Source organism: Hemicordylus capensis, chromosome 3, assembly GCF_027244095.1.
Source record: "Hemicordylus capensis ecotype Gifberg chromosome 3, rHemCap1.1.pri, whole genome shotgun sequence".
Lineage (NCBI taxonomy): Eukaryota > Metazoa > Chordata > Lepidosauria > Squamata > Cordylidae > Hemicordylus > Hemicordylus capensis.
Genome location: NC_069659.1, coordinates 356,896,687 through 356,968,207, shown reverse-complemented (window position 1 = coordinate 356,968,207; position 71,521 = coordinate 356,896,687). Strand labels below are relative to the sequence as shown.

Here is a 71,521-nt window from a genome sequence, read left to right as displayed (position 1 = left end):
CTTTATGCTGGATGTACAAGGTCCTAGCTCTATATCGCAGCAGTTACATTTGCAACAAGGTATTGGCAATGTGAACGGCACCCTGCTGTCTGCGTAGGGACTGCGGTGTCACAATGCAGGAAGTGTGGACGCACCCTTCAGAGATACACCATGATCCTGGAAGGTGCCCTGCTAGCGGAACTATTGTTACTCCTTGCATCAGAGTTGTTGCCCTAGAATCTAGGAATGAGACTGCCATTTTCCCAAGGATGACACACTGTTCCCTGGAAAACCACATCCTTCTTTATTTGTGTCCACATGTATATCTTGCTCTCGGTGTCCAGAACCGTGTACACTTAAGTTTCTCCTCAAAACAGCCCTGTAAGGTAGGCTAGGCTGAGAGAGGAGTACCTGGCCCAGAGTCACCCAGCTAGCATCATGGCTGAATGGGGATTTGAACTCGGGTCCCCCGGGTCCTAGTCCAACTCCCGAACCACTACACCATGCTGACTCTCTCATTAGAATGTCAGAGGAGGAGCGGACATGGATGGAGCAGAAGCCATGACAGAGCCTTTAGCATCGCAGGGCTGCCAGCCATGCCAAGCATCATCATGAGCAGACGAGCCCCTTTTAGGGCTCACTTGGTCACATGTCTCCCCTTTTGGTGTCTGTCTTATAATCCAGGTCTGGGAATCGGATATAACACACCACAGTGCATACAAAACCAAAACACACAGACACAATCCTGCCATCCACCCTCAAAGCAAAGCGGCTGGGATAGAGGAGAGAAAGAGGCTTCAGATAGGGAGGGAACCTGGACTTCTCAAAAGCTTTCAACAAAGCTCCTCATCAAAGACTCCTGAGGAAACATAGAGGTCATGGGATAAGGGGACAAGTGCGCAGAACTGCGCAGGCGCGCCTCGCAGTTGGGAAGCGACGCCGGGCCAGACGGCAGGCCTTGGCGTCGCTCTGTTGCACTCGGCGATCCGCCGCCGCCCGCCACTGCTGCACTCGGCGATCCGCCTCCGCCCGCCACCGCCGCACTGGATCGCCGCCCACCACTGCCGCACTCGGTGATCCGCCGCCGCCCGCCACCGCCGCGCTCACTCCCGCCGCCGCCCGCCACCGCCACGCTCACTCCGGCCGCCGCCTGCCACCGCTGTGTGATCTGCAGCCACCCGCAACCACCGTGCTCACTCCAGCCAGCCCAGCGGGGCGCAGGTATGTGGGGGGGGCACGGGGGCGCAATTTCAGGGGCAGAGCTTGCCCTGGGTGCCATTTCCCCCGGTTACGCCTCTGTCCCCAAACTGGGGGAGTGGGTGACAAAGTGGTAAATGCAGTTCAGTGTTGGAAAGTGTAATGGGATGCACACTGGGAGGAAAAACCCCACCTTCAAGTATACACTGATGGGATCTAAGCTCTCGGTGACTGACCAGGAGAGGGATCTTGGGGTCGTGGTGGGCAGCTCATTGCAAGTGTCGACTCAATGTGCAGCAGCTGTGAAAAAGGCCAACTCCATGCTAGGGATCATTAGGAAGGGAATTGAAAATAAAACTGCTAACATCATAATGCCCTTATACAAAACTATGGTGCGACCACACCTGGAGTACTGCATACAATTCTGGTCACCACATCTTAAAAAGGACATTGTTGAATTGGAGAAGGTACAGAAGAGGGCAACCAAGATGATCCGGGGCCTAGAGCACCTTTCTTACGAGGCAAGACTACAACACCTGGGGCTTTTTAGTTTAGAAAAAAGAGGACTGCAGGGAGACATGATAGAGGTCTATAAAATCCTGCATGGTGTGGAGAAAGTTGTCTGCATCCCAGTTGCAGGGGAGCAGCAGCAGGAGAGAGGGCAGGCACATAGCTCTTGCCTGTGGGCTCCTCAGAGGCATCTGGTGGGCCACTTTGTGAATCAGGGTGCTGGACTGGATGGGCTTCCTTGGGCCTGATCCAGCAGGGTTGTTCTGATGTTCATATGACTGTCCTGCCAGGGATCCATTTCTTCTAATTAGGGCAACAGGTAGCACCTCCCAGGCAGCTCCCCTGCCCTAGCCAAGAATTCAAAGCCCCCTTATCATTGAAAGAGACCACCAACTCCTCCTCTGTATTATCCTCCAGATCTACACAAAACAAGACCTCACCCCCACAACTCCTCCCTCCTCCTTCCTTTGGTGTCACCACCACAATTCCTCCCTTGCCTCCCTGCCCCTTCCCACTTGTCCCAGTCCAGTTCCTGCATCTCACCAGTAGCACCACCTCCTTGACTGTATTGCTATACAGCATCAGAAGCTGCTTCCTACCGAGTCCGCCCCGAGTGAACTTGAAACCGCGCAGATGCTCTTCCCTAAGGGAATATCTTCCAGTGCTGCTCACACATCATCTCCCATTCCACTGCAAAGCAGGGCGGAAGGAGCCTGCTTGGCAAAGGCGGCAGTTCATACTTGCTATGAAGCTGGAGAGAGAGCAGCTCTCCTTCCTCTCAGCAGACCCCCCAAGCTTGCAGCTGAGCCAGGTATAGGGAGTGTGCTCTGCTGGGCCTGCCTTGCCTCAACAGAGAGCCCAGCCCCTCCTCACCCCTTTTCATTTCCTTGCCGCCCCCACAAAACCACAAAGACCCCTCCGGCCGCAGGCCAGGAACAAGAGAAGGCAAGCGGCACCTGACTTAAGTGGTTCTTGTTGGTTTGCTTGCTGGCTTGCTCTCTCTCTCCTTCTCTCACAGTAAGAAAGTGATTATTTTTGCAGGCTACAGCAAAGCCATGGGGTTCCAGCTCAGAGCTCCTCCACTCCTCGCAACAGACTGTACAAAGTGAAGCTTGCTAAATTGGCCATGCAGCAAAGTGTTTGACGGCAAGCAAAACTGTGCCGTCAGATTGGCGAGCAGCGGCACTAAACAGGCAGGGCCTGGCGATGCCATCTCGGGCACTGGAGGCAAGCCAACTCCCTGGAAGGCCCCAAGGAGAAGGGTCAGGAAGGGAGGGGGCTGGATAGCATGGTGTGTGCAATGCCCTTTGCCCACCTTGCCTTAAAGGAGTCCCAAGGGCCAAAAGCCATTTTGGGGAGCTTGGAGATGGCAACCCTAGCAAGGACTCAACTGCAGCCAGCAACAGTCTTTTCCTTTCCTTTCATGAACGGCTGAAGATCCCCGCCATTGCCAGGGGTTCTGCAGGAGGAACAAAGGCCCCTCTCCAAGTGGGTGCGAGCAAGGCACAGTGGGTGCTCCTGAACCAGGCCTCCAGCAGCCACCACGAGCAGGCGGCCCCTGACACCCTGTGCCTCCCGGCAAAAAGCGGGCAGCGGTGGCGGGGGGAGGAAACGGTTAGGCTGGCCTTGGCGGTGCTGCCTTGCCCCTCAGATCATGGTCTGAGACAGGAACATCAGGCCAGTGAGATCAGGTATTCTGGGGGCCCAGCAAAGGCCTGGCTGGCCCTCTTTTTTCATGGAGGACAAGTCCATCCGTGAATGCAAGTCCTGACAGCTAAAGGCCGCCTCCAGTCTCAGAGACAACAGATGCCTCCAGATCATCCCAGTTGCAGGGGAGCAACAGCAGGAGAGAAGGCATGTCCTCAACTCTTGCCTGTGGGCTCCCCGGAGGCATCTGGTGGGCCACGGTGGGAAACAAGATCCTGGTCTCAAGGGGCCTCCTTGGGCCTGAGCCAGCAGGGCTCTTCTTATGTTCCCAAGTCTTGCTTCCTGCTTGGACCCTAGGAAGCTGCCTTCTACTGAGTCAGACCCTTGCTCCATCATCTAGCTCAGTATTGTCTACACAGACTGGCAGCCGCTTCTCTCAAGTAGCAGGCAGGAGTCTCTCCCAGTCCTACCTGGAGATAGGGATGTGCACGAATGGGCCCGTGCACTCCTGGGACTGGGAGGCAAGGGGCATTATATTTAAGGAGCAGGGAGGGTGCTCATACCCCCGCTGCCACTCCCCACCCCCCACCCCGGCACGGTCTCCAAAAATGCTGGTGCAGGGCTGCTGCGGACCTCCTTGCAGTCCCAGTCAGTGTTGTACCGGAAGTGGTCAGTGCGCATGTGCACATCATACACACCAGCCAGTTCCGGCACGATACTGACCGGGGCTGCAATGAGGTATTCAGCAGCCCAGCGACAATGTTTCTGGAGACAGCATTGGCGGTGGGAAAGCAGCAGTGGGGGAAAGCCACCCTCCCTGCTGCTTAAGGGTAACCCCCCACCTCCAAACTGGGTCAAACACCAGATCTCCAAACCGGTTTGGGGGTCAGTGAAAGGACCGCCGAACTGGTCCATGCACATCCCTACTTGGAGATGTCAGAGAGTGCACTGGGAACCTTCTGCATGCAAACAAACAAGCAGATGCTCTTCCCAGTGTGGCCCCATCCCCTAAGGGGAATATTTTACAGGGCTCACACATGTAGACTCCCATCCCAATGCCAACCAGGGCAGACCCTGCTTAGCAAAGGGGACAATTCCTGCTTGCTACCACAAGGGCAGATCTCCTTCTCGTGGTTCTTCCATCTGAGCAACTGGTCCCTATGAACAGCCACACTGCTTCCCCTCCCCCTGTTCCCCTTGGACTGCCACCTTTGGGGATCGAATCCCCTTCCTGGCCTTGAATATGTAGCTGCCCCTCCCTCCATCCTGCAGTCTCTATTAGCATCTCTGGACCTCAACGCCTGCATCACCTGACTCCGATATCTGACTCCAGCCCCTCTGATCCTTGTGTCCCCATTCTGGAATGTGACCTGGCCCACCCCACTGCTTGTCCCTGAGCTCAGCTGAGGCCCAGCGGAGGGTCGGCGGGGTGGGGAGGAGAATAAAAAGCACCCTTGGACTTGTGCACATCTTCACAAGAGTCTAAAAGAGCTCCCAGGATCATGGCCAAGTCACATTAGCTTGGGTTGTTCTCTGTCACTCAAATGAGATGAAAAGAAATCCACACACTTTGGAAATTGTTGTTTCTGTTCTAAAAAGTGGTTTTTGTTTTTTGCTTTTTGCTTTTTTCAAAAAAGAAAGAAAGGGAAGGGAAAGGGGAAGGGAAGGGAAGGGGGGGGAATACATAAAATACTGTAATCTGTAAAGGCCAATAATATACAATGAAGAACCTACATTTCGAAGATAACAAAGAGGGTGTCACACAATTAGGCCATAAAATTAATTGGAGGAAAGATGAACAGAATCACAGTATAAAACTCTTTTGAAAATTAATTAAGGTTGTGATCCACTGGGAAATGTTCTTGCGCGAGCCTCACTGCAATGAATGGAAGCTGTTCAGGAGGGAGGCCTTTCCCCTCGTTTCAATAAGGGGGACACAGGAAACCTTCCCAGTCGACTGGATGATGTTCTAATAAAGCTGCATAAATAAAAAGGAACTGCGACAGTGCCTAGATCACTTTTCAATAAATTCTGGGGGAGAAAGGGAAGAGAGGGCAGATATATGGAATAATTAGTATCTGAAGACCCACCGAGCCATTCAACAAGCAGCAGAATGCATGCTGTGATTTATGTAGGTGAAAACTGCAGCTTTTTTACCCTGAAAAAGGTTCTCAAAGCAATGCACAAAACGTAGAGGTAAAATGTGCAATGAAGGGAAACAGCTAAATGAAACAACACCATTAAACATAGATTCAGACTCTGCAAGGAAGGAAACCAGGCAACAGCTTGAAACAAAAGTCTCGGGAGCAGGTTCCAAGGGGTAGAATCCATTATATAATGAATTTACATTATATAATGAATTTAAATTCAGACAGAAATACATACCAACAAAAATGGGAGAAAATTTCATCTGAGGAAGTATGCGTGGACTTCCTATTCAAATTCTTTATGCAATGTTACTTCTTCTAACTCAATATTTTATTCAATTTATTCCATTTTTATTCCTTTTCTAAAGGAATGGAAGATGGGATATGCTCAACCCTTAACAGATGCAACTGTGAACCAGGACTGAAATGAGTCCCGAAGGCCATGGAAGGTTAACCAGGAAAGAAAGGGGCAGAGGAGGAGCCTCTTGGGGGAGACCGTTCCAAAATCTGGGAGCTGCAGTCAAAAAGGCCCTGTCCCCTATCTGCATGGACTGATGCTCCTCTCTTGGTGTTGGGGCATGGCAACGTGGGAGCAGGCAGAACTTTGAAGACCCCAGTCCCAAACCCTTTAGGGCAGGGGTCTTCAAGCTTGGGTCCCCAGATGTTGTTGGACTACAGCTCCCATCTTCCCCTGCCACAATGGCCAGCCAGGGTGGCTGGAAGGATGATGGGAGCTGTAGTCCAACAAGATCTGGGGTCTCAAGTTTGAGGACCCCCTCTGCCTGATTCAGGGGTTTCCACAGTTTGCCAATATATCCCCTTTGTCAAAACCATCTAACAAGTTCCCATAGATCTATGGAAAACATCCAGTCCTATGTTACTTTTCAACCCACTAAAATAGTCCTGTGTAAAAGGTAAAGGATGCCGTTGAGTCAGTGTCGACTCTTGGCACCCACAGAGCCCTGTGGATGTCTTTGGTAGAATCCAGGAGGGGTTTCCCATGGCCTCCTCCCAGGAGATGATGATGCCTTTCAGCACCTTCCTAGATCGCTGCTGCCCGATGGAGGTGTTTCCCGTACTCTGGGGAACATAAAACCTGACCCAAAGATCTGCTTCCCAGATGCTTTTGTTTGCCTGTTAACACATTGCAATGAGATGATACATGGGGGGGCCTTTAATTGAAGCAATTTGGAGACTCTGCACTGGCATTCCAGAGAGCAATATCTGGCAGAAGAACTAGGAGGCTACATGGGGCGAAATAATAGCAAAAGTTTAAAAAAGGGGGGGGGAGGGGAAGCAATCTAGAATTAGTTCATGATGGACCGTCTTCTCCAAAAGTAGAAATGGAAGCAGTAATGAGATCTTCCCGCTGGTCCCCTCCACATGCTCCCTTTTGTGCTACTATTCATTTGTAACAGAAAGCCTAGGTTGCCGCAGTTGGGAACTTTTGTGTGATGGAAGCTGAGCCCGTAGCTAGCAAGATGCACATTATCAGCAAGCCCCCCAGACCCTTGTCTGGTTCAATTACACAGAGGGGGGGAGACTTCTTAGAGGTCTTTGTTGTGCCCCCCCGCCCCCACACACAATTCTTTGGCCGCTCCTCCTCTCTAAACAATTTAACTATGTGAGTATTAGAAAGTTGACAGAGTTTCAGCAAACAGAATCGGGAGAGTGTAGAAAAGGTATGTCAAGTCTAAAGGTTTTCTATAAGTTATGTATAGAGAAACCTTTTCTTATCATGTATTTAATTGTTACATTATATAATGAATTTAAATTCAGACAGAAATACATACCAACAAAAATGGGAGAAATTTTCATCTGAGGAAGTATGCGTGGACTTCCTATTCAAATTCTTTATGCAATGTTACTTCTTCTAACTCAATATTTTATTCAATTTATTCCATTTTTATTCCTTTTCTAAAGGAATGGAAGATGGGATATGCTCAACCCTTAACAGAGTGCAACTGTGAACCAGGACTGAAATGATACCCCAGCCCAGGGCTTCACCATTTGCAGCAGCACTCATTTCGACTTCGCCTTGTAATCTACTCTCAGGACCAGTGCTGAGAACTCGGGAAGAAACGAAGCCATAAAGAACAGTGCTTCTGAGCAAGAGGCATCTTCCTCCAATACATCTGCAAAACCACCTGAGGGGAGAAAAGGCATACCTCTTGTGGGCTACTGGTTAGGAACATAGGAAGCTGCCATATACTGAGTCAGACCATTGGTCTATCTAGCTCAGTATTGTCTTCACAGACTGGCAGCGGCTTCTCCAAGGTTGCCGGCAGGAATCTCTCTCAGCCCTATCTTGGAGAAGCCAGGGAGGGAACTCGGAACCTTCTGCTCTTCCCAGAGAAGCTCTATTCCCTAAGGGGAATCTCTTCCAGTGCTCACACTTCTAGTCTCCCATTCATATGCAGCCAGGGTGGACCCTGCTTAGCTAAGGGGACAAGTTATGCTTGCTGCCACAAGACCAGCTCTCCCCTCCCATTAAATTAAGCCTGCAGAGGAGGGAGGGGGCAAAGGGTTAGCAGAAAGTGATCAGGAATAAAATTGCAGCTTTTAAACAAGAGGATGGCGTGAGTGAAGGTTACAGCCGCTTCCTAATTATGAGGAAGTTTGAAACTGTGGAAGGATTGCTGGAAGAGAATCAGCTGAGAAGAAATATTGCCCATGCTTCAGAATTCCTCAGTGGAAGGTTATGAAACTTAAGTTATTATTATTTTATTTTATTTTTTATTTTATTTAAATGTTGAACTGAATGCCTGACTGTTTTCAATTGTCATTAAATTGTTAAATGTCTTTTTCTGGTTTTTTGGTTTTTTGTCTGTGTTCTTTGCATATGCTTGTTTACTATGCCATGTCATTATCGCTGGTATTTTATATTTAGTTTAAAATGCATGCACAGAGGGCTTATTCCTCATTGTGGAGAAAAGGCATGGTGGAGTTAATGCCACACCAGAGGCTGGCCTGTACAGTGGCTCAGGTTCAGTGGGAGAAAATAGCATCCGCATCTACAAAATAAAGGAGGAGAACTGAAATTTTTAAAGCTTACTGGAGTTTTTTGCTCTTGGCCATGCCTGCACACTTTCCCCACTGGTTAGCACTTGGGCTCTTTCCAGATTAGACCCTATAACGGGGTCAGGACGTATCTCAGAAATGTGCTTCCACACTTCCTGCGTCGTCATAACACCACAGTCCCTCCGTGGACAGCAGGCTGCCGTCCACATTTCCAATGCCTTGTTGCAAATTTAATTGCTGCGATACATAGCAAGGACGTCATATATCCGCTGTGAAAAAGTTGGGGTTTTTTTGGGGGGGGGGGTTGTTAGTTTTTGAGGGACTGCTCCCCCTGCTGGGCGCTTTGCTATTTATGTTTTGAAAATGATCTGCCTGAATGGAAGCATTTTGCCGCTGTTGAGAAAGCCCGGTCCTGGGTCGCCACCAAACAAGCCGGTGGCATCCGTAACCAGGCCTCTCCAGAAGATCGTAACAGGCGGCAGGGTTCATGAAAATGGAGGCTTTCTCTCTCTCTCTCAAATAGTCTGGACCCAAGCCGTTAAGGGCTTTATAAATAATAACCAGCACTTTGTATTTCACCTGGAAACATATCGGCAGCCAGTGCAGTTCTTTTAGAACCGGTGTGATGTGGTCCCTTCGTGTTGTCCCAGAGACCAATCTGGCTGCTGCATTCTGTACCAATCGTAGTTTCTGGACTATGTACAAAAGGCAGCCCCACGTAGAGCAAATTACAGAGCGCATTTGCCTGAAAGGGATGCAGTTGAATGCAGAGACAGTTCCTCCACCGGCTGGATCAGGGTCTTGAATTGACTTGTGTGAAGGACTCCCCTCCGCATTCAGCTCTGCCCCTTTCAAACAAATGCCAGGCACCAAGCCACTGGTGGGCGGATGCCAGTGGACGGCAAGTTGGCATCCGCGGGTGCAGCCAGCAAGAGCACCCCCATCCCTCCTGGGAGTTCACCACACAGGATTGACTGTGAACTCAACGCTATCCAAAAAAAAACGGATGCAAAAAATGAATATTTTAACCAACAACAACAACAACAAATAGTTATATGCCACTTAAACAAAAGTTTCCAAAGCAGTTTACATAGTAATAATAATAATAATAATAATAATTATTATTATTATTATTATTATTATTATTATTATTATTATTGTTCAATTTCTATACCGCTCTTCCAAAAAATGGCTCAGGGTGGTTTACAGAGAGAAATTATAAATAAATAAGATGGCCCCCTGTCCCCAAAGGGCTCACAATCTAAAAAGAAACTCAAGATAGACACCAGCTACAGTCACTGGAGATACTGTGCTGGAGGTGGATAGAGCCAGTTACCCTCCCTCTGCTAAATAAAGAGTTTAATCACCATGTTAAAAGGTGCCTCTTTGCCCAGTTAGCAGGGATTAACCCTAACCCTAACCCTGGATATAAAGCAGGTTGCACTCTAACGAGCAGTGAAAAACCCGAGTCGTGTGTGAAGTGCTTCCCCCCCCCCACCAGCTCGTAGGGACTTTGGGGTAAATCTGCCGAATATGTGAATGCACCCACTCCATTCTGGAGGAGATGCATGCGGGCTGAAAACCGGGTGTGGAAAACTTCCAGGTGGTTTGGTTCATCTTAGTGCATGTTTAAGTAGGGAGGAAAAGCCCTTCCTCCTGTGGCGTTCCCTTTCTTCCTAGGGGGGATTGCCTACACATGAAGCGTTCAAAAATGGCTGCCTGCAGCTTGAAGTGGTACAGTCCCTTCAACGACTCAGGTCGCTCCATTAGAATCAGTCAATCATTGCCCAAAGGATGGAATTGCAGCTTAATGTTTAGCTTTAAATGAAGGGAATATTCATTCCTGGAAGCCCATTTGTGTTAAATTGGTGAAAAACAGGCCTAATAATGGTTTCGCAACACAGGTGTGTGTACACTGGCAAAAACCTGGTAATAATGTATGTAGAACAAGGTGGTGTGTGTGTGTGTGTGAGTGAGAGAGAGAGACTGAAACCAAACTGAAATATAAGGGAATTTTCCATTACAGCTGGAATGAATTCATGGGGTGGTGGGGGTGGCTGGAATTCCGAAGCATGTTCTTGTAGCTCGGGTTTTCAAACCTTGCAAAAATCCAAAATTATATTTTCACCTTGGCGTTTTCTCATTTGTGCATGTTGTTGCAATCAAAGGTTAATGGCTGTTACAGTGTTCTCCCCCCACCCACCCACCCTGCTCCCAGTTTGCAAGGTGCTGACCTTCACAAGCTCCTGGCTGCCTTTGCAGGCCAACAGTAATGTCCAGCTCACGTGGATCTATTACATGATGTACTCCACATTGTAAGGCATGCTTATTTTCTCTCTCTCCCTTCAAGGAGCTGGAAAACATCCTTGATCAACAGTGGGAGACTCACAGGCTGGAGATGGAGATCTAAGACGCTTCCCCTGGTTATCAACGCGAACCCTGCAATCCCGCGGATTCTTCTTGCCCATCTTGCAAACAGGAGGTCTCTGCTTGGCATTATTCCAGGTACCTATATATTCTAGGAGGTGCACAAGCAGGTCATGTTCCTGAGACTTGCTTTGCTGCCGCATTTTAGACTGAGCAGAAATTTTGTCTTCAGAGGCGTCTGACTGCGAGTTCTAGGCAATACGATAGGCAGCATCCTCCAGTCTAAGCTAGTCGTCCCCCCAGTGGGATGAATGGGACTTCAGTTAGTCATGCCTGCCTCATCGGATTGATCTGCATAGTGCTTTGTCATGACTAACTAGTCCGGATTGCTACCCCCTGAGTTGGGGCAAGGGGACAGGGGAAGTGCTGCTGACACAACAGCATCGTTTTTGAGGGCGCTGGACCTGTGCCCAACTCTCTTTATCAAGTGTAGTCTGGGCCTTCATTCTGAAGAGATGTTCAGGGTTTGTTGTTGTTAACATTTTATTGCTATACATTTCATAAACAAGAAATAAATGGATTCATCTTGGCTTCATTTAACATATTCCCTACTTCGAACCAAATGTTTCGTCTAGGGGTGGATGAGGGTGGTCTCATCTATGCTACTGACCAAGATGCAAAGACTTATAAGGTATGCTCAGGGACTTGGGGACATCCACTGCACTATTTTATTGGCGGATAGGACTCATGCCCCATGCCCTACTACAGACGAAGTCCTCTCGGTTTCCAAAGTTGCTCACCAAGTGTCAAAGAGGAGGACTGCTTTTAGAGAGGCACAAGCCCAAATCGCCACTTGAGCCTACGGAACCAGAACTGGTCTCCTGATAGGAAGCATGCATGGTTCCCTTTGACATGCAGGGTCTGACCTGGTTTGCATTTGAATGGGAAGCTACTTGTCTGAGCACTGTAAGATATTCCCATTAGGGGATGGGCCTGTTCTGGGAAGAGCATCTGCATGTGTGCATGCAGAAGGCTCCATGTTCCCTCATAAAAACAGCCCTGCCCAAGGCCTATCTAGTCCAGCATCCTGTTTCACACAGTGGCCCAACTGATGCCTCCAAGAAGCCTGCAGGCAGGGGGCTTGCCCTGTCTCCTGCTGTTGCTCCCCTGCAACTGGTATTTAGCGGCATCTTACCTCTGAAGCTGGAGGTGTCCCGTAGCCACCAGACTAGTAGCCATTCATAGACCTGTCCTCCATGACTTTGTCTGAGCCGCTTTTAAAGTCATCCAAGCTAGTGGCCATCACCACATCCAGTGGCAGATAATTCCATAGGTTCATTATGTGTTTTGTGGGAAAGTACTTCCTTTTGTCAGTCCTGAATCTTGGAGATCCCTCCCTGGAAGCATCTCCAAGATCGGGCTGAGAGAGATTCCTGCCTGCAACCTCGAAGAGTCACTCACAGTCAATGTAGACAATACTGAGCGAGATGGACCAAGGGTCTGACTCGGCAGAAGGCAGCTTCCTATGTTCCTGTGGTCTTTGGATCATGGCCACTGTGTATATGCACCTTGGAGTAAAGAGGTCTGATTCTATATATGGAGCATAAGGAAAGGTTTGGCAAAGCTGCATTTACAGACCACAGCATCCATAAATGGAAAAATTCCAATCAAGAAGATTTTGATTTGATTTTTGATTTTGATTTTTGATTTTGATTTTTGCAAGAAAATTCTAGGTACAAAAATGTGTTTCCAAGAGTCCCCTGCCCCACCTCTGCCCCACAAAACAAAGATCCATTTCAGTAACAATGAAAAACATTCTGGCGTCTCAGCTTGCTTTCCACACAGCCCCCACCTTCATCTGGTTCTAAAGGTAAAGGTAAAGGGTGCCATCAAGTCAATTTCGACTCCTGGCGCCCACAGAGTCCTGTGGTTTTCTTTGGTAGAGTACAGGAGGGGTTTAGCATTGCCTCCTCCCAAACAGTATGAGATGAGGCCTTTCATCTGGTTCTATATAACACTATTACCACACTTTTGCCTGCTGTACAAGCACGCTGTTGAGAAGCCATCGTTAGCTTTATTTCTCAGAAAAGTAACAGTTCAGGTGTTGTTAGGCCTGAATATGCGCCAGCTGAAATGATAACTCTCCCTGGGCAGCAAAAACCTGCTAATGATGTATAAAGTAACAGCTGTAGTGGAGACAGTCCTGTCAGTAATAAATTCTCTTTGCACATTCTACAAGGCTCCTCTCTGCGTTCAATTCCAAGTGCGTTATTTATAAAATATTCCACATAATTTGTACCAGTGAAGAGAGGAAGTGGTATGTTTCTTTTTGATAGGACATGAATAAAGTTTCACCAAATCCAAATGAGAAAGTTCAGTTCGGAGGGGTGGTGGGTCGCGGTGGTGGTGGTGGTGGGCATTTTATCCCTTCCAAAGGGCTCTCTTCTCTCTTGGGATGTGTCCTTCGGAGTGGGAGTGGACAGGAACCCCATGTGTTGATGGAATTGGAGGAATCTGCCTACTACTAACTGCCCTGAGCCATTTTTGGAAGGGCGGTATATAAATCAAATAAATCAAATAGTTAAATACATATCACAGGGCCATGGCAAGGTGTGTGTGTGTGTGTGTGTGTGTGTGTGTGTGTGTGTGTGTGTGTGTGTGTGTGCTGGATACCAGTCTGATGGGCTGGACAGGCAAGTGCTTAGTCTTGGTGGTAGCTGGTCTGGTGCTCTGTGAACAGAGGGCACCTGGGGTGAAGGTCCAAATGCGGCTCAAGGATCTCAGTTCTCAGCACCCATCCCTGCCCTGCCCCACTGCGACAAGCTGCCGCCTCCTTCCCATCACCCCTCTCCTGAAATGGCTGCCAAAGAAAACCCAACGATGGTGCACAAGAGGGTTGCCGTGCATCATGCTCCAAGGGGGAGGAGGGGTGTTCCTGGCCCTTCTTGAACCCAGAACTGCAGGCTGGGAAGGTCAGCCTCAGAGCAGGCCAGGGGAGGAGGTTACTTACTACATCATCGGAGTCCTCCTCTGGGCTCACTGCGTCCAGCCAGTTCCCTCTCCAGGAGAAATCTGGCTCCCACGCTCAAGAGCTGCCCACATCGTCGGCTGTCTTGGGTTTAAATGCCCCTGTACAGAGCTGAGAGGGCTTGGACTTAGCTTCAGTCCTCCTGCAGATGTTGGCCTACAGCTCCCATAATCCCTGGCTATTGGCCACAGTGGCTGGGGATTATGGGAGTTGTAGTCCAAAAGCACCAGGGGGGGCGCTAAATTGAGCAGGCCTGGCTTAAGGCAGGGTTGCTCAACTTCGGCCCTCCTGCAGATGTTGGCCTACAACTCCCATAATCCCTGGCTATTGGCCACAGTGGCTGGGGATTATGGGAGTTGTAGCCCAAAAACAGCTGGGGCTGGGGTTCCTAAATTGAGCAGGCGTGGCTGAAAGCCTACTCTAAGACCCACCCCTCCCTGGTCTCACTTCCTGCCACACCAAACATGGCGGCCCCACTGGAGCTGTTCCCTACCGCTCTCTCAGTCTTGCCTGCCCAACACACTGAGACCCAACCAGGAACCATCTCACCCCCCTGCTCCCTTCGGGGGAAGACAGACGCCCCAAAGGAAGGATGCCACACTCTCTGCCAGCCTCCAGAGGGCCACATAGGCAATGAGGTCATGCAGGATCCCGACACCGTGTTTAAGGAACGCGGGATCTTCTTGTCGCATCGGAGCAAAATCCACCTAGCCCAGTCTTTGGTTTTCAAGATGCTTCTGGAAGCTCACAAGCAAGGCATGGTGATGACCTTCCTTTCCATGTTGCTGGCCCCCAGCACTTGCTGTTTATAGGTATATTACCTCCATACATTCAGGCTCCATTTAGCTCTCATAGAACTATTGTTTGTGAATATGCCTAATATCTAGGCTCTTGGCCTAGTGGCCATCACCAGACCTTGTGGCAATGAATTCCATATGTTAATGTTGTATGATCAGAACAGCTGAACACTCTGGGCATGCAAGCACCACATGCTTCATAAGTTGGTGGCGCAGAGAAAATGAACGATGTCAGAGTTTCCGATTCTTGTTAAAGTTGCAGGAGGAGGTCAGGTTATTCCACAAATCCTACCTAAACCCTGTTAAGCCCCTCACCACATCTACATGGGTTCCACCTGTACGGGATCCTCCAAATTCAGCTCACATTTAACTTTGGGTTGCCACCCAACCCTCGGAGGCCAACGTATGCCAGAACAGGAAGGTTGGCTGGAGGCAGGGCCCTGGGGATGCGAGCCTCTTTCCATGCCAAAGGTTCCCTCCCTATAAACGGCTCCTGTCCACACCATGGTGGGCTTCTGCCTCCTGGATCTTACTTGCTGCCCAGGCATGTGAAATGAGGAGCCCCATTTGCTCCTGCAAATCTGTATAGCGGGATCAGGAGGGCAGGGGAGGTTCACCTCTGGGATGGGAGCAGCCCCCTCTTGGAAGAGAGAGTTTCCCTTCTTGCTTTCATTCTCTGCAACGGGTGTGTTTTTCAGCCAGCAAGTTCAGAGGGAGGATGTGAAGGTGCTGGGAGGGAGGTAAGTTGTTCTCCACTGCCGGCTGTCTGTAGAGCTGTAGGACCGTTCAGAGAAGGCCGCCGAGCCTCTGCATAAGACTTGAGTTAGGTCCCAGCACCCCCGTGCCCCGAGGCAGCTGCGTGGGGGTACCAGCCCTTTCTGCGAGCTGAGCAAAGACGCACCTTTCTCAAGTGGCAATTCTCTTCTATGGAGCAGGGGGTGAGCAGCTGTCCCTCTCCAGCCCTGGCACAGCGTCCCTCCAGTGGTTGCTGCTGCTGGTGTTTGATGTTATGCTGCTTTTATCTTATGTTTCTTTTTAGATTGTGACCCCTCTGGGGACAGGGAACCGTCTTATTTATTCATTTATTTAATCACTTAATCAGTCAATCAATTAATTAATTATACATCCCCCCATGCCAACTGTTTTGAGGACATTTGTTGAAAAGTGGTTGAAATAATTTGTAGGAGTATCGAGAGGACCCTACCCTCCTTCTAGGAGTTTATAGGATGGGCCACTTGTGAATAGGAAGAACTGCCTTGCGGGATCACACCCGAGGTTCGTCTGGTGCAGACTCCTGTTTCCAAGAGCAGCCAGCCAGAAGAGAGAGCCCAAAGGCCAACGGGCGGAGGCAAGGATGGGGCCAGGGAGCTCTCCAAGGTGTGCGTCCCTCCCAGCACTCCTGCCGGTGTCTGGATCCCTGCTTGGACAGAGGCCCCAGCTGGAGCCTCTGAACATGGTTGCTGGCTGCAGTCTAGAGCTTCCAGGTCCTTCCTGCCACTTCCACCATTTCTCTGCAAAGTGGGCAAGGAGCAGAAGGCCAGAAGCTGCTTTTACGCCAAAAGAGAGGTTTCTCGGTGGGCAGGGGAGAGGTCCTGGGGGCTGGGGTTCTTAGAGTGGCTTGAGTTCAAGCTGAGCCAGGGCTAGACAAGGGGGTTCTGGGGGCGGCTCCTTACTGAAAGGGAGCGGCTGGGCTTGCTCTTCTGCAGTTCTGCGGCAGACGCGGAGCTTGCAGAAATCAGAGAGATCCGACATTGCTAAGTTCTTTAACAAGCTTCTGGAGCTGCCAGGTGGAGGTTCTTATGAATTCCAGGGCGCAACTAGCTTGTATGCCTACTGAGAAATCAAGGACTTCACCTGTTAACCTCTAACTCAGGGATTCCCAAACCTGGGTCCCCAGATATTGTTGAACTTCAGCTCCCATAATCCCCAGTCCCAATGGCCAAAGGCTGAGGATTATGGAAGATGAAGTCTAACAGCATCTGGGCACCCAGATTTAAGCAGGTGAGAAGAGCTGGTCTGGTGGCAGCAAGCATGACATGTCCCCTTAGCTAAGCAGGGTCTGCCCTGGCTGCATATGAATGGGAGACGATGTGTGAGCACTGCAAGATATTCCCCTCAGGGGATGGAGCTGCTCTGGGAAGAGCAGAAGGTTCCAAGTTCCCTCCCTGGCAGCATCTCCAAGAGAGGGCTGAGAGAGACTCCTGCCTGCAACCTTGGAGAAGCCGCTGCCAGTCTGTGAAGACAATACTGAGCTAGATGGACCAATGGTCTGACTCAGGATATGGCAGCTTCCTATGTTCCCATGAGAAGCCCTGCTCTAGGGGGAGCTGGAGGTCAGCCTTCCTTTCTGGTCATTTTCTCTTTCTTTTATTGTCAGCTGTATGAGCTATGAAATGCAGAGTTTCACTGCCTGGTACATCTGGTGAGTACTTAACCTTCATTGGAGGAAGTATTGATGAGAGATGGCAGGAGTAGCCAGCTTGAGGCTCTCCAGCTGTTGTTGGACTACGACACCCATCCCCTCTGTTGCCTGGGGATGATGGGAGTTGTATTCCAACAATGGTAGGAGGGCCTCAGGTTGGCCACCCCTGAGATATGGGCTTAGGCGGGGACCAGGAGAGAGAGAATTGCTTTCCTTGCTAATTAGACACATTTTGCCATTTAAGCAGATGGTTTCTTGCCTACCCTGACAAAACAGGCTTCTTTCATGAGAAGTTTTGACTCGCATTTATGTGTTCCAAGGGAGAATTGCCATCCCTGCTCTTTTCCAGCCACCTGGAATCTGTTCTGCACCCAGCAGGATTTCATCCTGTGCATGTTTACTTGGAAGCCATTCCCATTGTGTTGGGTGGGGGGGGATTACCCCCTCGGAAGCATGTGAAGACTTCTCGCAGCCTGTGTCTTCAGAAGACTCTTCCTGCACCTGCCATGTGATGTTGCGAACTGCAGACCTTGAGGTTTTTCTGTCATGCCCTGAAACTAGGGTTGCCACATTCAAGCTTCCCAAATCCGGGCAGTCTATTATGCAAATCATTTTGCAAAATATAATTATCATGTTATGCAAATTCTGCAAATAGTCTGTAAATTATAATATTATTTTGCAAATAATTTGCTTTTTGCAAATTAACTGATGCACTGTCCAGTTGACTTGTGTCCACACTGGACATCTACCGCCAACAGTCAAGAAGGATCTTTCTACCTGACCATTTCATGCAGCATTAAACACCCAGACTTTAAATCTGAATTATATCCCTGATATCTATCTATCTATCTATCTATCTATCTATCTATCTATCTAAGTTCAGTTTTTAACCTGGTATAATTACCATGGCCATGTTGAGTGATGTCATGGATTCCTCCTCACCAAATGCAGATCCCCACCCTGCTCCACTTTCCAGCACCTCCATATGCCATTTATTGGGGAAGAGATCCAGTCAAAACTCGTGCTGAGGAGCAGTGCTGCTGATTGGCTTTTCATCACCACTGAATGCTACAATTGACCCTGCAGAACTATCGCTAGGGGCCAAAGCTTCCAGTATGCTTAGGCCTTGTCACCAATTACACCCTGAGATCAACACATAAGGTGCAACACCAACATGACTCATTTTGATTTAGAATTCATTCATGCCATTCACCCACAGCACAACTGTGAAAACAGTTACATGGAAATAATGTTGGAAGTGAAGGACTATGCACTGTCTCTTGTCTCAGTGACATAGGAGGACAGACTAGTGAGTCAGAGGGCTAGAGGGTCAAGACATTGGCCATCCCTTCTCTACTGCTCTGACACTATCTCTTTGATATGTAGATTGCTAATCTCAGGGACTTCCTTCCAGCCACTTCCTTCCTCTTCCTTCTTCTTCCCTTCCTTCTACCTTGCAACATGCAAGCTCCTCTCTCCTGCACCATGTGTGCAGAGATGCAGAATCCATCTGCATCCCGCTAGATAGATAGAGTAGAGATTCTATCTCCTCACTTTCCTATCCAGAATGGAGTTTTCTAATAAATGCCACTTATATTGATTTGAAACGATGAACTGGCTCCAAGTTACTTTACTCTCAGCATACACGCATGCCTAACTAAATTCCGCTGTGTTGTGCCTCTGTGCACTCTGCTATAATGAAAAAGGGTTTCTCCTACCAGAGAGAATTCCCAACAAATAACCCCCAACAGCAGGACTGAAGAACATGGATTATAAGCTTTTGTATTTAAAGCTTATCTATACAAAAGCTTTAGTGATCACAAAAGCTTCTTCACAACATGATGTTTTAGTGCTTTTGGTAAAGGTTTTTCTGCAGGGCTTCTCAAACTTGGGCCCCCAGATATTGCTGGACTACACCTCCCATCATCCCCAGTCCCATTGTTTTCCAAATGTGTGTTATCACTTTACTCTTCCTCCTAGCTTATTTGCACCACCAATAGTGACCAAGTATACTGTCAGTTCCCAAACTTTAAAGCACCCTAGACTGCCACAGCTCAGCGGTGCTCTGGAGAGGCCGGCTTTGCTGGGAGTTCTCTACACAGCAGGCTTTACCACAAGTTTTCTGTGAGGCTTTACTGCGAACTCAACTCTATCCAAAAAACCCGATGCAAAAAGTGGAATTTTTTTTACCCCCGATATAAATCAGGTTGCACTCTAACGAGCAGTGAAAAACCCAAATCATGTGTGAACTGCTCCCCAATAGCTTGCAGGGACTTTGGAGTAAATCTGCCCCATATGTGAACATGCCCGCTCCATTCCAGAGGAGATGTGGGCCAAAAGCCAGGTGTGGGAAACTTGCTGGTGGGGTTTGACTCTGGGTTTCCCCTCCTGCAGGTTCTGCGTGCTGCTCCTCCTTGCCACAGTCCTTTCCTGCACGGTGCTCTGCTGTCTCCAGTACTGTCTGAAAAGAAGGCAGCTCTCCTCCCCCTCCTCCTCCTCCCAGCGCACCCTCGCGGTGTTTGCCCTCAGTGAGGCCAACTCCATCTACGGTGAGCATCATGTCTCTGCGCAACCAGGAGAGCTGCATCTTAGCTGATGCCAAATCCTAAATTCCTGCCTCACACAAAGGAGCCTAAGATAAGAGATTTTGCAAGAAGAGACATTCCTGGGACCACACAATCTGGAAGCACAGATGTTTGGGGGGATGCATCATTGGAACATAGGAAGCTGCCATATGCTGAGTCAGCCCATTGGTCTATCTAGCTCAGTATTGTCTTCACAGACTGGCAGCGGCTTCTCCAAGGTTGCAGGCAGGAATCTCTCTCAGCCCTATCTGGAGATGCTGCCAGGGAGGGAACTTGGAACTTTATGCTCTTCCCAGAGTGGCTCCATCCCCTAAAGGGAATATCATTTCTAGTCTCCCATTCATATGCAACCAGGGCAGATGCTGCTTAGCTAAGGGGACAAGTCCTGCTTGCTACCACAAGAACAGCTCTCAGAGGCATATCTATGGAAAATAGTGCCTAGGGCAAGCACTGAAATTGCACCCCCTGTCCAAACATCTGACACCCATCTTTCAGATAACTTTACCATAATATCAGCTCAAAAATACAAGTTAAGCTTGTTAATCTTTTAATATTTCAAAAACTATTTAGCAGTGGACATAGCCAGACCAAAAAATGCTGGAAAACTACAAATTTCAGTACGCTGGGGCTCATGAAATACCCAAATACTATATGGAGGTATACTTGGAAAACTAAACAGAAGTGCCTGTCTAATTCTCTACTATGCATTGTAGCATCACTATTACATAAGTTTTAAAAATAAATGGAGAATTTGACTTTCCCCACATACTAGGGCCTTGCAGAGGCCATTTGAGCATGCGTGGTGGCCATTTTGTTTTCGGTGGCCATTAAATTTTTTTTTCATTTTAAAAAATGGCGCCCCCCCTTCAAGTGGCACCCGGGGCATGTGCCCTGCCTGCCCTACCCTAGATATGCCCCTGCCAGCTCTCCTCCCAGAGAGCAGCAGCATCAGTCTAATAAGGCACTCCTCAAAAGAGATTCACACTTGCAGCGAGCTCACTTGAGAACTTGGCACTCTATGCCTCCCCACTTGCTAAATTTTTGTTTGTGCAATTGTTTGTTGGTCAGATCTGAATCTCACCCTTCCTCCAAGGAGATTTGGGGGACAGAGCCATGGGTCACCCCCAATTTTGTCCCCACAACAATCTTGTAAGGTAGACTAGGATCATGACTGGCACGTGGTCAGCCAGTGGACATTATGGCTGGGTCTAGCTTTGAGCTCATGGCACCCTGCTCCCAGCCAGCCTGAAGCAGCAGCAGCTCCGTTCACTCAACCAGGGGTTTCTCACTTGCGGTCCGACAACAACTGGGGACCCAGGTTTGGGAACGCCTGCACAAATCCATGGCAGCATGCAGACACACTTTGTCATGGCACTAAACCACAATTCAGTGTTATCTCTGAGCTCGCCCTGGGCCTGCTCCACCCCACTAGGATGTCTCCATGTCTGAATTCTCTCTGCCTTCTGCCCTTTTTGCTTTATAAGATTACTTTGGAAACCTCCTTTTCTCTCTCCCCAGAGACGAGCGACTCCACTCCGTGGACACCGCCCAAATCTCATCCCCACCTCCAGATCAATGAGTGGAGCTCTCCTGGTCCCAGTTTCGGCATGCTGGGAGCCGCCGGATCACCTCCTTCCTATGAGGAGACCATGAAGCAAGTGAACAGCAGGGAACGCTGCTTAACCTCCAGCCCCATGGGGGAAGTGGCTCCAGTCTCTTGTCAGCTGGGGGGAGGCCCTAGAGATGAGAGCCAGAGGAGCTAGAGAGCCAGAAGGCAATGTGTGGGGGGGGGGCGGGGGGGCACTGATTCAGCTAGAATACTCACTGGGCCACCTTGGATGAATCTCTTGCTCCTGGCTTCACCTACCTCGCAGGGTTGTTGTGGGGCTAAAATGCTGCTTAGAGCTCCTCAGATGAAGAGGCATGCATGTAAAAAATAAAGATCAGTTTAGCCAATGGAATGAAGCAAAATTTTGTGGGGATTGAAACAAAAGAAATCGTGCCTTCCCCCCCAGTCCTGTTTGTGTGTTCCTGCGAGCTCCAGAGAGGAATACATCTGGGCATCCCAACTAACTGGATCAGGGTCCAGGAGCGAAGCTGACTAGCTGGGGAGATTTAATTAGGGTGGATTATAAATCTGTATAGATAAAGGATTCACCCAAAACCTGAGGTGCACAAATATACAACACTCAAGAGACACTAAGCTCATTCACACATTACGTTCAACACTCGTACAATGAGTGTACAGTGTACAGAGGTCCAGATCTGTACATAGATACAGTCATTCACATGTTCTGTTGATCACAGGTACAGCAGCACACACTTCTTCCTTCTTCTTCCTGTGGACGGTAATGGCGTACCAGGACCGCGTGGTCCCACTAACGCCACCTACTGGAAGACCGGTAAAGCGATCAAACGAATATAGATCAAACTAATATAGATCTACAAACGTTCAAATAAATGAGACGATTTGAGAAAATTCCATAAGAGCGAGATAGCCAGTTTCCAACCTCGTCGATCCAGAAACAACTCCCGAATAGACCTACTGCTATAACCAGCGGATTGAAGAGAGAGAAGAAAACCAACACAATCATCACTGAAACGAATACAATCCCACAAAAGATGGTCCACAGTTTCAGAAACTCCACAGAACTGGCACAAATCATCCCCTGATTTTCCAAGGAGAAGCAACCTATCCGTAGTCGAGCAGTGACCCAATAGCACCCTAAACAAAGAGACCTGCCGGGAGTCGGGACCTACCCAAAACACTGAACAAGCTGAAATCACCCAATTTCGGGCAGAAAGCATAAACCCTCCGACCCGTGGGGTCCACATCCCAGTCCACCTGCCAAGCACACACTTCCTATCTGTACTCTGCATTTAAGAGGCCTGTACCCAGGTTCACTTTTAACTCTAATGCAGGTACAGTCATTTCCATATACTCGCACACAAGTGTAGAGACAACAACTGTGCACTCGTACAGCATAATGTCTGGATGGGGCTACTTTCTCAGAGCTGAAATGAACTTGTGGAGGTGGGAAAATCTGAAGCAGCTTCTCCTAGGTGATTTCAAACACGCCCCCCTCCCAAGTCAAGTGCCTTAGAACAGGCCTTGGTGCAGCTCTGATGGCCAGTTTGAGAGTTTGGATGGCTTCAGATGCCACTCTGAACCTCTGTTAACACCCAGCTCTGTGTGACACCCCTCAGTCTTGGAACTGCTCATCCCAGCTCCACATGAATGCCTACTTCAGTTTCAGGTTAGGTAAAGCTGGAGTTGGCTGCAATGTCCGAACTCACCTGTCTCGACTCAGCTTCTTCTTGCTCAAAACCTACCACCCAGAGATCTGAAACTCTCTTTTGCAAGACTTACTTTTAACTTTACTTTTACTTTATTATTATTATTATTATTATTACAGCCAATGGCCTCTCAATACAACAGAACCACACACAAAACTATACATCACATCAAAAGCATCTCAAGAAACTGCAATAGAAACCGTACAGTAAAAGTATCGTGCATAAAAATTTCAATAAATAAAATCTGTTCATCCTCCTGCTATACTATGCCCGCATCTAGCCTCTCAACATATCTTCTGCGAAGTTTACTTGCAATGCAAAGAAACTTGGCAACTCTTGCAGAGATGAAATCATCCAGGTCTGCAAGTAGGAACTTGCGAGAGAGAAAGCAGGCCTCCCCCGCTAGCGAACTGGCTGCAAGCTGGCTGGGACGGTGTGGGTGTGTTTACACCATACCTACCCAAGGGGCCCGCCATTTTGTAGCAATATCCCTCCCCGAAGGCCGTCCTCACCATTATAATGAGGTCAGGACAAGGGAGCTGAGTGCACACCCCTTTTGTGATGGTGTGAGAGGGAAACAGCAAGGTCAGAAGGAGAGGAAGGGAGGAGCTGGGCCAGTTTCCTCCTCCCTCGGTAAAGTGCTGGGCACCCAGTCAGGGTAGGAGGGAGGGCGCCATCTGACTCTGCTCCTCCCTCCCAGGAGATCTCTCTCCTGCCTCCCCCTCCGCACTTGCTTTCCCTCTCACACATGGTCACAAAACGGGAGCATGCACAGCAGCGCCCAAACTAGGGCAGGGCACTTCTTGTCTTTCCCTCGTTTTAATCATGTGAATGAGTCTATTGTCAACCATGACTCCGGTGCCCCCCCCGCACCCACCCACCCCACAACGCCACACTTAGGCTGTCACAAGGCTTAAAATAGTCTGGAAAACTGTTGCTAAGAATCGCACACAGTGACCACACATGTGGACTGCTTTCAGTGCTACTGTTCCCTCAGCTTGGATAGGCTTGATATTGACGTAATCAGTAACTTTGGAGGAGCTGAGCCCCACCACCACGCTTCTATTTATACCAAAGCATACCTACATACACCTTTTATACGCATAGCTACAGTTTTATACCAGAGCAGACCGACACATTTGCCCTTCCCTGCCCTTCCCAACTGCTGCCAATTAAAGTTTCTTTGGGGGGTGGGGTACCACTATTATACCACTATTCCTTAAAAAACAACAACAACCCTGACTTGTTCTATCTATCTATCTATCTATCTATCTATCTATCTATCTATCTATTTATTTATTTAGCAAGTTCATTGACTGCCTGACTTCCATAGACTCGTATGTGTAAACCACATACATTAAAACAACAACAACAACAACAATAACAAAAAACCAAGAGAAAAAGCTGGGGAAGGGGTGAGAACATTAGGTTTTCAGGAGTTTCCTAAAGGACAGAAGGGAGGGGGCATTACGAATCTCAGAAGGCAAAGTGTTCCATAAGGAGGGGGCTGCCACAGAGGAGGCCCTCCCACAAGCCCAGGCCCCATGTACCTCCCCTGGAACTCTGAGAAGCCCCACCTGAGACGACCTCAAAGGGCATGTCGAAGTTGGATGGGAGAGGCTGTTCTGAAGGTACACAGGCGCCAAACCCTGAAGGGTTTTATAGGTGATAACCAGCACTTTGAATTGGACCTGGAAGCGAACTGGCAGCCAATGTAATTTAATTAATTAATTAATTAATTAATTAATTAATTAACATATGTCTGTACCACCCAAACTCACATCTCTGGGCGGTTTACAACAGAAAAATTAAAACATTAGTTAAAACAGAATAAATGACAGAAAAGTTAAAACATTAATTAAAACAAAATAAATGATAACAGAAAAGATTGACACATTACAACAATTTAAAATTTTAAAATATTTTAAAAACAATGTTAAAACTATAAAACTATTAAGAGACTATTTAATTAAAAGCCTGGGTGAAGAGATGCATCTTTAAAGACTTTTTAAAAGTTGTCAGAGATGGGGAGGCTCTTATTTCAGGAGAGAGCGCGACCCAAAGCTTTGGGGCAGCGGTGGAGAAGACCCGTCCCTGAGTGGCCATCAGACGAGCTGGTGGCAACTGCAGACAGAACTGCCCTGATGATCTCAATGGGTGATGTAGAAGACGTTCTCTTAAATAACCAGAAAATGTGGGTATTTTTGTTATGACTGCAACCAACATGAAACATGGTCATATTTTCTGCTGCCCATAAGCAGCCGAGCCACAGCATTGTGGGCCAGCTGAAGCTTCCAAGTCGTCTTCAAAGGCACCCCCAGGTAGAGCACATTGCAATAGTCTAACCAAGCAGTGACAAGGGCATGAATTATGGTCGCCAGGACCTGCCGGTCGAAGTAAGGCCACAGTTGGCGCACCAGACAAAGCTGGTCAAAGGCACCCCTGGCCACAGCTTCCACCGGCTGTTCCAGAAGGAGCCAGGAGTCCAGGATGACCCGCAAATCACGAGCCTGCTCTTTCAAGGGGAGTGTGATGCCATCAAGAGAGACACTTGAAACTGGAACCTGGCCAGATCAAGAACTGAACAACAGCAACTCTGTTTTGAAGGGATTAAGCTTGTTTTGGCCCATCCAAATCCTTACAGCCTCTAGACCCTGGGTCAACACATTCCCGACATCCCCGGATTGGCCTGGGATGGTGATGCATAATTGTGTGTCATCAGCATACTGATGATACCTCACCCCAAACCGACGGATGACCTCACCCAGTACCTTCATATAGATGCTAAAAAGCAGGGGAGCGAGGACTGAGCCCTGCGGCCCTCCACAAGAAAGAGGCCATGGGCTAGAGCACTCAACTCCAATGCAAACTGTCTGAAACCATCCACTAAGGTAGGAACAGAACCAGCACAAAACTGTGCCCCCAATTCTCATCCCCCGCAGACAATCCAGAAGGATACCATATCGAAAGCTTCTGAAAGTCACTGTTGTATGACTTAACACTAGGGATGTGCAAAACAGCTCGAGGTTGAGCCGGTTTGCCATCGAACCAATCCGGCTCGAGGGCTCACCCTCAAGCTGGACCGGGCCCAGTGCGGCTCGATCTCGGAGGTTCTAATGTAAATTAAAGTAAAAAAATAAAATAAATAAAAGTTCACTGCCAGGTCCAGAGGTCTTCAGGGGTGCTGCCATGGCTGGGGGGTGGATGGGCTCTGCCATTCCCCCCTCTCCCAGCTGACCACCCCCTGCTCCTTCAAGGGCCATTTTGGCCTCTTTTCGGGCCATTCTGGCCCTTTCTCTGGTGGCAGTGGCCATTTTGGAGGCTGCAATGCATGCGCCTTGGCCATTTGAATGGCCGGGTCATTACCCCGCCATGTTTTTAGGTCATTATCCAGGCCACGAAAATGCCCAGAGCGCATGTGAGGCAGCCTCCAAAATAGCTGCCACCACCGGAGAAAGGGCCGGAACAGCCTGAAAATGGGCCAAAATGGCCATTGGAAGAGCGGGAGGAGGCTGGCGATTGGATGGGGAAATGGCCGAGAGCCCTCCCCCTACGGCCATAGCAGCACCCCCGTAGACTGCTGGACCTGATGGTGAGTGTTTTTTTAAAAAATTAAACTTAGAGCCCCCAAACCGGCTCAAATTCAAGCCAAGCAGGGGGTCTGTTCAGGGGGCACAAAACTGAACATGCCCAGTTTGATTCAAGTCTGGTTTGGACTCGAACCAAACCAGGCAAAGTGGTTTTGTGCACACCCCTACTAAACACCGTATTGACATAGTGCTAAATGTGTATTGGCACAAATACAGGGTTACATCCCTCCCTTCTAGGCTGTATTTCCACCTTTCAGCCCGGACGAGGAGCTGCCTGCCAGCTTGCTGTGCCATTCCAGACGCGGAGTTCCAGCTGCTGCCTTCAAGAGTGCCTGACATTTAACACCTGTTGCCAACCCAGCAGTCTCTTGTGGCAGGAGGGGCTGCTGGGCTGCTCGAGGTTTATAAATCTCTGAAGGCAGGCCTGAGGCGTAGCCGGCAGCCTGCCTGTAGGTGGCCACCAAAGGGGGCTGGGCCTTCGGGGTGGGAGGAGGTTATGTCGTGGGTGGGTGATGGTTGGGGCCAGAGGGTTGTTTTTATTGTACTGAATTGTGCCGGGCCTGTTTGCAGATATGGGTTTGGTCTCTCTTGAGTGGGGTGGTGCAGGGGGTGCGTCCAGCAGTTCTGGGGCAGCTATTGCTGTTGTGGTGGGGAATAGAAGAACTGGCGCTGGCAGAGCAGCTGGCCCTTACAGGGGAAGGGAAACCAGTAATTGAGTAACTGTTTCCACTTCCAACGGCTTTGTCAACTCTCAGACCTTGGGAAGCAGCTCCAGCTACCCACAGAGCCTGGCCTTGCTCCTCTGTAATGCCAGGTCAGTTCAGAATAGGACCGAAATTGTCCATGATTTGATCATGGATGAGGGAGCTGACCTGGCATGTATAACTGAGACCTGGTTGGGGGAGGCGAGTGGTCCAGTGTGGGCTCAGCTTCTCCCTCCAGGTTATTCTGTTGTGGAGCAGGTATGGGGAAGTGGGCAGGTGGGCGGGGGTGGAGTGGCTGTGGTCCACAAGCATGCCATCTCCCTTACTAGGGCCCCTGTGAGATAGTTGACTTATACTGAGTGTGTATTTCTGAGGCTGGGAACTAGGGATAGATTGGGGATTCTGTTGGTGTACTGTTCACCCTGCTGCCCAACTGACTCCCTAACTGAGCTGACAGAGCTGGTTGCGGTGTTGGAATCTCCCAGGCTTCTGGTGCTGGGGGACTTCAATATCTACTTTGGGGCTGGCTTGTCTGGTGCGGCTCAGGAGTTCATAGCGGCCATGAGAACTATGAGCCTATCCCAATTCGTTTCTGAACCAACTCATGTTGCTGGCCACACACTGGATTTGGTCTTCTGTTTGGATCAGGGGGGTGTTCCATGGGTGGGAGATGCGGTGGTTTCCCCATTGTCATGGATGGACCACTAGCTGGTTAAGGTTGGTATCATAGCCACAACCCACCCCTGCAGGGGTGATGGACCTATTAGGATGGTCTGCCCAAAAAGGCTGCTGGACCCAGTAGGTTTCCAAAAGGCCTTGGAAGGTTTTGAAGTTGGTGTGACCAGTGATTCTGTCAATGCCCTGGTGGGAGCCTGGAATAAGGAACTTACCAGGGCAGTAGACATGATTGCTCCTAAGTGTCCCTCCAGACCTGCTTCAAATGCCCCCCTGGTATACTGAGGAGCTGCAAGAGCTGAAGTGGCTGTGTAGGCAACTGGAACGCAAGTAGAGGAGAACTCGGCTCTAGTCTGACAGGATGCAGCATAGGACCCATTTGAAGGCTTATGCGGTAGTGGTGCATGCGGCAAAAAAGGGATTTTGGGCAGCGCACATTGCATCCACGGGTTTACGTTCAGCTGAGCTATCCCAGGTTCTGAGGAGTATAATTTCTGCTCCTTCTGCCTTAAATCAGTCTCCGAAGACATTCTGCTGTGACACTTTTAGTGGGTTCTTTGTGGATAAAATCTCCTGTATACGGGCCGACTTGGACTCCACTATTTCTGCAGGGTCTATGAAGGAGGTGTCCAGTGATCCCTCTTGCAGTGTTAGGTTGGATCAGTTTCAATCTGTGACTTCTGATGACGTGGACAAGCTGCTTGGAGCGGTACGGCCTACCACTTGTTCTCTGGATCCGTGCCCAGCTTGGCTGCTTCGATCTAGCAGGGAGATTGTTGGAGGTGGCCAACAATATTTATTAATATCATAAATGCATTGCTGAGGGAGGGTAGGGTGCCTCCCTGTTTGAAGGAGGCAATAGTTAGACCTCTTCTTAAGAAGCCTTCTCTGGATCCCTCAGTGATGGATAGTTATAGGCCAATCTCCAATCTCCCCTGACTGGGCAAGGTAATCGAGAGGGTAGTGGCCAACCAGCTCAAGGCGGTTTTGGAGGAAACTGATTATCTAGACCCATTTCAAACTGGCTTTAGAACGGGCTATGGGGTTGAGACAGCCTTTGTCAGCCTGATGGATGATCTTTACCAGGGAATTGACAGAGGGAGTGTGACTCTGTACACTCCCCCAGAAGGAGCAGGTACCCAGCTTGAGAGTACTCTTGGACCCAGGCCTCACTCTGGTATCTCAGGTGGATGCTAATGGCCAGGAGTGCTTTCTTTCAGCTTAGGCTGATTCGACAGCTACATCCATTCCTTGAAGAGGACGACCTCAAAACAGTGGTGCACCAACTGGTAACTTCCAGGCTTGACTACTGCAATGCGCTCTATGTGGGGCTGCCTTGTACGTAGTTTGGAAACTCCAGTTAGTTCAAAATGCGGCAGCCAGATTGGTCTCTGGGGCAACCCGGAGAGAACATATTACGCCTGTTTTGAAACAGGTACACTGGCTGCTGATATGTTTCTGGGCAAAATACAAAGTGCTGGTTATTACCTTTAAAGCCCTGAATGGCTTAGATCCGAGTTATCTAAGAGAGCGCCTTCTTTTACATGATCCCCACCGCACATTAAGGTCATCTGAGGAGGTCCGTCTCCAGTTACCACTGGTTCGTCTGGTGGCGGCTCAGAGGCGGGCCTTCTCTGTAGCCGCTCCTGGGCTGTGAAATGAGCTCCCTGCAGAAATCTGTAATTTGACCCCTTAAGACCTATCTGTTTGGCCTGGCCTTCCAGGGTTTTTAAACTGTTGTAAAGGGTTTTAATGTACCTGGTTTTTCAGGGTTAATGGACTGTTTTTATTATTTAACTGTTGTTTTATAGTATTTTAAAATCTCTGTTTTAATTGTTGATTGATTTTTAACTGTTTTTGTTTTATCTGTAAACCATGGTATAGAAATTGAAAAATAAATAAATAAATAAACAAACAAATAAATAAATAAATAAATAAATATCTCCCTCACTCCAAGGGGCTGCTGGGGAGAAGGGCAAACACGGGCCCTGTTATGAACGGTCTATAACATATTAGATCCAGAGGTACCAACTCAGAAGTATGGTGAAATATAGGCCTGTGTCTGATTTCAGTTTATTAAGAAATGATACCTGAACTCAAGGAGAACTAGGATGTTGCTCTCTGAAGGGAGGAGGTGATCCAGCATTGTGTTGTTAAAGTGGATATGCAAGAGAACACAATAGCCAGGCCTGAATGCTGTAATCCATATGCTAATACCACTGACTACCAAGTGTCTGTGGAAGGAGCCAGGGGGCTGATTCCCCCCTCCCTTTCTGTAGTGTTAAATCCTTGTCAGGAATTTGAATTGTTCTCCATGGAAGTTCAACCTAGCCAAATGCATACAGAGATCCCTCTGTAAATTTTAATTCTCACCTCACCAATGATACAAATCTCACACACATTCCTTTCATGTATACTTTAAATATTCTCTTGTTTTCAATTAAACACTGGGTAGAGGTACACAAGCTGTCTCACACAGAATATCCTGAATCCCCTTACTAACTCTGAATTTTAGCACCTTTTGGGGAAAGATGCAATTTGCAGCATCTTAGATGCAGATCCCCCCCCCCCACTCCCTTCCTGAGCGCACAGAGTTTACAGAAGATGAGATTCAGAGATCTCTCTGGACTGGGAATATCCTGAATAATTAAAATGTTGTTCAGAAGGTAGCAGCTAGTTGTCACCTCTTGGACACCCAGGAAAAGAGGAGATTTTTAATAGATGCTATTCAAGGATCAAAGAGAAAATCACTATAAGAATGAGGCTTTTGAGACAGAGAGTTTAGCAATCTTTTGTCTGCAAAAGCTGCTCACAAGGATCCCAGGGTTTGCTGCTAAGCCGCGGGGCAAAGCAGGAACTCTGCCATGGTCAGAGGCTGTCTGTGACTTCTACTGCGCAGTGAGAAAGTCAAGACTCCCCAAGCCATGAGGCTCCGGCTATCAGCCATGATCTGGGCACTGCAACAACTCCTGTCTCTGCCAAGCGCCTCACCCCTTCAGCTGAAGTGATTCTTCTCTGCTTTCAAGCCTCTGATCCTGGGTAAATATGCTGCTCCTTTATAGGCCTTGGAATCCCCTCCATCCTTCCTTGCTCCCTTCTCCTTCTCCCCTTCCTTTCCTATACTAACTCCAAACCATGCCAGCCCTCAACCTCTCTCAAACCCACCCCCCTCTTTTCTGCCTGTATCTGAAATGTATTAGAATCTAGGAAGATTTAATTACACGCACATATGTAGCTAGGCACACAGGTGAATATTGGTACTGGCTAGGACGTTCGGTTTAAATACTGTGCTGATATTAATAGAGGTTCTGCTTTCTGCTTTGCTAGATTATGTTGTTAGTCTTTATACTCAGTAAAGCCCACTGAATCCTTTTGAGTGGTTTGATCGCCTTCTCTTGCTTGCATCCAGATCATACGTGGTCACTAATATAAAAGAACTTGGTCCAGACCTGTTTTATATACCAGCTAATGAGCATATTTGGTGTATAGATCAGGCCTGGTCTTTAACATCCCCCTCCCCCCAGCAACTCCCCAGCTTGCAATCCCTTCATTCCCGCACTCATGGATGACTGGAAGAGTGAAGCCTGGTTGTGATGGGGGAGAGGGGTGGGATTCTTCCTGGCTTCCTTGCCTCATCCATCCCTAATGATCCTGCTGCTCAGCACATGATCTCCCCCCTCCCCCCGCCCCGCCCCAGTTAGGAGCTGTGATGGGAGATGAGCTTTAAAAGGTCTTGTCTCTGATTGAATCTCCAGGAAGATTGCTGAAGATTCTTCCGCTGCAAGAATGAATATAAACTCTGGGCTGTAACTTCTTCTTCTTCTTCTTCTGCATTCTGCCTTGCATAGGAAGCAGCCAATCACTTGAGAAATGCTTCCAAGGGCAGGAATCAAGGGCTGCATAAAGCCAGCTTCACCAAGAGGCTCTTGGCAAGAGCAGGCAGGACAGAGAGGATTCCATGTCAGCCCATCTCACTCACGTCAGGACTGTACCACTTCAGCGTGCATGGGGGAAGGGAGTCACATGACTGAAGGCGCCACATGAAAACGATTCCCATTCATAGAAAACTAGCATGTTTTCTAGGTGGGGGGGGAGGATGCTAGCAAGGGCACTAGCCTAGATTCTTCAGGTCCTGTCCCCATATCTCCCCCCTCCAAGTGTGACCCCTATTAACAGGTGGCAAACATGGGTGGCTAATTTTGGTGATCTTTGGGGAAAGGTGGTGAGGGCAGGGGTGGTGTGGCTCTTCCAGCAGCCACCAGCTGGCAGCAGCGATTCTCTCCCCCCCTCCCCACCACCACCCAAATTCTCTCTGGCACTGATGCTGTGTGATCAGCATCACTGTAAAAATGGTGACAGCATTGAAGAGGGAAAGTTGGCCCTGAACCCATCCCTAATTTGAGCTGGAGGACGGCCATAACATTTTCATATGAAGGAGGATTCAGCCAAATGAGCCCTCCCCTGCAGGCTGAGGTGGTATCATCCAGAAATGAGTTTCCCAGCCCTGCTGGATCAGGCCCAAGGAGGCCCATCTAGTCCAGCATCCTGTTTCGCACAGTGGCCCACCAGATGCCACTGGGAGCTTACAGGCAGGAGCTGAAAGGGGCCTGCCCTCTCTCCTGCTGTCACTCCCCTGCAACTGGTATTCAGAGGCATCCTGCCTCTGAGGCTGGAGGTGGCCTTTAGCCCTTCGACTAGCCATTGATATTCCTGTTGATATTACAGCCGTTGCTGTAACAAGGCCTTAGACCATCATTCTTTGGCTTGCTGGGTGCCCTTAGGCACATCACTCTCTGCCGCAGTTCCCCCTCTGTAGCAGTAGTGACCAACTCCACAGGGACGTTGTGACAGCACACAGAATGAATATTGAAAACTGATTTTACAAATTGTTTAAACATTCATAATATTCAAAGAGTCAGCAATGCCCTCTTCATCACTGTCACACCAAAGAGCTGAAAGTCAAGTGGAGGAGAGAGGAGTGTCTGCTCTGTCCAAACAGGAAATCAGCTGCATATGATGAGGAGAAAGAGAGCTGAGGGTAGTAATGGGTTGAGCTCATATCGACAAAATCAAGGAAAGGAGCCTTTCTCCCTTCTCCCTCTGGCCACAAAGGGGTGAGGTACTGTTCTCCCCCTGCCCCCCTCTCTTTCAAAAAATGTTTCAAAACTGAGAGCAGCTTCAAATCAGACAGGATGAGTTTCCATACAGCGCTCACACCTTAGGGATGGAAATGCAATGCGTCTGATGCTCTCTCTAACCTCCCTTCTGCAGCATAGCCACACACAATCATCTTATTTATTCATCATAGTAGCAGCAGCAGCAGCAGCAGCAGCAGCAGCAACCTTACCCCTACATAACATGAACGAAAAAGCCATGTATGCAAGCAGCAGGGTCTGAAGTCATCATGGGACTGTGGTCAAACGATGTGTTATCCCAAATACAGTAATAGGCAGGCCAAGAAGGTTGAAACCAGAGGCCCTTGCTGCTGCTGCTGCTGCTGCTGCTGCTGCTGGGGAGGGTGGTAGTTGCAGTGCAGCAACATTGAGGGACCCGAGTCTGAGAACCCCTCTCCCTCCCAGGACAGAATCAAGAGCTAGAGAGTTGCATGGCCATTTCTGCTCTCTTTGCCTTTTCCTTCCAGCCCACAGCAGAAGGATCTGTCATTCCCCCCAGTGAGGGGCTACCACAAGTCCCACATCACACAGTGTCCCAAACATTTCAGATGCAGCACAGTTTTTTTAAAAGTCCTGGACCATCCAGGAGGAGGCTGCTTCTGCTAAGACGTGCCAGCTGCTTCGTTCTTGTCTTTCATCTGAAAGCAAAGCCAAATCGGCCCCTTGCATGTGAACAGAAGAGTTTTCTTTCCTGTCGTGTTGGGGCAAATGCTTCTAAAGCATTGCTTGATTGTCCTTGTGCAAAGAAAATTCATTTGACGTTGTAGCAATACAGAGGAGCCCGTCAGTGAAAGTCCATTATTGCAAAACACTAAGACCCCAAGGTCAGTCCAAGTGCTGAAATGATGCCAGCAGAAGCAGTCTGTGTGATTGCAACCGTTGGCATCCTCTTACTGCTCGGTGCCTCACAGGCAGGTGAAATTACAGAAAATAATCACAACTAGGCCACTCTCAATCACAAGCATCTAAATAAATTCTAATGTAAGCAATCTTGCTCTCTCGCTCACTAAGAAATCATTTCCCTGATGCTTGATGAAGAATTCCCTATAACTCAAGTGCTCAGAGAAGGGTCTGCTTTGGGGCCACTTCACAGTTCAAAAACTTTTCACATGGGATATCCATGCAGAAATGAGCATGAATGGTGCCTGCTGATTGTAAGATGTGAAGTTCACACATGTGGGGTTTTTTTTGTGTGTGTATGCACTGCAATGTTCTATAGCTTTTTAGAGCATGTACCAAAGGCAACACAGACTCTACATGAATGACTTACCACATGGTTTCACACTCCCCATTTCCCAAAGTGGCAGGAAATCCCAGGGTAGCTTTGGCAAGACAGCACCCTGGAGACCTTCGGTGTGTTTTAATATCGGTTTATTTACAAATATACAGGTTGAGTAGGTAGCAGAGACAAGCAGATAAACCAAAGCAAAGGCTGCCGACCTTCTGCCAGCCATTCCCAAAATATTTGCTTCCAAAGCACCTACCACAATGGGCTGACCTGTGTCTGAATTTGCATGCATCTACAGGATGCCCACAGCCCTGTATTTAGCTTGCTCAGATTCCCCCACTGCAAGGCTGAGTCTGTTCACAGAAACATGGAAACAGGGACATGCGTACCTAATGGGTCATGAGAATTCAGGAGCCACATTTCTTCAGTTAAAAATAAAAGGGTGTTCCCTTTCCTGCCTTGCATTATTTTATTTTATTTTATTTTATTTTATTTTATTTTATTTTAGTATGTATTTATTTAAAATATTTCTTTACCACTCAAAACTTGCGTTTCTGTATAGTTTACAATTTAAATCATTTAAATCATCAAATCAATTAACAATTAAAATCATTTAAAACATTAAAAATATTTAAAACCCAGTATTAAAAATGTCAAAACTATAAATCTAGTTAAAAGCCTGGGTGAATGAGTGTGTCTTCAGTGCCTTTTTAAAAGTTGCCAGAGATAGGGAGGCTCTTATTTCAACATGGAGCGTATTCCAGGGGCAACAACGAGAAGGCCCATTCCCGAGTAGCTGCCAAATGAGTTGGCAGCAACTGCAAATGAACCTCTACAGATGATCTTAACAGGCAGTGGGGCTCATGGCGAAAAAGATGTTCTCTGAGATACCCAGGGCCCAAGCTGTTTAGGGCTTTATATCAGGAGTGTAACTATACTAGGCCAAAGGGAGACAGTTGTCTGGGGGCCCACTGCCTTGGGGGGCCCCCAGAGGCAAGTCACATGACTGACTCCCCCAGACACCCCCCCGCCCGGGCTTCCTTCAGTTCTATTCATCCTCCAAAACTGATGTGACTGTTCAGACCTGGAGCTACCAGAACAGCATGTCTTTCTCTAGGACCATTAAATGACTTGCATCCTCCACAATTTACAAAACCTTTAAAAAAATAATTTAGGATGATGATGTTCTATTCCGTCACATAGGGGAGATAGATAGATAGATAGATAGATAGATAGATAGATAGATAGATAGATAGATAGATAGATAGATAGATAAAATTTATATAGATAGATAGAGAGAGAGAGAGAGAGAGAGAGAAATTTTACTATGCTTTTTGTTACCAGTATTCAGCCTAATTTAAGATTTCTTTATTTAATGAGCTAAGCTTTGGGTGGGGGGGGGGCATTTTAAAATCTTGTCTCTGGGCCCACTCCAACCTTGCTACACCCCTGCTTTATATGTAATAGCCACCATATTGTATTTTGCCTGGAAACGTATCGGCACTGGCAGCCAGTGTAGTTCTTTCAACACAGGAATAATATGGTCTCTCCTAGATGACCCAGAGACCAATTCTGGACCAACTGCAGTTTCTGGACTACGTACAAAGGCAGCCCCACATAGAGTGCATTGCAGTAATCCAGCCTAGAGGTTACCAGCATATGTACCACCGTTTTGAGGCCATTCATCTCAAGAAATGGACGCAGCTGGGGTATCAGCTGAAGCTGATAAAAAGCACCTCTGTCCACTGCCTCAGCCTGGGACACCAGGGAGAGGTTCGGATCCAGAAGCAACCCCAGACTGCATACTTGTTACTTCCAGGGGAGCATGACCCTATCCAGAACCAGCAGATCAAAATCTTCTCCCGAGTTCTGACTCTGCACAATAAGTACCTCCATCTTATCTGGATTCAGCCTCAGTTTGTCATCCCTCATCCAGCCCATTACTGCCTCCAGGCAGGCATTTAGGAAGGTTATGCCTTCTCCTGCTTTTAATGTAGCTTTACACACTACATTAATTGTACTCGTTTTCTTGAAAAGTGATAGAGATGAGAAGGCATTCCAAATGTCATTTGCAAGAGCAACCACAGTCTGTTGGGATGAATCACCTCTGAAGAAGCACCACATTTGGCCTGCAAGCCAGTCCCATTCATTGCAAAGATGAGCCAATGCTTGTCAGCTCTCTCCTCTGCTCTGCGCCTTCCCTTCCTCACACTCTGGTGTCCATCGCATACATTTTGGCGGTGGCAGTCTGGGAAGATGGATGGTAGAGGCTGGCCACAGTCACTCCTGGAGGGGAATAAGCCTTCCGTAAGGAACTGGAGGAAAGGTATCTTCCTGATCCAAGATCTACATCCCAGGAGAGACAAAACACAAGAACACCACAGGTTAGCAACAACATCATGAAGAACTGATTTGTCCATACCTGCCTAGAGTTTCAGTTACATATTGAGGCCTCTTGAGAGAAATCCACACACTTGTTGCCATATAAACAGCAGCTTGCTGGAGCAACACCCATCTTTCCTTGTGGTGCCCTGCTGTTTTCCAGCTTGGATCTGTCCATGGTCCTGGCCCCTAAACTGTGGTGCTTCCCTGGGAGACGCCTGAGGTCTATGTCTCTCCCAGAGCCCCAACCACTATCTGGATCCCGGCCTTGGCAGAGGCCCCAGCTCAGCCACCGAGCTCCACAAGGAACAGGGTCACCCGTGGGAAGAGAGCATGCCTTGGGCTGGCAAGAGTTTGCGATGGCACCTTACAAGGAACAGCCTCTTAGTGGTGCCTGAGCCTGAGCTGGGATGACCCCAAACCCTTTGCACCTGAAAATGGGTCCTTTGAGCAGAAGTTCTGCTTTTTGGTTCTTACCTCTGAAGAGATACATGCAGCAGGTTAAGAAGGCACCAGACAAGAAGCACCCCAGAGAGCCACTCAGCCCAAGCCAGCAGGACCACCCAAATTTATACTGGATGCCCACAAAGACATTGTGCAAGACCAGAGTGGAGCGTTCCACGTAAACCCCGATGGCATACCAGACGGAGCCAATGAGCCCTGGGACACCTGCAATGAACAAAGAAGGCGCTTAGAGAGGTTTCAGGTCTTGGTTTCAGGTCTTGCTCCACATGTGAGCCCCGCACTCTGGTGCTGAGTTTCTAAAACATGGGGCCCCTATTGAGGCTGTATGAAGAGTCAGGCAAGAGGCTATAGGCCCATTCCCACATAACGTTCAACACTCGTACAACAAGTGTACAGTGTACACAGGTAGAGAGATGTACACAGGTACAGTCATGTACAGAAGGACACTTCCTATCTATATCATCCATTTGAAGGGCCTGTATCCAGGTTCACTTTTAAAATGAACACAGGTACAGTCATTCACACAAACATGAGTTTATAGTGTACACTTGTACAGCATAATGTCTGAATTGAGCTTATGTGAAGGCCATAATTCCATGGGAGCAGCAAAACCCCACAGAATGTAGGGGGTCACAGACTTTAGCTCGATGCAAAGAGCAGGTTTCTGGTCCTTTGGGCTGTGTGGAGATGCTGGACTATGTGTGGGCAAAGCCTGCTGAAACCTCAGAAGCCAGAGAGGGGCTGAACAAGGTTCTCAGGGGTCAGGGGCAGTGTGCCACACAGCTCTGTGGCGTTCCCAGCAAAATCCAAATAAAATGATGTGAAACAGTGCAAATGGAAGACAACATTTCTCCTATAAAACAGGAGAGGTGATGCATACGTGCATTTTTTATTTATTTATTTATTTATTTATTTATTTATTATACCGCCCTTCCAAAATTGGCTCAGGGTGGTTTACAATAAAACAAAAACAAGTTAAAAACAATCAACAATTAAAAATTATAAAATACCATAATCATCATAATCATATTCTGCATCATTTACACACAGTGCTTCATTTGGCACAGAATTTCCATTTTTAGCACAGAGTACATGCCACTTTTGTCTGTAGCCCAAAAAGGCTGTGGTTATTCAGTGGGATTTTGCACATGGTCAGAGGTTATTAAGTCACCTTTCCAGGACTGAGCTGTAGCACTTAAAAGAGGTTCCCACCATGCCCATCTCTGGTGGGCCTCACTCAAATGAAAGGGGGGCCCTTATCTGTGACCGCTTGACTAAAACAGCTAGCCCAGTTGAAGGCAAGAGGGGCTTGGGTTTCTGAAAGGCCGAGAAGGATTCTGATGGCAAGCCACCAGAATAAAGCATCTCCTGACAATGGAGAAGCTCTGATATATTGGGAGTAGCTTAGGTTCCGGGCAGCAGGTGGTGTGCACATGTCCCTCTGGAGAACTGCAGGAATTCAAGGAGTTGCTTTATGAGATAGGACCTGATTTCTCACCAAGAGGCTTTGGGCCTCTGCTCCAGCCCTATCCATTCCGTACAACAAAGACGCTGTATGTGAGCACAGCAGCTCAGACAGGGCCAGGGGTCCCTCCTGGCCACACCAGCAGTGCCCGGCCCAGGGTGATCTATCTAGCTATCTACCTATCTATCTATCTAATTTGTACACCGCCCCAAACTTTCATCTCTGGGCGGTTATCAATAGCATGAAACAAGTTAAAATATATACAAAAACTTAAAACAATTGAACAAGTTAAAAACCACTTACAAATTAAAACCTTAAAATTTTAAAGAACTGAAAAAGCTTGGGTGAAGAGGTGGGTTTTCAAATGCTTATTAAAAATTGCCAGAGGTGGGGAGGATCGTATTCCAGTTGGGTGCTCATTCCCCAGTCAGAGTGGCGTTCGTCCGAAGAGGCCAGTGCCAGAGCCACCCTGGGTGTGTGTGGGGGGGTGTTTCTGTGGCCATGGAAGTGCCCGCCCTCATAGCCACGGGGCTTGCCCCTTCAGACGGGTACCGCTGCAGCATGTGGCGGTGAAGGACTGACGGGGCCAGGGGGGGACTCCCTGGTCCCGGTTTAGAGGTGGCGCTCACCTACAGTCATGAATGAAGAGGCCTTCGGTCTGGAAGGCCACCCTCACCTGTCCCCTCCTCACAGGGGAGCCATCCCCTCCCTCCATGGGTGTGTAGCGAATGGCTGCCAGGGAAAGTGCTTCCCCCCGGCACCTTTTACTTAACTGTCAAAAGGTCCAGCTGTGGGGAGGGGAGGCTGGTTTAAACACTGGAGCACCAGTGGCCCAGAAGCCCACCAGCTGCCCCTGGCCGTGGCTAACACCAGGCCCTCTGACTCCCCCCACCAAGCCCCAGAGAGAAGTCTAGGCATCGCAGAAGTATAGCTTCAGAACCTTCCAGGAAGTCATCGAGTTTCACCCGCGGCGGCAAAGCAGGCTGGTCTCCCTCATAGGGGGCCTCAGGCAGCTGCTAAAGCCCCAGGGCCTGACCAGGGCTCACTGCTGACAGCTGCCTTCAGGCCGGGAGTGGATCCAGCCATCATTTCTTCCCACAATGCCTCCACAACATAAGCATCATCCAGCGCCTTGGTGGGGCAGGATGGCAGCCTCCAATGGCAGCCCACTATCCCCCCCTCCCCACAGTGCCCCAGAATGATGCTTACAGGATGCTTACTGGGGAGGGGGGGATGGCTGGTGGTCCCCCCCAAAAAGCATGAAAGACCCCACATTGCTGCACAGTTAAGCTCATCCATGAACCCAGGTGTCCCTCTGGCCAGGGAAGTCAGTGATAGAAGCTGGCTTCTGAGCCCCTCTTTCTGCCCTGCTGCCCCCAAATACAACATGTTTGAAGAGAGGGCCTACTCAGTGGTTTCCAGACAGCAAGTCTTACAATGCAAAATGTGGTGTAAACTGCGACGTCTTGTGTGCCGAATTCAAACAGCAGTTGAAATCCATTGTAAGGTCCATTGTAAGGCATTACAGGCAAATACAGCTTGCTTTTTTTTTTTTTTTTTTTTTGGCAATGCCAATAGGATGTTATAGGGCTGTAATGCAGCAATAATATCCAAAAGAAGGCATCAGAAATGTGAACGGCACCTTGCTTACAGCAGTGCCACAACACAGGCAGTATGGAAGCATGCTTAAGGGATACCTCGTAACACGGTGGTAGCGTGCAATCTGGAAAGTGCCCGGGGGAAGAAGAATGACCCCTTGGCTTTGGAACGCCCTCCCTGTAGATTTCACCATGCTCCCTCCCTCAGTGTTTTTTAAAAAAAACAACAAATAAAAACACATCTTTTTAAAGAGGCTTTATAATGCTCAGTCTTTGGTTACCTGCATCTGGCAGGTTTTTTAGTTTTTATAATTCTCAATTTTTAGCTTTTAAAATGACTTTTAACTAGCCAGCCCTGCACAGAGCCGGCTGTTTCCCCCTCCCTCTCCCTCCTGTCCAGTCTCTCCTCTCTCCAGCCCCACGCTCTCTTTCCCTCCCCCCTTCCATTCCTCCCCCTCCCCCTGGACAGAGCAGGTGGCCAAAAAGGATCCCTGCAGCCATTCCTGCTCCTGGACACGAACAGGAAAGCCCCGCCACCCGTTTCTCTTTCGCTCCGGCCTCCAACGGGTGCCGGGGCTGCACCACCCAGTTTCCTCCCATCCCAGACTGCAACAGGCATGGGGGCTTCGCCCCACCGCCCGTTCCCCACTCACCCCCTCCAGCGCCGCCCAGGACAGTGCCAGTCCTTCCCGCTGCCTCCCACCTACCTGGCCCACTTCCCCCACCCCACTGTGGTTTCTGGCCTGGCGGCTGGGCCCGCCGCCACCTCCTCGCTGCTCCCGCCTCCCCCACAATGCAGCCGCCCCAACGCAGCAACCGCCGCCTCCCCCTTGCTCGGGATGACCAGGCCTGCCGTCCTGCCACCACCTCCCGCCCCCGGAGGACAGGCTGGGCTTTGCTGCCGCCTCCCCATGACCCGGGACAGCCAAGCCTGCCGTCCCACTGCCGCCGGCCAGCCTCAAGCCATTTTGCGCCTGCTGCCACCATTCCCCCCCCCCCCCCAAAAAAAACCTCTCGCTGAATGCCAAGAGCTCTCGCGAGAGTTCCGCCGCCAAATTCTTCAGGACACGCATGCCGGCTAAGCGTATTAAATATATAGATTTGAAACTTAATTCTGATTGCGGCTTTAGCCTGACTTTTAACTTGTTTACTTGATTTGGTTAATTTTAGTGCTTTTATTTTACATTGGATCTATTTTATTGTGAGCTGCCCCAAGCAGCACACTGTGCAGACCCGTAGTGACCCTGTGGGAAGGGTGGATCTGGGAAGCGCCCAGGAGAGAGCCAGCAGGCCTCAGAAGGGAAGCAAGTCCTGAGAGAGGACATATGATTCCCAGCCTCTACACCTCAGCCTGCCCTCCGCTCCCGAGACCCTGTTGCCATGTTGCCAACTACCTCCAATTAGCAGCGCTAATCCGGAGATGAAGCAGATGCGTGTCTTGATGCTGGGCTCATCGGTTAGAAATTTCACACAGTCAAGGCCCAGGAGAAGGAAGGTGAATCCAAAGCCCGCCAGGATGTCAGCTGTGATCAGCATTGCTCGGGTCAGGACCAGTTTCACTGCAAGACAAGAGAGACCGTTGAGTTCCGCCATGGCGAGGAGGGAATTCCGGCCAAGATGGACGGGAGAATAACTGAAGCTGAGCGCAGGAAGCTGCCTCAGACACTCACGCTGACTAGTCGGACTGCTGTGACTCTCCAACGTCTCAAGATGGGAAAGGTCTTTCCCAGCCCTTGATTGCTAGAGATGCTGCCAGGGACACCTGCAACCTCCTGCCTGCAGAGTTGGTGCCCTTGCAGTCCAGTAAGCCCTTTCTTTGCTCAAATATATATTTTTATTTTATTTTACTTATTTACTTGTTTTTACACTTATATCCCGCTCTTCCTCTGAAGAGCTCAGAGGTTATTTTTATCCTCACAACAACCCTGTGAGGTAGGTTAGGCTGAGAGCTACATGATGGGCCCAGAGTCACCCGGTGAGTTTCATGGTTGAGTGGGGATTTGAACTTGAGTCTTCCCAGTCCTAGCCCAACACTCTAACCACTACGCTGTGCTGGCTCTCCTATGACGCTGACTTCTACTGACTTGGACCATGGGTCCATCGAACCCAGTGAGCAACCAACTCTAGCTGGCTCTCTCCAAGCATCTTTTCTATCTCAGCTCCCTGAGATCCTCTGAGATGCTGGGGTTGAACCTGGGATCGTCAGCATGCAGAGGGTGGAGCCAGAATGAGAGTCACCAGCAACTAGCAAGATCGGGGGGGGGGTCCCTTCTCAAGGGGGAAATGGGTGTGCGACCCATAGCAAGGAAGGCTAGAGCGAATCTACACACATACCAGTGTGCTCAGCAAATATGGAGTCGTATTCATCACAGGTGGTGATCCCATCAAAGGCGTTGGTGACGCACTCCCACCACAGGCCACGACATGACGCACTCAACTACGGGGGGACAAAGGTAGGATTCTTATGACAAGGCCAGTCTGTGCTCCAAGGAGCATAAAGTCTCAATGTCCCCAGGTGCGGCAGGGGGAGGAGGAACAGAGGCCAGAGTGTGTGTGTGTGCTGCAAACCCACATCCCATTTCAGTTGGGAAAGAGGACTGTTGCAGGGGAGTCACAGCAGCAGGAGAGAGGGCATGCTCTCAACTCCTGCCTGTAGGCTTCCAGCAGCATCTGGGCACTTTCCAGGCTGCTCATCAGCAGCAAAATGCCTCCATTTGGGCAAGTCACACTCGGATTGTAAACCGTTGGGGGAGCAGTCTCACGGAAATGAAGAACCTGGAAAAAACAGCAACTTTCCCACACCAGATATACGATGTCCTTGCTCTGTATTGCAGCGATTAAATTCGCAACAAGGCATTGGCAATGTGAACGGGACCCTGCTGTCGCACCGTAGGGACTGCGGTGTCACGACGCAGGAAGTGTGGAAGCCCACTCCAGAGATTCATCCTGACCCCCGTGGGAGGGTCTAGTCTGGAAAGTGCCCAGGTGGGCCACTGGATGCTGGATTAGATGGGCTTCCTTGGGTCTGATCCAGCAGGGCTGCTCTGATGTTCTTATGACTGTGCAAACTCCAGACAAACAGAGATGGTGGGTTCTGGGTGGCTTTGAAGTGGAGGAAGAGAAAGCCGGGTTGGGTGCGGGGAGGCAGAGGGGCACTGTGCAGCATTTCTGGGAGGGCGGTTCCAGGCCAAGGGGAAATGGGCGGAGCCATTCCAGAGGCTTTGGGCAGAGGCTGGGCCTGGAGTATCCAAGGCTGGTCGAGTGGTCGACGGGCAGGAACCCAGTGGAAGGTGAGGGTAGGACAAGAAGTCTGTGCTGCCTGCCAGAGAGGTTGGAAGCCACCTTTGCAAGGGTCTGAACTGAAGAGGGGCCTCCGGATCTGAGAGGCAAGAAAGGCAGAGGCCACAAGGCTCCTGTTGCACGGTCCTCCTCACACCGGAAGGGCCAGACATTCCAAGGGCAGAGCGAGCGTGTGTGGCCTGGCGGTGACATTTGCTCTGTTTGCAAATAGGTTTGCAAGAAGAGGGCTCTCTCCTTGAGGCAGGGAGCCCAGAAACCTCCAGTGACCAGGCAGGAGGCCCCCAGGACCGCTGAGCAGCCAGCACCCCCACCATCTTTGTCTCTCACCCTCCAGGCAGGGCTCATGGCCCAAGGGCCTCCTCCTCCTCCCCCCTTTATTGTCTGAGAAATTCCGCAGCAAGAGACTCGCCTGAGCCAGCCTTGGTTTTGCTGCTGCAGCCCAAGGTCAAGAGCTGAATGAATTCACCTCCGCAGCAGAGCCCTGGCTAGGAGCTTTCCCACCCGGCGGCTCCTCCTGCTGCTGCTGCCTGGGCTCTTGGGCTGCCCTGTCCCTCTGCAAAGCCAGCCAGCCCCCGCTTTCGTCCGCTGACACACAAGGTCTGGGGCAGCGCTCCTGAGGGCCTACGGATCATTACCCACGTTGGGATATTTAGAAAGGCAATGAGCTGCTTAGGTGGGGAAAGCAGCCCAATCTGTCAGGGATTAATGCTGGAGGCCCTTTGCAGAGTGCTTTGGCATTCATGCTCAGAGCGGGAATGTGTGAAGCATGGCTGCCCTGAGCCCCACGGTGGGGGCACTAAGGCAGAGGGGCGGGCCGGACGTGCCTTTGGACCAGGAAGAAGGCAAGGTTAGGACCACCTTGCTGCTGCGGCTGCTGCTGCTGCTAACAACTGGGTGGCTGCATCCACAGCATCCATGGCGAGAGGCGCCTGCTTTATCCAGCCTTCCCTTGCTCAGAATGCCCCCAGGGGTCGTCTTTGGCAGGTATCTGGGAGGGCCACTCCCCTGCCCACTCACCCATTCCCTCGCTTTCTGGCAAGGGTCGGAGGGCTCTCTCAAGCCCAGAACCTTCAAGAAGTAGCGGAGTCATTAAGGAAACACAGCACCAGCAGCAGGCAGTGAAAAGCTGTGCTTCTTTTCAATACCAATAACCTTTTTAAAAAATGTGCCTGGATGAATCAGGGCAGGGTGCTGCTTTAGACCATTGAAAAGGGATTTTACACTGACTAATTCAACCCATTAATACCCTATTTACCCAAACAGAAGATGACTCTGGATAGCCCTTTAATCACACACACACACACGTTAAATTGTACAAGTTATACTTGTATTTACCTGAAAAGAAGAGAACTCTGAATATAAGACAACCCCGCGATTTCAAACATAAAATAACTTGGAAAACCTGGTCTTGGATTTAGGTGAATACAGTTGTTGCAGCCATTATTATTTCAGCACCACCACTGTAAGCCACCTGATGGCGCAGTGAGGAAATGACTTGACTAGCAAGGCAGAGGTTGCCATTTCGAATCAGACTATGGGAAACACCTCTTTCAGGCAGCAGCGATATGGGAAGATGCTGAAAGGCATCTTCTCATACTGAACGAGAGGAGGCCATGGTCAACCCCTCCTGTATTCTATCAAAGACAACCACAGGGCTCTGGGGCCGCCACGAGTCGATACCGACTCAATGGCACACTTGGTTTTTACTTACCACCAATGTACATGCCCTCTTCACAGAGAAACATAGTCAAAAGACAGGTCCCTGCCCGGAGGACTTTGCAGTCTAAATTTAAACTGGTTTGGGAGGAGGAAGACCATAGTGGGAGCTGGGGGCGGGGATGCAGCTCGGGTTGCTCCTCTTTCTTCCCAACCGAGACCTAGAGCCACACTGCCCGCAGGCTGGCCATTCATCAGGTAGAGCTGAACTATTAATAATAATGGCTACAACTATCCCTGCTAACTTGGCAAAGAGGCACCTTTTAACATGGTGATTCTCTTTATTTAGCGGGGGGGGGGACAAATGGCCCTATCCACCCCCAGCACAGCATCCTTCCAGTGACTATTGCTGGTGTCTATCTTGTGTTTCTTTTTGGTTTGTGAGCCCTTTGGGGACAGGGATCCATTTTATTTATCTTATTTATTTGTTATCCTCTGTGTAAACTGCCCTGAGCCATTTCTGGAGGAGCGGTAGAGAAATCAATCAAACAAACAAACAAATAAAACCACTGTATTTACCAGAATCCAAGACCAGGCTTTTCCCAAGTTCTTTGGTGTTAGAAATGGTGGGGTCTTCTTTTATTCAGAGGCTTCTTCTTTTCAGGTAAATGCAGCTATAACTTGTATTTAACTCAGTTTTTTAAAGATGGTCTTAAATTCAGAATCATCTTCTATTTGGGTAAATACGGTATCAGTGGGCTAAATTGATCACCGTAAGGTCCTTTTTCAATAGGCTAAAGCAGCACCCCTGATGCTTTCAGGCCTTTTTAAAAAGTGAAAATAAGCACAGCTTTCACCATCTGCTTCTGAGTGGGTGGGAAGAAAGAGGAGCAACCCCCCACTCATTAGGAAGAGCCACTACGGTGGTGGTGGTGGTAGGGGGCTTGCTACTCCCCCCCCCCCGGCTCCTGTGCTATGAATGGCCTTGTGGCAGGCAGAAATTCAGCTTGTGAATAGCTTCCCCCATCACTGCTCCTCCCTGCTATGGAAACCTGCACCTGCAGAGGTGCCCTGCCAGAAATAAACATGGCAACGCTGAGGTCCAGCACTGGCAAGCCTGTAGCTGTGTGATGGCAGGGGAAGAGGGGATTCTACTACCAGCAAGCCCAGCTTTCGTTCCAGTTGTTCAGTGGCTGGCATCTCCCTCCTCCTCCCCCCACCCCCCAGGGTCTTACCTCCAGGGAGTCATCGGTGTTCACCATCCAGCAGTCAGTCCAGGTGGCTGCGATCAGAAAGCCAGCAGAGAAGAAGGCGAAAAAGCAGCCCAGGTACTGGAGAAGGTGCTTCATCTTCTCGGGAGGAGCAGGGGCCCTCCTGCTTCCCAGCACTCAGCTCGCGGCTGGTCAACTGCCAGGCTTCCCCTCCCTGCCAGCCACTGTGGCCAGGACATCCGGCTGGCTTTGGCTTTGGCTAATGATCGACAGCAGAGGATGCAGCAGGTCCTGCAGCCCAGCTGAGGGACAGGCCAGCTGGAGCGGAGGGAGGCGGGCCTTGAACTCAGGCTCAGCACCCAGCCAGCCCTGGTCAATGATGACAGCCCTCCTGCTGGGCGTTTGCCAGGCTACGAGATTTGCAACGGTTAATGCATTGCAAACTGGGACGGAATCGTGTGATGGTTTCAAAACGAGAGTAAAGGGTTGTTTAATGCTTCCTTGTCAGCTGGGGGCCATTCGTATTTTCCATCCCCTGAAAAGTATTTTCCAGGCAGGAGTGTCCATATTCTCCTTGAAATGCATTTATCTGCCCCTCCTCCTGCTCCATTTGGGCCAGTGGACTCATGGAGTGTGCGTGAGGAGATTTCTTCATAGGCGCTCTTTGGGGGGGCACTCTTTTCCATGGCGGCGGCAGCCAGCAGCTCCTCAGCTCCCTCATCAGAAGTCGAGGAAGGCGCATGGACAGCCTCGCCGAGCAGAGCAGGATGTTCACTGGCTGCTGCCACTCCCGCCCGAGAGTTGAGGAATGCACGCAGTCTGCCTCGTTGAGCAGAATAGGCTGCCCGCTGGCTGCTGCCAGCACTAACCCCCAAGCCGAGGTGGGCATCTGGGCAGCCTCACTGTGTGGAGCTGGCCCTTTGCCTCTCTCTGACCACCACCAGTCCCAGCCGCGACATGGAGGCAGACTTCCATTTACTGCCAACGTCCAACCTGCACAGGCCAGGACCAGCCAAAACCTGTTTTTCCTTCATCAGTTCCCCCCTTTGAAGCATTATGGTGCTCAGTGTGGTGTATGTAGAGAAGGAATGGATTCTGCTGGAAGGAAAATCATTTAAAAAACCCATTTGCTAAGCAGAGAGCTAACCAGACTTTTCTCTGGATTGTGGCCAGTATCTGTAACATTAATAGGTGCCAATAGGTTTCCGGGGAAAATACAAAGTGCTAGTCATAACTTATAAAGCCCTAAACGGCTTAGGCCCTGGGTATTTAAGAGAGCGTCTTCTTCGCTATGAGCCCCACCGGCCGCTGAGGTCACTTGAGGAGGTCCGTCTCCAGTTGCTGCCAACTCGTTTGGTGGCTACACAGAGACGGGCCTTCTCGGCTGCTGCCCCGAGATTGTGGAATGCGCTCCCTGCTGAGATATGATCCTCCACATCTCTGGCAATTTTCAGAAAACACCTGAAAACACATCTCTTCAACCAGGCTTTCAGCTTTTTAAAACTTGTTTTTAAATTGTAATGATGTTTTTAATTGTTAATCATTGTTTTATGTTTTATAATTTTTGTTTAATTATTAATTGATTTTAATGGTGTTTTAATGTAAACCGCCCTGAGCCTTTTGGAAGGGCGGTATAAAAGTTTTAATAATAAATAAATAAATAAATAAAATAATATTGGGCAAGGATTATGGGAGTGATTTCATTTTTTTTTTTAAGTTGCTTGCTAGGATGGACACCCAGACTAAGTAGTGGACAGCAAGGCAGGCAGAGGGTGGCACCCAGCTGTTCAGCAGTCATGGAGTAGGGAGAGGGGCTCCCCATGCATCTTTGCTTCCCATGGTGCCCTCTAAGTTATTGGAGATAGCTGCAGCAAGCATCATTGAAAAACCTGTGATTTTTCTGTCGTGTATGTATGCATTTTTGAAATAGGCAGGCAGAGCTGCCCTTGCAGGATGCATTCATTCTCCACTTTCGTAGCTGGTCTCTGCTTTACCTGTGGCTTATATAGATTTACTTTTGCATGAATAGTCTGTGCCTCCAGTCAGGGCAAACACAAGCCAGATGAAAAATAATGACCTCCAGACAGAAAAAACAAACCTCAGTTAGATAAAAGGCCGAGGTTGCTTAACCTTTTGTATGAGGATTCAGGCAATTCTAACACAAGATGGGGGACAGGCAGTCATTTAAAATGTGTGTGTGTGTGGTGTAATTATTCAATGAAATGAATAATATTTGAAGTTGAAATACTACAAATATCCAACTGTCCTTTTAGCTCCCTGTTGCAAGCACAGTCACAAAACAGTCTGTGACCTATGCAGTTGGCCCTCAGACAGCGGTTTTGCCCATTCACAGTATAAACTGTATACCAGTTTCATTATCGTGGTGGGGAGAAGTTTTGGTTATTTGCAGTTTTCTACCCCAACCACACACCCCTGACTAAACTGGCATACAGTTTTGAATGCCACGCTCTTCCTGCTTCTCAGCTGGTGTGGGGGGAGATGGAGAGAAGGGGAGTGAGACGAGGCACATCCACTCTGGCCTCTGGTGTGACTTTGCAACCAGCCCCAGGATCTGATCTAAGCTTTACCGCTGCCATTAGTTGGGATGGTTTATTTTTCCTGGCGGTCTGCACCAAACAGTCCACCAGTCCTCCATCTCTCTCTCACTCCAGGTAGGGCCTTGTGGCATCTAAGGAATACAGACAGAGGCACAAGCACTGAATCAAAGGTGAAGTGTTTACTTGAAAGAGGGGGGTGGGGGGACCAGTTCAGACAAGAAGGTTTGCAGTGTTTCAAGGACAATAACCGTAAGATAATGGAATAAGCGCATGTCGTGATTATCCTCTGTTCTGTGCTGGCCCTAATAGAATCTCACCAGCAGCTCTTAGTCAGCCTGTCTCTCTGTTCAGCACCGCCTTGCCTGATCCTGCTGTTGTCTTTTCCTCTGGTTGTTCCGAGAGTGATCCAGTTCTTCTGTGCGATATTCAGCTCTCTTCTTTAGGCCCATTCACATGTTATGTTCAACACTGGTACGACGAGTGTACAGGGTACACAGGAACAGGTCTGTACACAGGCACAGTCATTCTCATGTTACATTGAATGCAGGTACAGAAGTACACTTCCTTTCTGTACCAAGGGCCTGTATCCAGGTTCACTCTATCCGGCAACCCATCCACATTGGTACCACATATCTGTACACTCATACAGCATAACATCTGAATTGGGCTTTTGTGAATCAATGGCTCTTACTGCTCCCTAGCTGTAGCTGTTCCAACCTCCCCTTTTTAATCCCCGAAATTTTGCCCACCTCCTCTGGATTAGCCAATCATGGCACATACAAACCAGATGGAACATAATGACCTCCAGACAGAAAAAACAAACCTGAGATGGATAAATACGAATACGACAAATATTTATATACCACTTTTCCCAAAAAAAGTTCCCAAAGCAGTTTACATAGATGTAAAGAAGAAACATTAGACAGACCCCAGCACAGCCACTGGAGAGATGCTGGAGAGATGCTGTGCTGGGGTTGGAGAGGGCCAGTTACTCTCCCCCTGCAAAATAGAGAATCGCCACTTTAAAAAGGTGCCCCTCTTTGCTCAGTTAGCAGGGGTAAGAGGCCAAGGTTGCTTTAACCTTTTGTATAAGGAGCTCTAACACGGGATGGGGGACAGGCAGCCATTTCAAACATATCAACATGAAGAACAAGCACACACACCAAAAAATGGAGGTTTGGGCTGCATCCTCCACAGAAGTCAGAAAGGATATTGTGGGGGCTGTGTCAAATGCTTTGTAGAAATCCAGACACACAACAATGGCTGCAGCCTCTCCATGCTCTACAAAACTAGGAACTCCGTTAAAAAGGAGGGGAGATTACTCTGGCATGACTTGTTCTTGACACATTCATGCTGGTTCCTACTAGTAATCACCAGATCCGTTCTTTCTGCAGTGCTCACAGACTGAAGTCTTCTGATAATATTTGCCCCTTTAAACAAAACCATTTAAACAAAACCAAATTTGCCCATTCAGCAAAACCAGGCGGTTACATTTCCTGGGACTGTGTCACTTCAAGCTGCAGGTGTGTGATTTGTGTGATCCTCCCCCCACAAGGTCACCACACATAGAAAGATAGCAATTTAGGGAAAGGGTTGCATTGAACCAAGGGTGCACATCATCCCAGCCAATTGAGGAGTTTCCCCCACATTTTACTGCACCCCCACCACCGCCACACCCAACAACCCATATCTACTCACAAAATAAATGTGTTGCTCCTCAAGCTTCCCTCTGTCTGCACACCTGTGTTGGACCCTTCCCCTCCAACATGCTAGGTTCCCACACCCAGAGCGTTTCACTGAAATTATTGTTATTTTAAAACCCCATCTTCAACTTGCAGCCTGGCTGCAGAGCTTTGCCACTGGACTGTGTGAGTGTGTAAACCAGCCTCCCGTTGGGAGGATCTGGAGGGTAGGGCTGGCCCATAGAGTGCTGCTAGGACAGAATGAGCAATCCTGCTGCTCTTGGATCTGCGGATCCTGCCTCTTTGCAAAGCTTGTCTTGTGTGGCTCTAGAGCTACTCGAGAACATCTTGCAAGAGTTCTGTCATGAAGTTCCTTGGCACTCATACCCGCAAATAAACGACACGACACAGGAAATGGGTTCAAACTGGGGCGGTAACTTTATTAAGCCAAGCCACGGTGCAGCTGCCACCCCTAGGGTGCAGCACCGTATCCCCCCCTCTGACCTGCCTTCATGGTGCTGCTGGTGACCAAGGGGCTGCTCTATTTAAAGGCACCGCTCCTAACATGGGCCAGATTAAAAAAAAACCCCTTCCAGTGCAACAGTGCAGAGCAGTAGGGATGTGCGTTTCGTTTCAGCTACAATACGTTTTGTGAACAAAACAGGCCATTTCGGCTGTTTTGTAGCCAAAACAAAACACCCAATGCTCAAAACAAAATTTTGTAGACAGAACAAAACGTCCCTGTTTCGGATACAAAATGTTTTGTTGTTTCGGCTGTTTTGGAACTCCATTTTGCAATCGCAGAAAGTCTTTCTCCTTCAGTCTCCATTTTTAGTTTTGACATCTGTTTGAATTTCCAGCCCTTCCAGCCCGCAGATTGGCCAGCGAAAGCAGGGGCTGATCTGCTGGCAATTGCCTCCTTATTCCTTTTAAGCAAATTTAAGGGTAAATTTTACCCTCATTGGCCAGTGGGGCAGTGTGCATTTCATTGTTGTTGTTTCACACTGTTGTGTGTAGAACAATTGCATCTCGGGCAGGGTGTGTGTGTGTGGATGTGCATGACCTTTGGAAATCTGCCTGGTTTTTTCCAAAACTCTGCTGTTGTTGATGTGTGATGTTGATGTTATTTGGGGTGGATTGGGGGCAGAAAGGGGGCTTTAGGGGCAGAAGAGTGGTTCAGGTGGTAGTGCCCTAATGGGTACCTGCTGCCACCCAGATTCCAAAGGAATTGGGAAAGGGGCTGATTATTAAAGAATTTCTGAAGTTGAAATGTCTTTGGGCAGATTTGGGGCAGAAAGGGGGCCTGAGGGGCACAACAGTGGGTTGGGTGGCAGTGCCCCAAGGGGTGCCTGCCACAACCCAGATTCCAAAGGAATAGGGCAAAGGGCTGATTTCTTAGGAATTGTTGGAAGTTTACGCTTCTTTAAGGTCCCCCCCCCAGGGAATAATGGAGGTTTCAGCAGACCCATAACTCCACCTGGGGGGCACTGGGGTGGTTGGGAGTGGGTGGTGTAGTAGTGCACATAGTGTGCCAACCGCCCCCATGGGTTGCTAACCCCTGGGGTGCTGGGTTCTGTTGTTTCTGAGGTGTTCTGAGTGTAGATTCTCTGGTAGCATACGAGATTTTCAATGACAAACCATGAATCCACTCTCATATGCTACCAGAGAATCTGAATCTACACTCAAAACATCTCAGAAACAACAGAACCCAGTACCCCATGGGTTAGAAACAACAGAACCCATGGCACTCCCATGGGTGCCAACCCATGGGAGTAGTTGGCACCCTATGTGCTCTACACCACCACTCGCTCTGGGTCACCCTAGTGCCACCCAAGTGCAGTTATGGGGCAGGCATTATCGAGGTCCATCATTCCCTATGGGGAAGAACTTTACAGACACGCAAACTCCATTACATCTTTAAAAATCAGCCTTCTGCCCAATTCCTTTGAAATAATTCTGGCAGCTTCCTTGCCCCCACTGGGCACTACCACCCACCCTACTCTGCTCTGGGCCACCCCTTTCCCCCCAACATGAAGCTATACTTTTGCTGAAACCTCCATTCTTCCCTAAGGGAAAAATCCTATACTTCAAAATTTCACCAAAATCCAGCCCTTTGCCCAATTCTTCTGAAATTTGGGTGGTAGTTTCCACCCATTGGGCACTACCACCCTCACCCACTAATTTTTCCCTGGGACCATTTTTTAAAATCCAAAATGTTTCGGATTCGGATTTTGCAATTTCGAACAAAGAACAAAATTGCAGTGTTTCGGAGTGGCTGGTTTTGAACAAAGAACAAAACAGGGGTATTTCGGATTCGGGCCAAAAACAAAACAGAAAAACAAACAAAACACACAACCCTACAGAGTAGGCAAAAAACCAGCCACCTCCAGGCCAATCTGGGTGGATGGGGAAAATTCCTACTCGGCCCCAAAAGGCGGCCAGCTAATCCCACACTGTCACCTGGGGGGTGAGCAGATGCCAAGGTGTTCCTGCAGAAAGCCAGCAGGGGTTGGGGATTGCTTTTATTAGCATGCCCTCATCCCCCTGGATGGCCCTACTGAACAAGGATAAGGGTTGTGCTCAAATCATTTTGGCGCCTCATTAAAGAGGCACCAAAGCGATTCGCCCAGTTCAGATGTGCCGATTCAGGAACATCCCTTCTGGGGATGCAGCCACAGCATAGTCCACTGTGTTTCCCAGGCTTGTTTCTTATACCCTGCCAGAAATGGATGCAAAACCAGCACCCCACACGGCATGCAGGGCTAGGAGAAGGTATGGCCTTGCATCCAGGCTCAGAATCAAGAGATGGAGCAGAGGAAAGGGTGGCAAACTCAGTCCAAAATGTTAAACACTAGTTTGAAAGGAGTTCTGTAAACTAAGGTGTGGCTTCCACTCCTGGGGTGAAGCCTTGCGGTGCAACCCTGCCTCCCTGTTAAGAAGGGGGTGATTTTTGCCTCAGAGGTGAAGGCAAAAATCCTCTGTATGGAGAACTATCCTCCCTTCCACATGGAAGAATCCTTTGGTGGTGGGGTCTTCTCCCAACACCTTGAGTGGACTTGAGGCTTTGGGGAACCTAGCCAGAAAAGGAATGGGAATCTGGCGCGGGCTTGCTCTCCTCAGCCTCTCTCTGCCTTGTCTAGGGCCCACAATTCCATCCACACACGAGGAGAGATTTGTCACTGACCTGGCTGAGGTTGCCCTCAGCACTTACCTCCATAAGAATGCCAAGAGGGATTCTGGGAAGCGCTTCTTTACTGGTAGGATGGAGAGAGAAGAAGAACAAGTGTGAGCTTCAGATTGGCAGACCTGCTATGATTTGGATGTCCTTTTCTCAATGGCCCTCAGTTTCAACTACCTTGGTTTCATGTTGACGTCTTTATCCAGCCCTCTGCCAAAAAGCAGCTGCCCAAAATGTGCTGGGTTTTCTTCATAAACACATTTGGGTTCTGCACCAGAGGACTACAGGTGAAACTCGGAAAATTAGAATATCGTGCAAAAGTCCATTAATTTCAGTAATGCAAATTAAAAGGTGAAACTGATATATGAGACAGACGCATTACATGCAAAGCGAGATAAGTCAAGCCTCAATTTGTTATAATTGTGATGATCATGGCGTACAGCTCATGAAAACCCCAAATCTACAATCTCAGAAAATTAGAATATTACATGGAACCAAGAAGACAAGGATTGAAGAACAGGACAATATCGGACCTCTGAAAAGTATAAGCATGCATATGTATTCAGTACTTGGTTTGGGCCCCTTTTGCAGCAATTACTGCCTCAATGCGGCGTGGCATGGATGCTATCAGCCTGTGGCACTGATGAGGTGTTATGGAAGACCAGGATGCTTCATTAGCGGCCTTCAGCTCTTCTGCATTGTTTGGTCTCATGTCTCTCATCCTTCTCTCGGCAATGCCCCATAGATTCTTTATGGGGTCAGGTCAGGCGAGTTTGCTGGCCAATCAAGCACAGTACACTGTATACTTTTCAGAGGTCCGATATTGTTCTATTCTTCAATCCTTGTCTTCTTGGTTCCATGTAATATTCTAATTTTCTGGGATTTTCTGGGCAGCTGGGGCTGCCCCACCTGCCCGGCTCTCTCTTTCCCCCAGGTGTCTCCTGGATTTATTTATGTATTTATTCTGCAAGCTTTTCCTTTTAGTCTTTGGGTGGATGGGTGCCCACCCAACTGCCCTCCCCACTAGCTGTTAAGGGCCCGTTTCTGCTCGGCCCAAGTGCTGCCTGGAGCTCCTGGTCAGACTCAAGCCGAAGACGCTGAGTCAGGTAGCCCCCAAACAACCAGAAGACAGGATATCTTGACTGGCACCTTTTTTGGCCAATCAGGGAAGACCGGAGGCTGCAGCAGGAGGAAGGAGGAGTTCTTTCTTCTTCTCAGAGAAAGGGGCTGTGTGTGGTTCTTCTGAGGAAGCTGTAAGGATCCCTCCTAAGCAAGTGGCCACGTTGGCTGGGTTGCTCCCAAGCCCTCACTGACTGTTCCTGCCCAGGGGGCCTTCCTTCTCTTGTCATCCACCCCACAGCCCAGCTACCCCTTTCCTCCCCTTCTGTTGCCTACTGAGGGTCTCTTTTTCTCGTCCCCGCTCCCCTCCCCACCCCGGATACACCTCTTCTCTTCTTGACTACTCCACCTTCTTCCAAAGTCCGCTGTTTCCTTGCTGGATCCTGCTTTATCCTTACACACCTTGCCCTTGCACCAGACAGATCAAAGGAAACCCCACTTGTCTCTCAAATCTTTCATGGTCCTGTTTTGGTGCCTCTTTTCTATGGCTATAAGGAAGAAACAGACACATCCAGTTGTGTCAGCAGTTAAGCCACAGTTCCCGGGGGGTCTGGGTGATGTGCAGCCTGGCACACGAGCAGGGAGGAGGGACTGTGTGTGCCTTTGTCACACTCAGGATCCACACATATTACAAATGCTGATATGCTACTTTCAGCCAAACAGGGTTCTCAACATGATTTACATTGCCAAAGGAACGAGAAGAGAGTTCCCTGCCCCAAAGGGAATTGGGACACAGTCTATGCAGCAGCACAGCCAAGAGACTAGCAGTAGCCCCAGAAGGATGCTATGCTGGGTTGACTAGGGGACAGTTGCTCCCCATCCTGCCTAATAGAGGAGAGTCACCACTTTACAAAAGTGGTGCTTTGCTCAGTGGGCAGGGGTGAAGTCCACACTGTGTGACACAAGAAGGACTTACAGTAGCCACCTAACGGTGCAGTGGAGAAATGACTTGACTAGCAAGCCAGAGGTTGCCAGTTCGAATCCCCGCTGAAACACCTCGATTGGGCAACTACGATCTAGGAAGGTGCTGAAAGGCATCGTCTCACACTGTGCGGGGGATGGCAATGGTCAACCCCTCCTGTATTCTACCAAAGCCAACCACAAAGACATCGACTCGACGGCACACTTTACACCCACACACATGACTCCATCAACAGCCAAGGTGCTGAATAGGCACAGTTGCTTCCCCCGCTCCCCTGCCACTAAATATGAGAACTACCCACAAAAGTACCTCTTTGCCCAGTTAGCAGCAGGGCTGGTTTTGGCACAAGGGAGACCCTGGAAGGGGCACTGTCCGGGACTGAATGGGGACAATTGCTCTCCATGTGCCCAACAGAAGAGTCTCAATCTTAAAAGGCACCTCTTGGCCCAGTTAACAGGGGTCCAACTATTAGCAGATAAAGCAAATTTGATAGAAACCCCCTTAGTCTCCTCCAAAGGGAACAGAGGGAGGGCAGGGCTCCCTGGAAACTCACCACTTGATGAAGTGGGCCACCTCAGCACAGAAGAGAAGCCACTTCCATAATGATGATCATGACCCCCCTGGCAGGATGCTGAAGGTGCCCAAGAGGTTCTACAGACAGGGATCCCCCCCCCACCTGCCGAATCCACTCCTGACGGGAGTGTGCCAGTCCACATAATCGCTGGATTTAACCCAACTTCCCTGTGGGCTGTCAGGGACCAGGACAGGCAAGGACTTTGTTTTTCTCCAAAGGGAGGCTGCAGGTTCTGGCTTAGCCCGAGTTATCTCCGGGGTACAAAAAAATCCTCTTTTTCCAATCCCCTTTTTGAAAAAAACCTCCAGGGCTTCTGCTTTCTCTGAAGGTGTTGATGGAGGTGCTGATGGCGATGATGCAAGTGGTCCATCTCATCCCTCAAATTAAAATGCCTCGAATCAGATTCGCTCTTCAGATACCCCGAGGCATAGAGCCATGTGTGAAAAACCTCCAGGAGTTGCCCATTGGGGTCATTGAAGCCTTGAACTGCATCTGGAGAATAAACCTTCTGCTAACCCTGGCAGAAGAAAGCAGGGAAGAAAGGAAGCAGCCACTCTCCCAGATCCTCTCTCCCATTCAAGGATCAAACAGCAGAAATTGACTCCCAAGAAACTTCTGAGCAGTTGCCAGTTAAGAGGACACTGAGGTGATGTCATAGAGGGTGATGCCAGAAAGAGAACAAAGAGTTTGAAAAAAAACAGTGAGGCTTGCTTAGAAAGCAGGCAGTTTCCCCAAAGCATTGAGAACCACAAGTATAAAATACAAATTTAAAAAATATTGTATTTATTTATCATATCTTTATACCACCTGGGGCAGTTCACAAGTTAGTCCACTTGCACCTCAAATGTTTACGCATCCGCCATCTTGAACTGGGGTGGTTGATATCAAAAATTACGCTGGCAAGGTGTCCCTATGTGTCCCTACAACAACTGTAGCCAGTTTGTTTCCTATTGGTCCAGGCACTGCAAAGTTAGGGACACACACACACACACACACACACACACACACACACACACACACACACACCCTGGGTGAGCACATAAGTCTACTGGAACATAGGCTAAAAAGAGGGAATCTTGCAAGCTAGGAACACTAAAAGATAAACATTCTGTTTCTAAAAATATGACAAGTGGCAGATTTTTCATTTGTTCCTGATTTATTTCCTACATGGTTAATATAGATAGCCATTGACCAAAGTGTAACTTACCAGAGTACGTGTGTAAGAGATGAGCCCTCGTCAGCCCCCACTGTACACAGATACCGTGCACCCAGGTACAAAGCATACAGGTATCCACCAGCTGGCCCCACCCACCCACCGTGCCAACCTGCTCCAAAGAGAACTCTTCCCAAGTCCAGTATTTGTCTGCACAGGCAAATGCGTTGCTGTACCTGGGGGAGTTTCTTTCCATAGTCTGGAAAACCTGGCAGCCAGCATTCCAGAGTCCATGGGCAGATGCGCTCCTTAGGTCTGGCATTTGTCTCCGTCTTCAAGGAGAGCCAGGGGTGTGGCCGTGCATGCCCACTGGCCAGCTGGAGGGCAGAGCATGGGTCTGGGCAAGAGTAGGGAGTGTTGAGTCAGGTGCCAGGACTGCCCTGCTGGTGTTGCTGCTGATGCGTCCTCCGTTTTCAAATTCTGCTGCTCCCTTTCCCACCACCCCACCTGTGTGTGTGTGGGGGGGGGTTCACCGACCACCACTGGGAGTGGGGGAGAGCTCCCTGGCAGACTCGCATTTCCATGCACCTGGGTACACAGCAGGAAAGGAGATTCTTACAACTTGAATATAATAATAGGACTGTTTGTGACGGGGCTGGGCTAAGGCAGAGGAATAGCTGAGGAGGAGGAGGAATAGAAAGAGAAACAAAACATTCTTGACACCCCTTTCTCTCACTCCTACTTGCATGTGGGCATTTCCCTGGTTCCAATTTACAAAACAAACAAATGTATATGCCTACTATCAATATAGATACTTCCTGGATGAAAGCCCTCTTTTTTGGAGATGTCCTCCAGTCAGGAGACAACAGCAGGCCAGTGAGTTGGGGACGTGGGAGGGGAAGAGTGAGTTGTCACCTAGCCAGTGGGATCCACCACCCTCAGGGGCCCAGGGACATCCCTCCCCCTGTTCAACTACAACTGCACCCCTGCCGAGAGAATATGCCTCCGGGCACCCAGTGAGTTCACAGCAGAAGTGAGAATCAAATTAGGGACCTCCAGATCACGCATTCTCACCACTGAGAGGCACTACATGTGGCCATCTCAGCAAGATCGGGCTGGGTAGAGCATCAAATAATGTGAAAAATGGCACGCAGGTGTAGGCGGAGGGAAGTCCAAAAGGCACTGAAAACAGCAAGTGGCTTTCTTGGGTGAAATATGGCTTAGACTGAGGAGCAACAGGAGACCTTGGATCCCTTCTGATCACCTGGCTCCTTCGCTAGAAAGGAGCTGCCTGAGGCCAGAGATTTGGGGCAGGGTGTTATCAAGATGCTGATGACACCCAAATCTATTTCTCCATATCAGCTTAACGAGGAATTGGCTTAACTTCCCTCAGGGGTGGAGCCACCATTGCGTGGAGTTGAAAGAACCTGGGCAGCTGTGTTCAGCGGCCACGTCTGGCGCCCCGACCACATCCCTACGTCTGATGTCAGATGCAGGGGGTATGGCCACGTTAGCAAATGGGGCCACGTACCCTGTTTGGAAGGAAACTTTGGCTGGTGCCATGTTTGCAGCATGGCTGGGAGTGCCTCTCCCTGCATGGCTCCATTTTTGAAAAGCTTCAGCCAGCTCTGGGTTCCCAGTCCGGCTGGAACACGTATCTCTGCTTTTGAAAGCAGGGAGGGGTGGTCTGGCCGTGCGGCGGCGACCAAAGTTTACCCTCAATTGGGGTGTGCGGCCATGTTTGCTAACATAGCCACGCCCCCGTGTCTGATATCAGGCGAAGGGTGGGGGCACCGATGACAGGCTAAACAGGGGCCACGGGCATCCTCGTTCTGCCACTGACTTCCCTAAATGCCTGCCTGGAATTGGTAATGGGCTGCATGAGGAAGAACAAACCGAAGCTGAATCCAAACAATATTGAGGTCCTCATTGGAGGAAGTCGGAACTTAGGAAATAAAAACATAAGCCCTGCTGGATCAGGCCCAAGGAGGCCCATCTAGCCCAGGATCCTGTTTCGCACAGTGGCCCACCAGATGCCACTGGAAGCCTACAGGCAGGAGTTGAGGGCATGACCTCTCTCCTGCTGTTACTCCCCTGCAACTGGGACTCAGAGGCATCCTGCCTCTGAGGCTGAAGGTGGCCTATAGCCCTCCAGCTAGTAGCCATTGATAAACCTCTTCTCCATAAACTTATCCAAACCACTCTTATGTTGTGGCAGAGACTTCCACAAGTTGACTATGTGTTGTGTGAAAAAGTACTTCCATTTGTTGGTCCTAAATTTCCTGGCAATCAATTTCATGGGAAGACCTCTGGTTCTAGTGTTATGGGAGAGGGAGAAGAATTTCTCTCTCTCCACACCATGCATGATTTTATAGACATCTATCATGTCTCCCCGCAGTCGTCTTTTCTCTAAACTTAAAAGCCCCAGGAGTTGTCTTGCCTCATAAGAAAGGGGCTTTAGGCCCCTGATCATCTTGGTTGCCCTCTTCTGAACCTTTTCCAGTTCTACAGTGTCCTTTTTGAGATGTGGTGACCAGAATTGTACACAGTACTCCAGGTGTGGTCGCACCATAGTTTTGTATAAGGACATTACAATATTAGCCATTTTATTTTCAATCCCCTTCCTAATGATCCCTAGCATGGAATTAGCCTTTTTCACAGCTGCTGCACATTGAGTCAACACTTTCAACGAGCTGTCCACCATGACCTCAAGATCCCTCTCCTGGTCAGTCACCAACAGTTCAGATCCCATCAACGTATACTTGAAGTTGGGGTTATTCATCCCAATGTGCATCATTTTACACTTGCCAACACTGAACCGCATTTGCCATTTTGTCGCCCACTCACCCAGTTTGGAGAGATCCTTTTGGAGCTCCTCACAATCCATTTTGGATTTCACTACCCGAAAGAGTTTGGTATCATCTGCAAATTTGGCCACATCGCTACTTACCCCTGCTTCTAGATCATTGATGAGTAAATTAAAAAGCACCAGTCCCAGTACAGATCCCTGGGGGACCCCACTTCTTACTTCCCTCCATTGTGAAGACTCTCCATTTATACCTACCCTCTGTTTCCTGTCCTTCAACCAGTTAGCAATCCACACATGTACTTGTCCCCTTATCCCATGACTGCTAAGTTTCCTCGGGAGTCTTTGATGAGGAACTTTGTCGAAATCTTTTTGGAAGTTCAGGTATACTATGTCAACTGGATCACCATTTAAAATTACATTTTTTAAAAAAATGTTTCAAGTTTTATTTAAATTTTGCATTAAAATAAAAAAATAAAAATATCTTTTATTTTATTTTATTTTTATGTATTTTAACCTGTGATTTTAATGTTGGGATATGTGCACCAGATTTACATATCAAGTGGTATAAAAATCTGATAGATAAATAAATAAATAAATTTTAAAAGTTCAACACTGAGAACTATAAAAATTAAAGAATAACCTGATATAACCAAATATGGAACATTAAAAAGGCTCTTTAAAAAGATGTGTTTTTAGTAGGGTTTTTTTAAACAACAACACTGAGAGAGGGAGCAAGGCTCTTCAGGGAGGGCGTCCCAAAGCCGAGGGGCCACAACCAAAAAGGCCCTTTCTCTAGTTCCCGCCAACCAGATCTCTGTTAGTGGTGGAGCCATGAACAGGGCCTTAGACAATGAATGGAGGGCCCTGGCAGGTTCATTTGGGCGAATGCAGTCATTCAGGTACCCCAGCCAGGTACCCCAGCCCCAAGCCATGTAGAGCCTTTAAGGTCAAGACCAGCACCTTGAATCTAGCCCAGAAGTGGACCAGTAGCCAATTAAGCTGCCGTGGGATGGGTATGACACTCATGAACCACCTTGCATCCACCGAGCATCCTTGCAGCAGCATTCTGGACCAGCTGAAGCTTCCAAACCATCTTCAAGGGTAGCCCCACTTAGAGCGCATTGCAGTAGTCCAATCTGGATGATACTAAAGCATGAGTGACTGAGGTCAGGTCTGACTTCTCCAAGTAGGGTAGCAGTGGGCATACCAGCCGTAGCTGGTAAAGGGTACTTCTGCACACCACTGCCACCCTGCACCTCCAAGGTCAGCATTGGGTCCAGAAGCACCCCCAAGCTGTGGACTTTGTCTTTCAGAGGGAATGTGACCCCATCCAAGACCAGCTTTACTTCATTACTCGGATGATCAGTTCTACCAACCCAGAGCACATCCGTCTTACCTGGATTAAGTTTCAGCTCTTTCCCCCCTATCCAGTCCAGAACAGTCTCTATGCCCCAGTTCAGATCATCCACTGCCTCCGGTGTCTGCTGACTTAAAAGCTAGGTAGAGCTGGGTGTCATCGTCATATTGAGGGCACCTCAGCCCACACCCATGAAGGATCTCTCCCAGAGGCTTCATGTAGATGTTAAACAGCATGGGGCACAGAAGAGATCCCCGTGGCACCCCATAGGCCAAAGGCCAGGGGGTGGAGCAGGCATCCCCCAGTACCACCTTCTGAATAAGACCCTCCAGGTAGGAGCAGAGCCACCGTATAACCATGCCCCCAAGTCCAACCCAGAGAGACAACTCAGAAGGATACCATGGTTGATGGTATCCAAAGCCGCTGAGAGTACCAGGAGGCTCAACAGAGTCACACTCCCTCTGGCAATCTCCTGGCATAGGTCATCCACCAGGGTGACCAAGGCAGTTTCTGTCCCATATCCAGGTCGGAAGCCAGACCGACCTGGATACAGGAGCCAGAAGTGCACATGTAATTTTGGAGCCTGGACCTAGAGGCCTTTGGAGCCCACCCACCCCCGCAAGTTAAGCATTATGCTCCTACACACACACACACACACACACACACCATGACACACATAATATTTTTAACATGTGGGTTCTTGAAGGCACAAACAGCAACTGAACTCACATGACTGTAAGAATATAAAACAGGTCTATTGATGCAAATATGCCTTAGCAGAAACATTTCAACATGCAACAACATATTCCCATCCCACATATTGCTTTCCCAACTCCCCACTCTAAAACACCTGTGTCTCTAAAGCACCCGGCACAGGGCATCATCACACTTGGCCGTCTGGCACAGTATGAGCCAGCGGTGACCACATCACCCAGGACAGTCTAAAGAGGATTTGAGGGCCCTCAGGGGGTGTGGAGGCCCTGGACTTCAGCCCTGAAATCCAGGGGTAAGAGCACCAGTGATGGGAGCTGAGATAAGGATTCCTCACCACTCACCCCTAAATTTGTGTCAGCTCTAATTTTATGATTGCTAATAAAGGAGTTCTCAACTTTGAGTCCTCAGATGCTGCTGGGGTCCGATTCCCATCTTCCCCAACCACAATGGTCTTTGGCTATTGTGGCTGGAAATTATGGGAGTGGGGAATTTTGCAGGATACAAACAGTTTAAAATTAATTATAATTAAAAGGCTGAGAAAACAGCTGTGTCTTGAGGAACTTTTAAAAAGCTATCTGAGATGGAGAAGCTCTTGTTTTGGCAGGGAGTGCATTCCAAAGCCCCCAGGGCAGCGAGGAGAAGGCCTGGCCCTGAGACTGAGTCCAGTCACCACCCGGCAGCAGCAACCAGACCTCCCCAGATGATCTTAATAGGCGGCAAAGTTCAGGACAAAGGAGGCAGACTCTTAAATACCCTGGACCTAAGTTGTCCAGGGCTTTATAGGTAATGACCAGCACTTTGGATTTTGTTTGGAAACATATCGCCAGCCGGTGCAGTTTTAGTGTTATACGGTCCCTTTGGGTTATCCCAGGGACCAACCTGGCTGCTGCATTCTGCAACAGTTGTAGTTTCCGAACCATGTACAAAGGCAGCCCCACGTAGAATGCATTACAGTAGTCAAGCCTGGAGCTCACCAGTGTATGTACTACCGTTTTAAGGTTATTTTCCTCCAGAAATGGGTGTAGTTGATGTATCACCCGAAGCTTCAAGGTTGCTTGCTCCACTCTGTCCAGCTCCGCCCAAGAGTCCTGCTGCCTGCAGGCTGGCCATTCGTCAGGTAGAGCTGCATAGGAGCCAGCCTGCAGGCAACACAGTTCTCGGGTGGGGTGGGAGAGAGAGAGAGAGGAGCAGCCCAAGCTGCCTCCTTTTGCACCCTTCTGGCTCCATTACGATGAACCGCTACTGTGTTGTCACTGCTCCCAGTGACAACAGTGAACCTTTAAACATTCAGGTTAAAATGTACTGCATGGAAAATCTATGCACATATTAACTGGAAGGTGTGAAGATCAGGAGTGGAGACAACATGCACGCACGCACACACGACAGAGCATTTTGAAAAATGCTTTAGTCGTTGGGTATATAGACTCGAGAAAGATTTTTTCAAACAACTGTCTGCATTCTATGCATTGTCCACCAGGGGGCAACAGCCTCATTCTTCCTGCTCAGCCAGGTACAGGAGTCAAAATAATAATTAGGTTTTAGTGGGAGTCTGCTCCACTTACGAGTGACCAACGTAGCTGAATGCAGAAGCCCAGCAGGCGAGGATTGTAGCTGGCTAGGTGCTTAATAACAGCCTCACCACCACCCTTCAAGATTCTGCATTTCCAGAGAAGCAGAACAGGGTGTATACAGAGCCCCTGGTACTGTCGGCTACTGCTTTTGGCTTGTACACTGCTCTTGGATCATACACCAAAAAGGCCTGACCAGTCTAGATCCATAAATCCAGACTGCATGGGGGGAATCTGTATGTCTGAATGCTAAATATGAGTAAATCCTTATTTCTGACACCTTCGATTTCCAGGTTAAAGGATTTCACACACACACACACACACACACACACACACACACACACACACACACACGCAATTTCTCCACCTGCAGTCTGAAGTGGCCCAATCCTGGAAGGACTATACCATATGCTACTTCTGCACTGGCTCTTACAGACTTGCTACCTCCAACAAAACCCATTCGCCAAACCTCTTTTAAAAGAATCGTTCGTTGGGGTGCTCGTCCATGCTGCCACCTTAATCTAATGGTTTGACTTCCAAAACCAAAGACCTGGTGCGGCCATCAGAATGACCAACGAAGGCCTGTTTTGAAACCAGCGAGGAGGTTTGGTGACTGCTGCCAAGAGCCTGATCAGCTGCTGTTGTGGCATACAGCACCGTCAAGGTGCATGGTGGTTTGCAGAGGCAGGTCTCTGCCCGGAGGCGTTTACAGTCTGCAATCCAAAACAAGGGAGGCAACAGAGCATGAAGAAACACAGCAGTGTAGTGGCAGGTGCCACGTTCTGGAGATCCAGGCCTGTGCCTCACCCTGTGAGGTGGCGCGGCAACTGAGTTCATCTCCATCAGGTCTGACTCTGCCTCATCAGTGCATTGGAGTATCAGGCCTGAGGCCTTTTTCCAAAGCAAAGTTTTTGTTGACACCCTGTTCTTCTTTGGGAGCGATGTGTTTCCTCATTGGGGGGGGGCGTGGTCTTCCTGGACAGGGGCTGGGTTTTCCATGAGCCAGGAGGTGTTTCTGGCATGCCGTCCTTGGCTCTTGACATCCAGGTCGCAGTTACGTCGCTACAAAAAGATCACACCTTTTCTGGGAGAGGTGCTGGAGCTTCCTGGAAAGGTTCCCAGGGAAAGTTCCCACGTTTCTTTGCCTGGACACGTTAGGTTCTGCTGACTGCTCTGCCCATGGCTGAAGAACGGCGCAGGAAGCGAAAGCCACCCGGGCTGGCTGACCTGAGTGCCGGCCTGCGTCAGGCGTCTTCTGCCATACCAGGCTCCCCCATTTCTACTGGGCTATGCAAACTAGGCCACAGGGCATCCTTCCCCTGCCAAAGGGATGCTGGCCTGAGACTGTGCAATGGGCGGGGGGGGTTGCGTTCCACAGAGAGGCTTGTGAAATGTCAGAGGAGGCGGAGAAGGCGCAACCCTCCTCAGGTTGGAACCCTCCAGCCTAGGAGGGGGGCATCAGCCATCCATCCAAAGGGATGGCCATGCCAACAGAAGGGACTGGCAGCAATCCGGGTGGGGGCTGTTCCCCCCTCCCACCCCGCTGTCATTTCAGAGGCTTGGAAGAGAAGCAACAGCAGAAACAAAGGAGAACATGAGATCAGGCCACTTGGGCCGACACCGAGGCCATTCTCACGACCAGCCCTACTGAGCAGGGCAGTGCTAGCCCGGGTAGGGAGAACCGCAGGGATCAGGACCGAGCCTAGTGCTCCTCCCCTGGGATCTGAACCCCATTCTGTACCTGGGATAAAAGTGAGGGAGAAGGACGCCCGGGTGCCCTCCGACCTCCCTGCCTGGTTGCGTGAAAGCTCCTTTCCATAGAGCTGGGCAGAAGGAGCAGCCCAGCAGTGGGAATCCCCCAATGCCCGGCGCTCCTTGCAAGGTGCCTGGTGAGATCCCCAAGGATGCAGCTGGGTTTCCTCCGCCCTCCTTGCCACGCTGGCAGTCCTCGCACGGTGTGTGGCGGCCAGGCCGGGAGCAGTGAGGATCATGGAGTGGGGGAGAAGGCAGGTCAGCTCCTGCCAGTGGTGCTCTTCCCCCTGGACTTTGGGCCGAAGAAGTCCAGGGCCTCCTCCACACACCCTGGGGGGGGCCCAAATCCTCTTTAGACTGTCCCAGGTGGTGGGGTTGCTGCGGGCGGCTAAGTGTGATTGTGGCCTGTGCCAGGTGCTTTAGAGGCAGAGGGAGGAGTGGTGAAGAAATACGTGGGATGGGAATATGTTAAAAGCTGCGTGTTGAAATGTTTCTGCCAGGGGCATATCTAGGGTGAGGCAGGCAGGGCATGTGCCCCGGGTGCCACTTGAATGGGGCGCCATTTATTAAAATAAATAAAAAATAAAAAATGGCCGCCAAAAACAAAATGGCCACCACTGATGCTCAATTGGCCTCTGCGAGGCCCTAGGCCATGCCAGGCCTCACAGAGGCCATTTGAGCATTGCGGTGGCCATTTTGTTTTCAGCGGCCATATATATATATATATATATATATATATATATATATATATATATATAAAAAAATAGTCACCACATGTGCTCAAATGGTTCCTGCGAGGCCCTAGGCCTCACCAGGCCTCTCAGAGGCCATTTGAGCATGCGTTGCAGCCTCCAAAATGGCCACCACACCAATCTTTGCAGGCCTGAATAGGCCTGAAAATCAGCCCGGGACGGGCTGTGGCGGTGAATTAAGAGGCCAGCAGCGGAAGGGGGAATGGTGAGTTTGTCTTTGAATCAGTGTGAAATCCTTAGTATTAAGGCTCACTGGGAGTTTCAGAAAGACAGTTAAAATGAGAGAAAGAGAGCAAGAAATACTAGAATATATTCCAAGCAGTGACACAGTTTACTCTGCATATCCTTCAATTATTTTCAGAGTATCTGGGAAAAGTCAAATCCTCCATTTATTTTTAAAACTTATGTCATAGTGATGCTACAATTCATAGTAGAGAATTAGACAGGTGCTTCTGTTTAGTTTTCCAAGTACACCTCATCTTCATCTGGCTCTACCTGACGAATGGCCACCAGCCTGCAGGCAGTGTGGCTCTTGGGCAGGTTAGGAGAGAGAGGAGGCAGCCCATTGGCAGGCTCTGGGCTCTGTCCCGTCCCAAGCCCTCCTTGACCCCACAGCCCCCTTCGCCCATTCTCCGCCCAGTCTCTGCCCACCTGCCTGCCTGCCTGGGCTTGAGGCGAGCAAGCAAAGTGGTCTTGGCACACGTGCCGGGTGCTTGCCCAGACGCGCTCTCCTGTTTTCCAGCCGTAAATCCCCATTAAGCGGTCCAATCCCCTCTGTGACTGAGCGGCAGCTTTGCCTTCAATTACTGTTGTGTTTTGTCTGACTCGTAAAACTTTGTTTCAGCCACCCACACACTCCAAAGTGTTGGGTCTTCAAAAAACAAGTTATGTTTGGTTTCTTACTCATCTCTAACAAGTCCAAACAGAGCTTCTGTACAAGTTTGCTCTCTCCTTTTTCTTAAAAGAGTTGCCTTGGTGGCTGATTCGCTTTTCTAAAGATAGAAACAGGCCTTCTGAGTGTTGCACCCTTGAGCTGTGGTTGCCAGGAACCTCACATGGTTGCCAGGAGCTTTTGCTCTTTGGCCATGGCCTCAGAAAGCTGGGAGAGGTTTCCCTCCACTTGCAGCTGACTATCAGGCACTTGAAATTCTCTCCTGCCCCAAGGTGGTCCCTCCAGAGGTAGGTCACCCAACAAACAGTAGGAAGAAAACCTGATGAGAGGCTAATATATGGAGCAGACCACGGAGCCATCTAGCTCAATACTGAGGTCATGAACACAGTCGAAAACTGTGTCCTACCCGGGTTATTATTATTATTTATTATAATTGGGTTGGGGAGCTGCAGGTAGGTGCTCCCAATTTTTAGTTGTGCGGAAGCAAAGTAGGAGAGAAGCCGAATGGGGAGCACACACAGAGCACGCAAACCTGGCTAGGACACAGTTTTTGATTGTGGGAATGACCTCACTGTCTATTACACTGAGGTCATGCACATTCATTCATTCATGCATTTATTTATTCGATTGATTGATTGATTGATTTCTATGCTGCCCTTCCAAAGATGGCTCGGGGTGGTTTACATTTAAACAAAACTACAATCAATAAACTGTTACAAGCAAAAACTGTAAAAACAACATCAAACCATTATTAAAACAATTAAAACAATTTATAAATCCCTGGAAAACCAGGCTGAACTCTTATGGTTTCAAAACAGTTCAACAACCCTGGAAGGCCAGGCCCAAAGAGAGGTCTCAAGGGCTCTCCTGAAGGCCAGTCATGAACTCCGATGACGGACTTCTGCCAGGAGTGCATTGCACAGCCCAGGAGCGGCTACAGAGAAGGCCCCACCACACGACCTCACCAGGGAGGGCCGGTAGGCTGAGGGGAAGGAAGGAGCTCACCTGCCTTCCCCGGCAGACGAGGAAGTCCTCCCCTCGGCTCTGCCGTGTGCTCACATGAGCAGTGATGCTGCAGAGGGAGAGGTGGAGAGTGGGAGGACTCCCCCTACCCCCCTCTTCATTCCAGGGTGCCCCGGTGCACGAGCACAGCGGCTCTTCTTGGTTTTGGCAGCATGCTCAGCGTGCTCAGCATGGCTGCTCCTTGCCCCCGCCCCCCGGCCCGCTGCTGTCAGATATGGTGATGGGCTGGGTGGGAGCCAGGAGAGCTGTTTTAACCCAGCGGTGATCTCCCAGACGATAGCCAGCCAAGGTTAAGCAAACCACAGGTGCTGGGTTTGGACGTGGGGCGTGGCATGGGTGCAGCGCCAGGGGTGACCTTGTTCCTGGTGCTTCACATGCACAGCCTATGCCAGGTCGGGCTGCCGTAACCTGGCTGCAAGTGTGAATACCCTTCCTGTCTGGCAGCGGTTCACCAAGGTTTCATCAGAACAGCCCTGCGGGATCAGGCCCAAGAAGGCCTATCTAGCCTAGCAATGCATCCTGTTTCTCACCGTGGCCCTCCAGGTGCCTCTGGGAAGCCCCACAGGCCAAAGACGAAGGCAAGCCCTCTCTCCTGCAGATGCTCCTCTGCAGCCAGCATTTTGAGGCATCCAGGCAGGAGCCTTTCTTTCATCCCAGCCCTACTTGGAGAGGCTGCCAGGGACTGAACCTGGGACCTTCTGCATGCAAAGCCGATGCTCTGCCACTGAGCGATGGCCCCCTCCCCAAATATTTGTGGTGTTGTCTCTGGTGAAATTTGCTAGGGAGGGGGTGCCAGTGCCAGTACTTCCACAGAAAAAACCCAGCCACTCTCTTACTGGCACAGTAAGAGGCAAATCTGACCTAAATGCACTTGCTTGGTCTTTCTGGTGGTGGCCCCAGCAGTGTCCCCTCTAACAGGGATTCCCAGAGGTTGTTGACTACAACTCCCAGAATCCCCAGGTGCAATGGCTTTTGCTTGGGGAGTATGGGAGTTGTAGCCAACAACCTCTGGGAATCCCTGTTAGAGGGAACACTGCTGGCACCTCATCTTTGGAACTCCCTCCCTACAGATAACCACCAACAGGTTCTTTCCTTCCCTGTCTCTCCACAGCAATGAAAAATCTGTCCTAGAAAGCATTTAACCATTTATTTTAGCTGGTCCTTTGGGTTTGGCTGCTGTTCTTCTGCTTGAGTTGTTTTATACTGTGATTTGCCCCTAGAATCCTAGAAAGTCAGCAGCGGAAGGGCCCTTGGAGGCCTTCTAGTCCAACCCCTGCCTCTGTGCAGGAGGCTCCTAGAACATCCCTGCCAGATGGCCGTCCAGCCTCTGCTTGTAAACCTCCAGTGAAGGAAAGCCCAGCATTGCATGAGGCAGGCTGTTCCACTGACCAACCGCTCTCACAGTTAGGAAATGCAACCCCCCACCCCCCAATATCTAGCCTGAATCTGCTCCCTTCTCATTTCAACCACTTGCTGTTGCTAGCAGTACTTTTCGTCTGGCTCCCAAGAGCCCCCTCGTCTGTGCTTGAGTCTCCGGGCTTGGGGATCTCACTCTTGACATGCTCAGGGGCTTCACAGCAATGTGAGCTCTCCGTTTATGGCACATGGGGACAGGTCACTTAGCGACAGTGGGCCAGTCGTCCCTATATTTGGCTTTTAACAAGCAAATTGGAAAGAGGAGCAGGTGGATGCTCTCCCTATGCAGGAGGAGAGCTGGTCTTGTGGTAGCAAGCATGACTTGTCCCCTTAGCTAAGCAGAGTCCACCCTGGTTGCATATGAAAGGGAGACTAGAAGACACTGTAAGATATTCCCCTCAAGGGATGGAGCCACTCTGGGAAGAGCATCTAGGTTCCCAATTCCCTCCCTGGCAGCATCTCCAAGAGAGGGCTGAGAGAGATTCCTGCCTGCAACCTTGGAGAAGCCGCTGCCAGTCTGGGTAGACAATACTGAGCTAGGTGGACCAAGGGTCTGACTCAGTATATGGCAGCTTCCTATATTCCCTAAGATCTTTCCTGGCTCTGTACTTGAGATCTTTTTAGGAGAGGAAAGCTGGTCTGGTGGTAGCAAGCATGACTTGTCCCCTTAGCTAAGCAGGGTCTGCCCTGGTTGCATATGAATGGGAGACTTGATGTGTGAGCACTGCAAGATATTCCCCTCAGGGGATGGAGCTGCTCTGGCAAGAGCAGAAGGCTGCAAGTTCCCTCCCTCACAGCATCTCCAGATAGCGCTGAGAGAGATTCCTGCCTGCAACCTTGGAGAAGCCGCTGCCAGCCTGTGAAGACAATACTGAGCGTGATAGACCAGTGGTCTGACTCAGTATTTGGCAGCTTCCTATGTTCCTATGATACCCCAGGTAGACCCCAGAAGTTAACTAAAAGCCGGCTAACTCTCTGCCAAGGCCATTCTGCACTGAGAGTGAGCGGCCTCCCCATCCTCTCCTTTCAGAAGGGATGGCAGCCAGCTAATGTGCCAATTATCTCAGCAGGAAGGATGCAGATCAGGCTTGTGGAGGTAAATTTCCCCCTTCACAAAAGAGGTTGAGTCAGCGATAAAGACCCCAGAGATGCCCCCATTAAAAGTACTGGTTGGATTACTGGACTTTCCTTCTCCTCGCATCTATGCACTCTCTTTTCATGGCAAAAGCCTTGGCATCCCTCAGCAGTTCCCACCTTGTTACAAGAAGCAGGAAGAGAGACCAGCAACAATGGAATCCTTGCCGGTTCCACCCGACAAAAAAGGTCAATTGGAATTTGCCCCCAGGTTATGTTTTGGGGTATAACAAGAAGTCCCAGTTTCATGATCCAGTGTGCTCTTTGTGGACCACTACGCTGGAGTCAGCAGCTGCTGTTGGGGCGATTTACTGTCCGGGGCCACCACACAAGGCTGTGTCCAGTTCTTCACGCCACTCTCCAGATTGGCTTCCTTGCCCAGCCTGATCTGCCCCGTCTTCCTCACTAACATAGGAAGCTGGTTCCACAGAGGAAGCACCCTCCTGGATTCACCTCTACCAACTAACCACTTC

The 71,521-nt window shown here is 49.5% G+C and overlaps 1 protein-coding gene across 1 annotated transcript; it reads right to left on the bottom strand.

Moving 5' to 3' along the window:
• Window positions 1-36,574: 36,574 nt before the first annotated feature.
• CLDN16 (claudin 16) lies at window positions 36,575-46,583 on the bottom strand. The gene is made up of 5 exons (XM_053312690.1): window positions 46,470-46,583; window positions 42,613-42,715; window positions 41,673-41,837; window positions 37,228-37,419; window positions 36,575-36,714 (listed from the first exon to the last, which is right to left on the bottom strand). The coding sequence occupies exons 1-5, from the start codon at window positions 46,581-46,583 to the stop codon at window positions 36,575-36,577; spliced, it is 714 nt and encodes a 237-aa protein (XP_053168665.1).
• Window positions 46,584-71,521: the final 24,938 nt, after the last annotated feature.

Excerpts from the sequence above, each read along its gene's own strand:
- CLDN16 (XM_053312690.1), bottom strand. The coding sequence starts at position 46,583 with ATGAAGCACCTTCTCCAGTACCTGGGCTGCTTTTTCGCCTTCTTCTCT. Across the intron at positions 42,716-46,469 it reads ACACCGATGACTCCCTGGAG|TTGAGTGCGTCATGTCGTGG; the intron begins GTAAGACCCTGG and ends GTCCCCCCGTAG. Across the intron at positions 41,838-42,612 it reads CATATTTGCTGAGCACACTG|TGAAACTGGTCCTGACCCGA; the intron begins GTATGTGTGTAG and ends CTTGTCTTGCAG.